Source organism: Cricetulus griseus, chromosome 7 (assembly GCF_003668045.3).
Source record: "Cricetulus griseus strain 17A/GY chromosome 7, alternate assembly CriGri-PICRH-1.0, whole genome shotgun sequence".
NCBI classification, from domain to species: Eukaryota; Metazoa; Chordata; class Mammalia; order Rodentia; family Cricetidae; genus Cricetulus; species Cricetulus griseus.
In genome coordinates, this window is record NC_048600.1 from 72,597,997 (window position 1) to 72,670,085 (window position 72,089).

General features: G+C 42.6%; 4 protein-coding genes and 1 pseudogene across 4 annotated transcripts; 3 read left to right on the forward strand and 2 right to left on the reverse strand.

Annotated features, from left to right (window-relative positions):
* The first annotated feature begins 3,723 nt into the window (after window positions 1-3,723).
* LOC103160131 (olfactory receptor 2T4-like) lies at window positions 3,724-4,686 on the forward strand. Its single transcript, XM_027427412.2, has one exon. The coding sequence runs from the start codon at window positions 3,724-3,726 to the stop codon at window positions 4,684-4,686; it is 963 nt and encodes a 320-aa protein (XP_027283213.1).
* Window positions 4,687-16,090: 11,404 nt separating this feature from the next.
* Window positions 16,091-17,053, forward strand: LOC100773357 (annotated as a pseudogene).
* Window positions 17,054-32,328: 15,275 nt separating this feature from the next.
* Window positions 32,329-33,331, forward strand: LOC100770188 (olfactory receptor 2A12). The gene is given in 2 exon segments (XM_027427393.1): window positions 32,329-32,352; window positions 32,354-33,331. Coding segments are annotated over 2 exon segments (1,002 nt in total).
* A 15,869-nt stretch (window positions 33,332-49,200) lies between these two features.
* LOC100773648 (protein RoBo-1) lies at window positions 49,201-52,385 on the reverse strand. Its single transcript, XM_035448116.1, has 4 exons — window positions 52,307-52,385; window positions 51,452-51,604; window positions 50,594-50,734; window positions 49,201-49,429 (listed from the first exon to the last, which is right to left on the reverse strand). Exons 1-4 carry the CDS (start codon window positions 52,383-52,385, stop codon window positions 49,236-49,238), a joined length of 567 nt encoding a protein of 188 aa, XP_035304007.1. The 3' UTR covers window positions 49,201-49,235.
* Window positions 52,386-65,131: 12,746 nt separating this feature from the next.
* On the reverse strand, window positions 65,132-66,103 carry LOC100770472 (olfactory receptor 11L1). The gene has a single exon (XM_027426253.1). The coding sequence runs from the start codon at window positions 66,101-66,103 to the stop codon at window positions 65,132-65,134; it is 972 nt and encodes a 323-aa protein (XP_027282054.1).
* Between the last annotated feature and the right edge of the window lie 5,986 nt (window positions 66,104-72,089).

The following is a 72,089-nucleotide window of genomic DNA, read 5'->3' on the forward strand; positions in this document are numbered from 1 at the left end:
CACACACACACGAAAAAGAGAAACAGACAGACAGACAGACAGACACAGCAGAAGAGAGGCAGAGAGACAGAGAGACACAGAGAGAAAACAAACACTGAAAAATGCCTAACTCTTTGGCCTGATTAATCTATCTCATTCTTGATATTTATCTACAAAGTTCAAATTTCACATCATTGTTAATTCTAATTACAATTATACTTTACTAATATGGAAGATTTAAAAAAAGCACAAGGAGCAAACCACAGCTGTGTAATGAAGATGCCTCTCAGTTTTTATTTTAAAAATAGATCTATTAATTACATCTTCAAATTCTCCAAGGAACATTATTGACAAAATCCTGCCACACCAGCTCTTAATGAGCAGAGTCCAGCCAGGGATGACATCACTCCCCTCTTATTCCTTGTGCTCTTAACCAGCCACCGCCCCGTGGCCCATGTGACCAAGGCTGCCAGCAGCATCTGGGGTGAGTTAGAGCTGAGGGGGTACTGCACAGCACTCACTGCTCCTGACTTAACATCTCTCTGAAACTTCTAGTAGTTCCTGACTGTATCCCTTTGAATTTCCCCTTATTTTATTTTCTGCAGAAAAGAACATGAACTTTCTTCCATAATTTATTTATTTAATGCAACAGACTTAGTATGTTTAATCTCAGCTACTTAGAAGAACATGTATGCTGCCTTCTCAACAAATCTTAAGTTGTTCAGTAGCAGTCATGGAACTGCAAGCTTAGAGAGTGTGACAATGACACCAAGAATTACGTGCTAATCCCATGTTTTCATTGATGAGAGCAGCAAGGCATTGTCTAGACTGAACTGCAGACTACAGAGGGAAACAGGGTTTCCAAGAGAACAGAGGAAGAGGCATGTTCATTGTCCCCCAAAATAGTGAAATGTGCATCTTTTGTCAGTTGGTTGTTTCATATTAGGGGCACACTCTGAAATCTGAGTTTTCCTCTGAAAAGGAAGGAAATAAGGTAAGTAACTCGGTCTCCTGGGGAGAAGTACTGTAGGACGGCTTCAGAACAGACTCTGATGCTGCTGCCTCCAGGAGGCTGTGGTCACTCTACCAGTGCTGTTAGTGACCTCAGCCTGAAGCTGCATCTGGCTGTCCACACGAGGTGCAAACTGGAGAGCTGGAACAGGACTGATTAAGCTGCAATATCCATATGTGTCTCAGTTACCATGTTCTAGTCTTCTTGTTGTCCTGAGTGTCTTGATGTCAGAAATTCCCATTTGACAGTACAGTACTGATTTGACCAGCACAGAACCCAGGTTTCTTATGACCTCTGTCCTCCCTAGTGTTTAGGTTTCTATATATGGTGGCCACTGCCCTAACTTGAGATCTACCATGTCCACAAATATAAACCAAACAGGCTGGTGTCTCTGAACTGTTTTGGGACATTTAATACAGTCTCCATCTGCCAAAGAAAATTTGGTAGACAGGAAATTTGTCTGTCTGTCTATCACTTCTTCTATTCATCATCTCTCTATATGTCTTTCCATCATTTTCTACAACGTGCCTCCAATTTGTCCAACATTTTAAGGAAGGCATTGGGACCCTGCATCCTGCTTCCTGGGCATCACAAACAGCACAGATTTTACCAATCCAGTAGTAGGAGTAGCTTAGGGAACTCTCACAAAGGTGTAAACTCCTGTGGAGCTTGCAATTCTTTCTGAACTCACCCTGCCCTGTAACCACAGCTAAACTCTTCTCAGGAAGAGATACTTGCATTATGTTGGTGAGAGCTACCATAACTCAACATTTACCAATTCAGGAACCAGAGTTTGACAAGGCCTGGGAGGGAAGGGTCAGCTGTTAAGAGCACAGTTGCTCTTGCTGAAATCCAGGTTCAGCTCCCAACACCCACATGGCAGATCACAACTATCTGTAGCCAGTTGCTGGATGTGACATCCACTTCTGACCTTCTTGGGAGATGGGAACATGTACACACACACACACACACACACACACACACACACACACACACACAGTCAAAACACACATACACACTAAAATATACAAGTATTTTAGGTTGAAAAACTGCATCTGTTTAAGCAGAAGACATGGCTTAAGCATTAGCTAGTTTCAAAAAGGCTAGGCATATTTTGTGCCTTTTGTTTTTACTTATTTTGCAGGCATTTAAACATTTGACTTTATCATATTTACACCTTGTCCCGCACAAACTGGCAGGAACCTATTTAAGCACCATCAAGTTCAAAGTCTCCTTGACTTGTGTTTAGAGACCCGTGCAGAGACAGGCTGTGATCATGGAGCATAGGGAGCAGGGAGCCCGTGCCAGCGGCATCTCAGTGTTGCTCAGTTTTCTCTCTGCTTTCTGAACCCCATGAGGTAGGGACTGTGACAGTCCACAAAGCAGCCAGTGCTGCAAGCACAGTCTGGCCTGGCCTGTGAGTACAGTCATCTCTGGGTCCTATAGAGTTAGATCCTGTGGTGGGTGGGACCTGTGAGGAGATGAACTTGGGGGAAGTCAAGCTTTTACAGAGGTGAACTTTTCTGCTGACTGCTAATCAGGGCTAAATGTGCAAATATATTTATTTGCAAATGCCTAAGTTCATATGAATGTTTATCTAAATATATCTGTAAAGTGTTTTTTCATCTATACAAAAATGCACACTTTTATACATATAGAAAATTTCAAATTCAAAGCTGTTTTAAAGTAGGCAGTAAACATGATTTATTTTAATTTTTCCTTATTATTTTGAAATCCAAATTCTTAAATGTGCATATAATATTCAAACTACAGAACAAAATAACATAGCACATGGTACAATAACATTACCCATCTCTAAGATGGTTCTCCATGACAATGATATCTTAGTATTAGAGTAGTGTGTGTGCTCAGCTATTTTTTTATTTTGTGATATTCAAAGAAGTTTCATCATTTTGCTTTATTTAACCTTGGCCAAATCAGAAATCAACATTATCAACAACATCGCCATCATCATCACCATCACTACTATCATAAATCATCACTACTATCAGCAGCAGAAATAACATCACCACCACCACCATCATCATCAGTACCATTATTTTGGGTAGCAGATGGAAGACTACTAGGGTGAGTGGCAGCTGGGCTGATGGCAGTATTTGGCCACTGAGTGGGCTCCTTGCCTCAAGCCTCTTAGGGTTCTGAGCATCAGTCCTGCTTGCGTGAAGGTGAAGCTTCTTCAAGCAGCAGAGAAATCCCCAGAGAGCCCTATCCTGGGGACTGAGGAGGCTGTCCTGGTTGAAATTTCCCCTATTTAATTATAATTTTTGAAAGTGTTTTTATATGATATTCAGCTCACAGTTTTTAAGATTCCCAATGCATCCTTAATTAATGGAGGTCAAGGTTTATTTTAAAACCAAAACTTTCAAAATATTATTTTTTGTCACTGAATCACTATTTGTGTTAGCATTGGGGCAGCACTCCTCAAGTTTGTAGTACTTGACAGAAGACACAGTCTATCCTTAGGAAAGTTCATGACCTTGAACTATAGAAAATTTTTCTTGAATCACCCACCAATGCTTCTGACCAAGATGTGAATTCTAAATTTTCAAAAAATTGATTGAACTATGTATAATATGCAATCCTCAGATCTCCAGCCTAGGGGGATCTCCCTCTGGTACCTAATCAGATTAGGGAACCATCACTGAGTATTCATTCCTAGGGTCACATGATGACCCTAATCCCAAGTATTCTTGGTTGCCTAGGAGACACCCATGGGCATCACCACCTGGATGAGCAACCGCACTGGACAGTCAGATTTCACCCTGGTGGGTTTCTTCCGACAATCCAAACACCCTGCTCTGCTTGCTGTGGTCATATTTGTGGTTTTCCTGATGGCCTTGTCTGGCAATGGCCTCCTGATCCTTCTGATACTCTCTGATACCCGCCTCCACACACCCATGTACTTTTTCATCAGCCAGTTGTCCCTCATTGACTTGATGTACATTTCTGTCACTGTGCCCAAGATGCTCATGGACCAGGTCCTGGGGAGCCACAGGATCTCAGCTGCTGCCTGTGGGATGCAGATGTTCATGTATCTGACACTAGGAGGTTCAGAATTTTTCCTTTTGGCTGCCATGTCTTATGACCGCTATGTGGCCATCTGCCATCCACTCAGGTATCCTGTCCTCATGAACCGAAGAGTGTGTCTCCTCCTGATGTCTGTCTGTTGGTTCCTGGGATCCTTGGATGGCTTCATACTCACTCCTGTCACCATGACCTTCCCATTCTGTGAATCCCGGGAGATCCACCACTTCTTCTGTGAGGTCCCTGCTGTGACAAAGCTCTCCTGCTCAGACACCTGGCTCTATGAGACACTCATGTACCTGTGCTGTGTGCTCATGCTTCTCATCCCTGTGACAGTCATCTCAAGCTCCTATTCATCCATCCTCCTCACAGTTATCAGGATGAACTCTGCAGAGGGCAGAAAGAAGGCCCTTGCCACCTGCTCCTCCCACATGACTGTGGTCATCCTCTTCTATGGAGCTGCTGTCTACAACTACATGCTCCCTGCCTCCTTCCACACCCCTGAGAAGGACATGGTGGTGTCTGTGTTTTACACGATACTAACCCCAATGTTGAACCCACTAATCTACAGTCTCCGGAATAAGAATGTCACAGAGGCTCTGAAGAAACTGTTGAGTGTGAGAACTCTCTTTCAGGAAACAGTCAAATAAGTCATTTGGAATGAATAGTTTCCTTTCTTTTCCTTTACATATCTGTTGTCCCAGTTCATGCTCATGTCATTTGTTTGATGCTCATATGCCTGAGAGAATGACACATCCTCTTATCTTGGCCTTTCGTTGTCCATAAATTTGGACGTTATGCCTCTGGTTTGCTGAGATATATTATCAGAATTTGATGCCAACTCAGTGAAATGGTTGTGATGTGTACATTGACACAATTGTATGGGTTTCATTCCTTTTTTATGTGTATTGAACAAACTTGCATTCCTGGGATATGTCTCATTTGTCATAGTGGACAATGTTTTAATGGGATATAAATATAATTTGCCAATATTCTGGTAGAAGTTGGCATAAATATTTATCTTAGATATAGCTCCATGGTTTTGCTATGTACTTCCTTGCTGTATCCATCAGAACAGTATCAGCCTTTTGGGAGGGTTTGGGATGTATTCCCCATACTTAATATTGGGAATAGTTGGAAAATTGTTATTATTCTTGTAACTCTTGCTAGGAATTACACCATAATCCTGTGCTTAAAAACAAAGATTTTATTTTTAAGGGTTTATGTGTTCGTGTGTGTCTTTGTTTGTGTGTGTATGTATGTGTGGTTTTTCCTGTGTGTTTCTGTGTTTGTATGCATACATATGCATGTATGTTTGTGTCTTTGTGTTTGTTCATGTTGGTGTGTCTCTCTGTGTGCAGTGTGTGTGTTTTATGCTTGAGTGTGTGTATGTATGCTTGTGTTTCTGTGTGAATGCATATGTTTGAGTGTGTGCTATGTGGATATATGTGTGTGAGAGGTGTAAGTGTGTTTGTGAATGTGCATGTGAGTGCAGTGTCAACAGAGGCCAGAAGAAGTCATCAGAGCTTCTGGAGCTTGATTTATAGTTGGTTGTGATCTGCCAACAGCACTGCTGGGAGCTGAATTAATTGGTGAAATGGGTTTAATCCAGGCATCATTTTGGGCTTTATCTTTTACCCATTCAGTGGTTTCATGTGTTGCAACTGAATAATGCAATCCACTGTCACCGATGGAAATATCATGAGCAAGAGCATATGTTTGCACTACCTCCTGCTTCCTTATTGCCTTACACATTCCTCCTGTTTTTTTTCTTATTCTGCACTTTTGTGATCAAGTGATTTTTCTCTAGTAATATTATTTATATACTTTCTTTGGTTTTCAGTTTGTGTACAAGTTTTTAATTTGTGGTTACCATAATACTAAGAAATAATCTGATAGAAAAACATTTATTCTAAAGACATATCATTTTGGTCACAAAAATATTTTGAAATTTGATATTACAATCTCCATCTTTTTACCTTTATTATGTTGTGACAATTCTTGTAATTGTGACCTTTAAAAATCATTTATTGGAGAGGAGCACTGAATTATGTCCATAGTCTTCTTTTTTCATTCTTTGCTAAGAGAATAAGAAATCAGATTTCAACCCTTTAGTGACAAGTAGTGGGGATTAGTACATTCCTGGATGAGTATAATGACTGAGATGGAATCCAGAAGAAATAGAAACCTGACCCGAACAGAAAAAATAATGAAGTTAAATGAGTCATCAACACCCTCTTGTCAAAGGGGGACAGGAGGAGGCAGCTTCCCTGGATGAATAGGTATTTAGTAGGTAGCTATATTTTAAAGTGTGAACCCACAGCTATAAAACTGTGTCATTGCTACTTCATAACACTAAATATTGGTGTTTTCTGATGGTTTGTGTGGACCCCTATGAAAGGATGCTTGAATCTCAAGAGGGGTCACGACCCACAGGTTGAGAACCTCTATAGTTTCGGTAAGAATGTTTTCAGTTTGCAGTCCAGGGCTGGAACCAGATATGGGAAACTAGGATCCCCTTGAGTTTTTGTCACAGCAAACCTGTGATAGACACCTGGCCCCAGTGTGGTGGGCTCACAGAAAGGGAGCTCAAGTGCAGACATAGGGGTTCAGCAAGGCTTTGCAGGGAGAGACACAATTCTCAGATACTGGAAGGAAGACCATGGGAACATAGAAGGGAGGATGGGAATGCAGGGTGTGATGCTTTCAAGGCCCACTAAGGGGGGTCAGTGTGTCCTCTCTTGGGACGTGGTTGAGAGTCATAATCATTTTGAGCTGGGCCCATGAAACCAGCGATGAACTCTGAATCATGGATTTGCTTCCCAGAAATGAGGTGTGGGGCTAGAGAGCTGAAGCAGGGTGGGCAGGATCCCACTTGGCAGGGCCTTTCACAAGGGAGTGGACTGTGACTGGAGAGGAAGCAGCTTCTCCCATGCTGCTTATTTCCTATAATCATCCAGACTTGTGCTCCCTATTGGCCACTTCCCTTGTCAATCATCCCTACACTTATCCCTTTACAGCTGCACACGAAGCTCATCACCATGCTTCAGCACAGTTGCTCTTCCTTCAGATGCAGAAGATCTGTGTTGTACAATATTAGTTGAAGATATGTTACATTCTATTATGCTGTGGAATATTTGTTTAATGATGCAAACGTGTGTTGCATTGGTTTCACTCTGTGAAGCTGTGTTACTGTGTTTGTCTAAAACACCTAGTTGGTCTAATAAATAGCTAGGCATGAGAAGGATAACCGTGGTAGCCTGGCAGAGAGAATAAATAGAAAGAGATGAACAAGGAGAGCAGGGAAGGAGAAAAGGAGGAGAGGAGAATGCCAGGGGTCAGACACCCAGCTACAAAGCCTACACAGAGTAAGAAGACAAGAAAGATATATAGAAAGAGAAAGGCATTGGATTATTTGGTATTTTGATGCCTAGGTTCTTGAGTTCTTTATATATTTTGGAGATCAGTCCTCTGTCCTATGTGGGACTGTTGAAGATCTTTTCCCATTCTGTAGGGTGCCATTTTGTCTTATTGAAAATGCCCTTTAGCTTACAGAAGCTTCTCTGTTTCAGGAGGTCCCATTTATTAATTGTTGCTTTTGGTGTCTGTGCTACTGGTGTTATATTTAGGAAGTGGTCTCTAAACCCTTGCATTCTAGGCTACTTCCCACTTTCTCTTCTATGAGGCTCATTGTGGTTGGATTTATGTTGAGATTTTTGATCCATTTGGACTTGGGTTTTGTGGGGGGGGGATATATATAGATCGATATGTATTTTTCTATATGTCAACATCATGGTATGCCAGCACCATTTGTTGTTTTCCATTGTACAATTTTGTCTTTTTTGTCAACAGTCAGATGTTCATAGGTATGTGGATTAATATCAGGCTCTTCAATTCAATTTCACTGGTCCACGTGTCTGTTTTATGCCAATACCACACTGTTTTTATTAATATAGCTCTATAGTAGACCTTGAAGTTAGTGATTGCAATGTCTCCTGAAGTTGCTTTATTGTACAGGATTGTTTTGACTCTCCTGGGTTTTTATTTTCCATGTGAAGTATATTGTTTTTTCAAGAATACTGAAAAATTGTGTTGCAATTTTTTATGGGGGTTGCATTGAATCTGTAGTTTGCATTTGGTAAGATTGCCATTTTTCCTATGTTGCTCCTATAGAGAATTCTCAACACAAGAATCTCAACTGACTGAAAGACACTTAAGGAATTTCTCAACATCCTTAGCCATCAGGGAAATGCAAATCAAAACAACTCTGAGATACCATCTTACACCTGTCAGAATGGACAAGATGAAAAACACTGAGGACAGCTTATGTTGGAAAGGATTTGGAGTAATGGGAACACTCCTCCATTGCTGTGGGAGTGCAAACTTGTACAGGAACTTTGGAAGTCAGTGTGAAAATTCCTCAGAAACCTGGGAATCAACCTACCACAAAACCAGCAATACCACTCTTTGGCATATACCTCCCCAAAGCGCATTCATACAACAAGGGTATTTGCTCAATTATATTCATATCATCATTATTCATAATAGCCAGAACCTGGAAACAACCTAGATGTCCCTCAACCAAAGAATGGATAAAGAAAATGTGGTATATTTACACAATGGAATATTACTCAGTGGTAAAAAGCAATGCCATCTTGAAATTTGCAGGAAAATAGATGAAGCTAGGAAAAAACCCTCCTAAGTGAGGTAACTCAGACCCAGAAAGACAAACACTGTATGTACTCACTCATAAGTGGATATTAGATGTAAAGCAAAGGATAACTAGGCTACAGTTCACAACACCAGAGAAGCTAGGTAAAAAAGGGGACCCTAAGAGGGACACACATGGAGGGTCTCAGAAAGGGGAAATAGTTGAGATCTCCTGTGTAAACTGGGAAGGGCGTAGAAGGGAGAGGATGGGGTTGGGAACATGAGGGATCAAGAACTCCATTGTCTTTTGGGAAAGAGGCTGCAACAGCAGGGGCTGAGAACTGGTCCCCCAGCTGAAATAGCAGAGCAGCTGGTGATGCGGTCTGGATTCCTCATTCTGTGTTGTAATCACTATGCATGGATTTTGGTATTAATAAAAGGAGACACAATCCCCAGACTTCTCTCTTTATGAACCTATGCCCCAAGGTGATGTGTCATAGAAATGCAATAAAACAGGTAATGGAAATAAGGGAAGCTGATGCACAGTACAGTCTGCCCACAAATGCACAGAACTTACAGCAGTTAGTAAGACCAAAGGATGGCAGCTTCCAATTCTGATTTCTTCAAGTGTTCTTCCACCCTGTCACTGTTGTCCAAGTAGCTGGCTCCCTCTAAATAAGAATTCAGCTTTATTTGTACATTTTTCTCCAGAGAAGCAAATGATACAAGGCAGTAGCTATGAACACTTTTAGTAAAAAGAGGATTTCTAAATGGTAAGACTCACCTCTAAATTAATTAAACTCGGCCAAATATTTCCAGAATCAAATGATAAATACAAAGCTGAGCATCCTCAGCAGGTCACAGAGGGTCTGAGAACCTTACGTAAAGCGAGGAAGGATGAGCCATAAAGAACACTAAGTAAATTTTAAGGTCAAAATTCAATAAAACTTTTATTTAAATCATTAGAGTCATTGAAAACTATTGACCTGCTCTTGGGCTACTTAGTGGACAAAAAGTGTTCCCCTTCCCAAATATTATACAAACTTTAAAAATACCAGACCAGAATGGAGCATCTGAATTCTGGGTGTTGATGAACCCACTTGGAGCCTACTCCCATGTGGAGAGAGGGATTAAAGGGGCAGTACTCTTACCCTGGCCCTTCCGGGTCCCTAGGTCCCATGGGACTGTAGGACATCTAACAAAAGGTCTCACAGTTCTAGTGAGTCACCTGTTCTCTTGATCAAGAGGCCATGGAGGCTCCACGGAGTGGATGCTAATCAGTGTACATTCTACAATGAAGACAGTCATACTGAGGAACAAGCTCCCAATGCTTCTGAAGGAGGCTGTGGTCAGAAAGGCCCTCACCCATCCCCAACAGTAACCATACAATGGTCATAAGACAGGGCAGCCAGAAGGGAAAGTTCTGAACTGCTAGTGTCACATGGAGGAACAAATGACTGTTTAAAATGTACATGGTGTGTTAATTTGGGAGTCAGAGTGTACAGAAGGATCAGGAGGGCATTGGCAGACAAGGCCATCAGGAAAATCCAAACTTGACCACAGCAAGCAGAGCAGCAGGGTGTTTGGATTGAGTGAAAGTCCCACCAGGGTGAAGTCTGACGGTCCAGTGCAGTTGCTCATCCAGGTGGTGATGTCCATGGGTGTCTCCTAGGCAACCAAGAATGCTTTGGACTTAGTTTCATGTGACCCTAGGAATGAATACTCAGTGATGTGTGCCCTAACCTGACCGTGCTATTGGGGAAGTTCCTTGGGCCTGGAGATCTGAGGTTTAAAATTTCCTTGTATGTAAGAAAATTTCAAAACAGAATTCATATCTGCAGTTAGAACCATCATAACTTCTAGTGAAACTGCCACATTTCAGGGTCATGAAGTATCCAGGTCACTTACAGTGTCCTTAATCCAGAGGACCACAGTCTGTAGGATCACTGTCCTAGACTATCACAAACCAGTGCTCCCAAAGGGAAATCAAACTTATTTTCAGGATTTATTTCAACCAGAACCGAAGTCTGATCCTCTATGGGCTAAAGATACAACTTGGGCTTTTAAACATTTCAGAGATATAATCCATATGATGATTACCCAGAAAGTAAATTGAAGATGTGACAAACTAATCTGAGACACATGAAGCTCCTTTACCTTGAGGATTGTGTGACACTGAGAAGTTCTGTTCTTTGTGGAGTGGCCTCATCTCACAAGTCGGTCCCAGTGATCAGGAAGACCATGGGAGAGGACCCCACTCATTGGCCAGACCCAGCCATGGGTCCAGCCATCCCTTAGGCATCTGGTCCTTTGTGCACTCTTCTAAAAGGAGAAGTATCTCCTCCTTTGTATGTGGCCAAAATCAAGTGAAATAATGGGTAGTCTTAGAATACTGACAGATTCAAACAGACCATTGCACACACACATACTTGATAGTTCATGAGCAAGAACTGTTTTCAAGAACTGCCATATTGATGCACATTATTGTGATTGGGTTGTGAAATGTGTAACTAGTTCTCAGTGTGAGCATCTATTTACACATTTATGATTTTTGTTTTCAACAAATGTCACCTGGTCTCTCTCATCTGGGGATCTTAGTGTTGAATCTTTTGATTTGTGTGTTTAATTTGCAAATCTGTAGACTACAGGAAACTGGGAAGTGTTGATTGGTGGGAAGATCTTAGGGGATGGGGAGAGTAGAATACAGTGGCACAAAGAACAGTAGGGGAAGGAATTTGAAGTAGGGAAAATGATGAAATTCAGGATAGAAAAGCGAACATCGATCTCTACGGATGTTTGAAAAGGCCATATGAAAAGGCTTGCTATTCTTCTTTATGTCTTCATAGGGATGCACATCTCCACTCAAAAGACATGGCTTCCAGAGGTCATGGACTGCCCAACAGCCCAGTGCCAGGTGTGAGGTATATGTTATTGACTTGTTTCTCATATGTGTCCTGGAGACCCTCAAAACTACACACACTGTTGCCTTTGCTCTTACCCTCCTAGAACTTGAGGGTAAGACCTTACTGCAGAAGACACCATACACAGTGTTCACAAGACAGGAAAAAATAACAAGTTACTGATGGCCAGGAAGTCTTCTCCCTGCTGGCTAGCTTTTGCAGTACCAGGAGGTGGCTTGTAGACAACTGCTGACTCTTCTGTCCCCAAAGCCTACCTGGCACCTCATAGTACAAGGAAAGCCAGTTAGCAGGATTAAAATGAATATGGCTTTTTTCCCATATCATATGACCAGAATGTGCAGACTCTTAAGACTATGGATTTTGTCAGGATTTTGTCAGCAGCTGTCAAGAATGTTGCTTGTGATTTATCGAATAGGGATGCTGTGATGGGGAGAGGAGAAGATGACAGATGAGGGATGGGACCTAAGGTTCAGTCTGTTGGGCACTATTAAAGGGCAGTGTTTATGCCTAAGTAGCTGAACTCCAAATTGAGAGTCTGCACCTCTTAAAACTACTGAAAGAGTATGTGAACACACACACACACACACACACACGGAGGGGGAGGAGAAGGAGAGGGAGAGGGAGAGGGAAAGAGAAATAGACAGATGAGAGGACAAACCTACTCTGAGAAGTGCCTAAGTCAAAGGCCATGCATTACTTGACTCATGTATTTCATACTTGATATTTATCTACAGTGTTCAAATTTCAGATTATTGCTAATTCTGGTTACAATTACACTTTTACTAATCTGGGAAGTTAAAAAAAGTACAAGGAGAAAATCACAGCTGTGTAATGGAGATGTCTCTCAGCTTTTTTTTTTCTCTATTAATTGCATCTTCAAAGTCTCCAAGGAACATTATTGACAAAAACCCGCCACACCAGCCCTTAATGAGCAGAGTCCAGCCAGGGATGACATCACTCCCCTCCTATTCCTTGTGCTCTTAACTAGCCACTGTCCCTTGGCCCATGTGTCCAAGGCTATCAGTAGCATCTGGGGTGAGTTGGACCTGAAGGGACACTGTACAGCACCTACTGTTACCAACTTAACATACATTTTTTAATCTTCTAGTAGTTCTTGACAATATTCCTTTGATTTTCAACTGTCTTTTATTTCTGCATAAAAGAACATGTACGTTATTAAAAAAAGCTTCAAATAGTATTCATTTAATACAGCAGACTTAGTATGTTTTATTCCCAGCTACTTAGAAGAACATGTGTGCTGCGTACTCAAATAATCTGTTGGGGTTCGCTAGCAGTCATGGAACTGCAAACAGAGTGTCATAATAACATTAAGAATTACATGCTCATCCCATGTTTTCAAAGACGAGAGCAGCAAGTCATTGTCTAGACTGAACTGCAGACTACAGAGGGGAATGGGGTTTCCAAGAGAACTGAAGAAGGGGCATGCTCATTGTCCCCCCAAATAGTGAAATGTGCTTTTTTTTTTTTTTTGGTTTTTTGAGACAGGGTTTCTCTGTGTAGCTTTGGATCCTATCCTGGCACTTGCTCTGGAGACCACGCTGGCCTCGAACTCACAGAGATCCGCCTCTTCCTCCTAAATGCTGGGATTAAAAGCGTGCACCACCAACGCCTGGCTGAAATGTGCATCTTTTGTCAGTTGGTTGTTTCATATTAGGTGCACACTCTGAAATCTGAGTTTTCCTCTGAAAAGGAAGGAAATAAGGTAAGTAACTCGGTCTCCTGGGGAGAAGTGCTGTAGGATGGCTTCAGAACAGACTCTGATGCTGCTGCCTCCAGGAGGCTGTGGTCACTCTACCAGTGCTGTTAGTGACCCCAGCCTGAAGCTGCATCTGGCTGTCCACAGGAGATGCAAACTGGAACAGGACTGACCAGGCTACAAGCCCCATGTGTGCCTGAGACACTGCGATCCAAGTCCTTCTGTTGTCTTGATGTCAGAAACTCCCATTTGACAGAGGGCAGTGCTGATTTGACCAGCACAGAACCCAGGTTTCTTATGATCCCCGTCTACCCTTGTGTTTAGGTTTCTATATGTGGTGGCCACAGCCCTGACCTGAGTTCCACCATGTCCACAAATAGAAACCAAAAGGTCTGGTGTCTCTGCACTCTTTGGGACATTTAATTTAGTCTCCATCTGCCAAAGAAACTTTGGTAGAAAGGAAATTTGTCTATCTATCTATCTATCTATCTATCTATCTATCTATCTATCTATCTATCTATCTCTTCTTCTATTTATCATCTGTATGTCCTTCCATCCATCTCCTGTATAGTGCCTCTAATTTGTCTTACATTTTAAGGAAGGCATTGGGACCCTGCATCTGTCTCAGCTTCCTGGGCATCACAGACAGCACAGGGTTTAACCAGTCCAGTAGCAGGAGTACCTTAGGGAACTCTCACAAAGGTGCAAACACACCTGTGCAGCTTGCAGATCCTTCTGAACTCCTCCATCCCCACCCTGTAATCACAGCTAAACTCTTCTCAGGAAGAGGAGATGTTTGTGCTGTATTGGTGAAGCTACCATAACTCAACATTTACCGATTCAGAAATCAGAAGGTTGAAAAGGGTCTGAAGGGTAGGCTCAGTTGTTAAGAGCACAGTTTCTCCTGCAGAAAACCAGGTTCTGGTCTCAGCACCCACATGGCAGCTCACAACTATCTGTAGCCAGTGCCTGGGAATCTTACATCCTTCTCTGACCCTCTTAGGATATAGGGACACAAGTAGTGGCCCCCCACACTCATACATGCAGTCAAAACACACATACACATTAAAATAAATATACATATTTTAGCTTGAAAAATTTAGTCTGTTTAATGAGAAGACATGGCATAAGCTTTAGCTGGATTCAGAAACGCTAGGTATATTTTGTGTCTGTTGCTTTTACTTATTTTGCAGCCATTTAAAAGTTTGACTTCATAATATTTATGTCTTGTCCTGCACAGACTGGCAGGAGCCTATTAGGCACCATCAATTTCAATGTCTCCTTGACTTGTGCTCAGAGTCCAATGCAGAGTCAGGCTGTGAGCATGGAGCATAGGGAGCAGTGCCAGTGGCATCTCAGTGTTGCTCAGTTTTCTCTCTGCTACCTGAACCCCATGAGGTAGGGACTGTGACAGTCCACAAAGCAGACAGTGCTGCAAGCACAGTCTGACCTGGTCTGTGAGCACAGTCACCTCTGGGTCCTATAGAGTTAGAGCATGTGGTGGGTCCTGTGAGCAGGTGAACTTGTTGGAGAAGCCTAGCATTTTCACAGGTGAATTTTTCTGCTGACTGCTAATCAGGGCTAAATGTGCAGATATATTTATTTGCAAATTCCTAAGTTCATATTAATACTTATTTAAATATACATGTAAAGTTTTTTACATCTATACAAAAAGCACACTTTTATACATATAGAAAATTTCAAATCCAAAGTCGTTTTTAAGTAGATGGTAAACATTATTTATTTGAAGTTTTCTTCCTTATTATTTTGAAATCCAAATTCTTAAATATGTACACAATATTCAAACTGGAGAACAAAATAATGTAGCAATACTACAATAATATTACCCATCTCTAAGATGGCTCTCCATGATAGTGAGATTTTAGCATTATAGTAGTGTGTGTATGCTCAGCTATTTTTACTTTGTGATAGTGAGGGAACTTTCATTGCTTTGCTTTATTTAACCTTGGCCAAATCAGAAATCAAAGTTATTAACATCATCACCATCAACATCATCATCATCACTACCATAAATCATGACCACCATCAGCAGCAGAAATACCACCATCACCACCAATATCATCATCAGTACCAGTAGCAGTTGGAAGACTACTAGGGTGAGTGGCAGCTGGGCTGATGGCAGTATTTGGCCACTGAGTGGGCTCCTTGCCTCAAGCCTCTTAGGATTCTGAGCATTGGTCCTGCTTGCATGAAGGTGAAGCTTTTTCAAACAGCACAGAATCCCCAAAGAGTCCTATCCTGGGGACTGAGGAAGTTGTACTGGTTGAAATGTCCCCTTTTTTAATTATAATTTTTGAAAGTGTTTTTATATGATATTCAGCTCACAGCTTTTAAAATTCCCAGTGCATCCTTAATTCATGGAGGTCCAGGTTTATTTTAAAACCAAAACTTTCAAAATCATTTTGATTGTAAGTTTCTTGTCTTTGAATCACTATTTGTGTTAGCACTGGGGCAGCACTCCTCAAGTTTGTAGTACTTGACAGAAGACAGAGTCTATCCTTAGGAAAGTTCATGACCTTGAACTGTAGAAAATTTGTCTTGAATCACCAATGCTTCTGAGCAAGATGTGACTTCTAAGTTTTCAAAAAGTTGATTGAACTATGTGTAATATGCAATCCTCAGATCTCCAGCCTAGGGATCTTCCTCTGGTACCAAATCAGATTAGGGAACCAGCACTGAGTATTCATTCCTAGGGACACATGATGGCCCTAATCCCAAGTATTCTTGGTTGCCTAGGAGACACCCATGGACATCACCACCTGGATGAGCAACTACACTGGACAGTCAGATTTCACCCTGGTGGGTTTCTTCCGACAATCCAAACACCCTGCTCTGCTTGCAGTGGTCATATTTGTGGTTTTCCTGATGGCCTTGTCTGGCAATGTCCTCCTGATCCTTCTGATAATGTCTGACACCCGCCTCCACACACCCATGTACTTTTTCATCAGCCAGTTGTCCCTCATGGACATGATGTACATTTCTGTCACTGTGCCCAAGATGCTCATGGACCAGGTCCTGGGGAGCCACAAGATCTCAGCTGCTGCCTGTGGGATTCAAATGTTCCTCTATGTGACACTAGCAGGTTCAGAATTTTTCCTTTTGGCTGCCATGTCTTATGACCGCTATGTGGCCATCTGCCGTCCACTCAGGTATCCTGTCCTCATGAACTGAAGAGTGTGTCTCCTCCTGTTGTCTGTCTGTTGGTTCCTGGGATCCTTGGATGGCTTCATGTTTACCCCTGTCACCATGACCTTCCCATTTTGTGGATCCAGGGAGATCCACCACTTCTTCTGTGAGGTCCCTGCTGTGACAAAGCTCTCCTGCTCAGACACCTGGCTCTATGAAACCCTCATGTACCTGTGCTGTGTGCTCATGCTTCTCATCCCTGTGACAGTCATCTCAAGCTCCTATTCATCCATCCTCCTCACAGTTATCAGGATGAACTCTGCAGAGGGCAGAAAGAAGGCCCTTGCCACCTGCTCCTCCCACATGACTGTGGTCATCCTCTTCTATGGAGCTGCTGTCTACACCTACATGCTCCCTGCCTCCTTCCACACCCCTGAGAAGGACATGGTGGTGTCTGTGTTTTACACGATACTAACCCCAATGTTGAACCCACTAATCTACAGTCTCCGGAATAAGAACGTCACAGAGGCTCTGAAGAAACTGTTGGGTGTGAGAACTCTCTTTCAGGAAACAGTCAAATAAGTCATTTGGAATGAATAGTTTCATTTCTTTTCCTTTACACATCTGTTGTCCCAGGGTCAGGCTTATGTCATTTGTATGATGCTCATATGCCTGAGAGAATGACACATCCTCTCATCATGGACCTTTATTGTGCAGAATTCTGGACTTTATGCCTCTGGTTTGCTTAGATATTTTAATCACAATTTGATGCTGACTCAGCGAAATGGGTTTGCTATGTATAGTGTCACAATTGTATGGGTTTCATTCCTTTCTTTTCTATGTGTATTGAACAAGCTTGCATTCCTGGGATGTGTCCCATTTGGTCATAGTGGGCAATATTTTTAATGGGATATAAATATAATTTGCCAGTATTCTGTTAGGAAGTTGTCATGGTTTTTGCTATGTATATCATTGTTGTGTACATCAGAACAGTGTCAGCCTCTTGCTAGAGTTTGGGAAGTATCCCCTTCCTTAAGAGTCCATCAGAAATGGAAATCTGACCCCAACAGCAGAGATAATGAGGTTAAATGGATCATCAAAACCCTCCTGTGAACCTGGGCACCAAAGAAGGCTGCTTCACTAGATGAATAGGTATTTAGTAAGTAGGTAAATATTAATGACTCAACATTCTCAAAACCATCTGTAGCAATGGTTCTCAGGCTTCTAGTGCTATGACACTTTAATACATTTCCTCTTGTTATGATGATCCCCCAACCATAAAATTATTTCATTGCAACTCCATAACTGTAGTTTGTTTCTGTTATGAACAGTAATGTATATATCTGTTTTTTGATGGTTTTAGATGAGCCGTGTGAAAGGGTCTTTGAGTCTCCAAAGGGGTCACGACCCACAGGTTGAGAACAACTGGTGTATAGTTTCTACAAGAATGTTCTCAGTTTGCAGTCCAGGGCTCGAACCAAATGTGGGCAACTAGGATCCCCTTGAGTTGTTGTCACAGCAAACCTGTGATAGACACCTGGCCCCAGTGTGGTGGGCTCACAGAAAGGGAGCTCAAGTTCAGCAAAGCTTTGCAGGGAGAGACACAGTTCTCAGAGGGTGGAAGTCAGGCCATGTGAGCACAAAAGAGAGGATGGGGATTCAGGGTGTGATGCCTTCAAGGCCCACTAAGGGAGGGTCAGTGTGTCCTCTCCTGGGATGTGGTTGAGAGTCATCATCCTTTTGAGCTGGGCCCATGAAATAAACAATGATCTCTGGGTCATGGATTTACTTCCCAGCAATGGGGTGTAGGGCAAGAGAGCTGAAGCAAGGTGGGCAGGATCCCACTTGGCAGGACCTTTCACAAGAGAGTGGACTGTGACTGGGGAGGAAGCGACTTCTCCCATGCTGCTTCTTTCCTCTAATCATCCAGACTTGTGCTCCCTATTGGCCACTTCCCTTGTCAATCATCCCTACACTTATCCCTTTACAGTCATGACCAAAAAACAAGCTGCTCATGAAGACCATCACTGGTCACCATGCTTTACCACAGTTTACTCTTCCTTCAGATGCAGAAGATCTGTTTGTCCATCAGCAAGACTCGGCATCCCCGTTGTGACTACCTGGAGAGGCTCATAGTGGTCCCAGGCTGAACCAGCAAGTAGCTGAAAGGAAATGTCTACGTTGGCAGACTTTGCAGAGAGAGACCCTAGGTGATGTATTAGGGCTTGATGAGTCAGTAGCTGAAGGCTGACCCTGCAGAGCTCATCTGGAGACATGATTGAGATGGCCTCTGGCCATTGGAGTCAGTACATGGAGATTGTGTCAGCATGAGGAAATCTGGGTGACCAATGTCTGAGTGTGTGAGGTTCCTTTAGATATCACTCCCCTCTTCATAGTCAGTGTTGTAGTGCACAGGTACAGTATCCCTGCAGGCCAGCGTATTTGGAATTTTTTGTCCTTCATGTCTGTTGTGAGACATAACAGTGAGAAATCCCATCCTTTATATGGGCCATCACTTCTTTTTATTTAGTGTCATTGGCAGTGTGACATTTGTTAACCAGTTTATCATAGGGCAGGAGAGCTAGAGGGGGGGAGGAGAGAAATGGAAGAATAGAGCAGGGCAGAGAGTAAGAGAGAAGGGAGAGAGTCCCGGCAGTGTGACATTTGTACATATGCACAGCGTGTTCCTCACTGTCAGAATGTGAAAGGCTGAGACGTTGCCAGTGAGAGTGATGGCTGGTCCCAGCTGTCAACTTGATTGGAGTAAGAGGTCCTGAAACACAGCTCTGTCTGTCTGTGGAGATGCTTCCAGAGAAAGCTGACATGTCAGATGGTACTCAGGGACTGAGGGGGACAACCGCGTGAATGTGGGCAGTACCAGGCCATGGGCTGGAGGTTCTTTTTTTTTTTTCCTGATTACCTTTCATATACAATCTAGTTATTTATTTTACAACCCAACCACTGTTTCCCTTTCCCCTTCCCTTCGCCCACTATCCACATATCCTCTCTGCTCCCCCCATACATTCTTTCTCTATTTCTATTCAAAGGAGAGCAGACATCCCATGGGTACCAACCAAACATGGCACATCAAGTTGAAGGCTGGAAGAGTCAATCCATTCTGAGGAATAGTGTCCCAAAAGCAGACAGCAGAGTTATGGAAGCCCATGCTCCCACTGTTAGGAGTCCCACAAGAACACCAAGGTACACAATTGTGACTCGTATGCAGAGGGCCTAGGTCAGTCCCATGCAAGCTCCCTGTTTGTTGGTTTTTCTTTGAGTCCCTATGAAGCCAAGTTAGTTGATTCTGTAGGTTTTCTTGTGGTGTCCTTGACCACTCTGGCTCCTACAATCCTGTTTTTATGTTAATACAGTGCAGTTTTTATTACCGTAGCTCTATAGTAGAGTTTGAAATCAGGGATAGTGATACCTCCAATGTTCTTTTATTGTACAGAATTATTTTAGCTAATTTTGATTTTTGCATCAATGTTAATGAGGGACATTGGTCTGTAATTCTCTTTCTTTGTTGAGTCTTTGTGTGGTTTGAGTATCAGAGTGTGGCCTCAAAATGAATTTGGCAATGTTCCTTCTGTTGCTATTTTGTGTAATAATTTGAGGGATATTGTTATTAACTCTTCTTTGGAAGACTGGTTGAATTCTGTGCTAAAACTGTCTGGTCCTGGGCTTTTATTGGTTGGGAAACTTTTAATGACTGCTTCTATTTCTTTAGGGGTTATAGGTCTATTTAAATTGTTTATCTGATCTTGATTTAACTTTGGTAAGTGGTATCTATCAAGAAAATTGTTCACTTCTTTTAGATTTTCCAATTTTGCATAATGCAGATTTTTGGCATATGACAATGATTCTTTGGATTTCTTCATTGTCTGATGTCATGTCCCCTTTTTATTTCTCATTTTGTTAATTTGGATATTCTTTCTCTGACTTTTAGTTAGGATAAGGGTTTGTCTATCTTGTTAATTTTCTCAAAGAACGAACTCTTTGTTTCATTGATTCTTTGTATTGTTCTCTTTATTTCTATTTTATTGATTTCAACACTGAGTTTGATTGTTTTCTGCTATCTACTCTTGGGCATGTTTGCTTCTTTTTGTTCTAGAGCTTTCAGGTGTTCTGTTAAATCTCTAGTGTGAGATTTCTCCAATTTCCTTATGTAGACATTTAGTGCTATGAAGTTTCCTCTTAGCACTGCTTTCATTGTGTCCCATAAGTTTGGGTGTGCTGTGCATTTCTTCTCATTGAGTTCTAGGAAGTGTTCAATTTCTTCCTTGATCCACTTTGCATTCAGTAGAGAGTTGTTCAGTTTCCATGAGTTTGTAGGCTTTCTGTTGTTTAAATCCAGCTTTAATCAGTGGTGGTCTGATAGGATACAGAGGGCTATTTCAATTTTCTTCCATCTGTTGAGACTTGCTTTGTGACTGAATATGTGATCAACTTTGGAGAAAGTTTTGGGAGTTGGTGAGAAGATGGTATATTTTTTTGAGTTTAGGTGAAATGTTCTGTAGATATCTATTGAATGCATTTGGTTTATAACATCTTGTTAACTCAATATTTTCTCTGTTTAGTTTTTGTCTAGAGGAGCTGTCCATTGGTGAGAGTGGAGTATTGAAGTCTCCCACTATCAATGTGTGATTTAAGCTTTAGTAATGTTTCTTTTACAAATGTGGGTGCCCTTGCATTTGGGGGCATAGTTTTCAGAATTGAAACATCATCTTAGTGGATTTTTCCTTTCATGGGTATGAAGTGTCATTCCCCATCTCTATTGATTAATTTTGGTTAGAAGTCTATTCTGTTAGATATTAGAATTAATACATCAGCTTGCTTATTGGGCCAATTTCCTTAGAAATATTTTTCTAACCCTTTACTCTGAGGTAATGTCTGTTTTTGATGTTGGAGGTATATTTCTTGTATGCAGCAGGATGGATCCTGTTTTTGCATTCATTCTGTTAGCCTGTATCTTTTTATTGGGGAATCGAGTCCATTGATATTGAGAGATATTAATGACCAATGACTGTTAATTCCTGTTATTTTGTTGTTGTCAGTGGTCAGTGGTGGTAGAGGTGGTGGTGGTGGTGGTGGTGTGTGTGTGTGTGTGTGTGTGTGTGTGTGTGTGTGAGAGAGAGAGAGAGAGAGAGAGAGAGAGAGAGAGAGAGAGAGAGAGAGAGAGAGAGAGAGAGAGAGAGAATTTTCAATTTGCTGGTGTGAGGTTATTTATTTACATCTTTTCATGGGTATAGTTAACCTTCTTGGGTTGGAGTTTTTCTTCTAGCACCTTCTTTAGGGATGGATTTGTAGATAGATACTATTTATTTGTTATGGAATATTTTGTTTTCTCTATATATGGTGATTGAACATTTTGCTGGGTATAGTAGTCTGGGCTGGCATCTGATCTCTTAGACTCTGTAAGACATCTGTCTGTAGCATGACAAATAAAAGACCCAGAGACAGATATTGGGGTTCAAGCTTCAAGTTGAAGATCAGAAAAGCAAAGCATCAGTCCACTAGCTCTTACCTCTACCTCAAACTGAAAGGTGATCCTGGCTCCACCAAACCTCAGACTGTGTAGTCCCAGATTGCTGCTACTTCTCAACATGGCTGGAGAATCCTGAGACTTACTACTGAAGACCCTGCTTTTGTCTTTTATATCTCTCTAGTGCTGGAATTAAAGGCATGAGCTTTGTTACTCTTTTAGGCTGATTCAATCTCATGGAGACTTGGGTGGCCTTGAATTTAGAGAGATCCATCTACCTCTTAATCCTGAGTCCTGGGATTAAAAGTGTGTACCACCATTGCCTGATCTCTATAGCTTGAGGCTGAATTTGCTTTCTGAATCCTCAGGTAAGCTCTAGTAAATCATAAATAATATATCACCGCATCTGTCCAGGCCTTTCTGGCTTTTAGAGTCTCCATTGAGAAGTCAGGTGTAATTCTATTAGGTATGCCTTTATATGCTACCTGGACTTTTCCCCTTGCAGCATTTAATATTCTTTCTTTGTTCTGTATGTTAAGTGTTTTGATTATTATGTGGAGGGGGCATTCTTTTCTGGTCTAATGTATGTGTGTCCTGTAAGCTTCTTGTGCTTTTACAGGTACCTTCTTCACTAGATTAGGAAAGTTTTCTTCTATGATTGAAGATATTTTGAAGTTGAAGATATTTTCTGGGCCTCTGGGCTGTATATCTTCTCCATGTTTTATTCTTAGATTTTGTCTTTTCATAGTGTCCCAGATTTCCTGGATGGTTTGTGTTGGGAACTTTTTAGATTTCACATTTTCTTTGACTGCTGTATCACTTTCTCCTATTGAATCTCCTGGGTCTGAGATTCTGTCTTCCATCTCTTGTATTCTGTTGGTGATGCTTGCAGCTGTGATTCCTGTTGTTGTACCCCATTTATTTCCAGAATTCCCTTAGTTTGTGTTGACTTTATTGCTTCTATTTCCATTTTCAGATCTTGAAAAGTTTTATTCATTTTTTCTACTGTTTGTTTGCTTTTCCTTGGCTTTCCTTAAGGGATTTATTCATTTCCTCCAATTGTGTATATTTTTCTGAATTTCCTTAAGGAATTTACTCATTTCCTCCCTAAGAACCTCAATCATTTTCACAATGTTGATTTTAAGGTGTTTTTCTTGTGCCTCTGGTTGTGTTGGAATGTTCAGGCCTTGATGTGGTAGAATAGCTGGGTTCTGTTGTTTCTTGTATTCTTACACTGGCCTCTAGACATCTGGGTTTGGGGATAAATAAAGGTCTACGTACTGATTTCTGAATTTGTCTTGTTGGATGGATGTTTTGTTCCTTGGTTTCTGTTTCCTCTCTGGTCTTCTGGTCTGAGTGGCCTGGGTATCTCCCAGTTTGTTAGGTTTTTGGTAGAGCAGAGAGTCTCCATCCTGCTTAGAGGCTGGGGCAAGGCAACTCAGGAGGTCACAGGACTGGAGATGGGGGTATTGAGACAAGACAGTGAGAGAGTGGGAGAGTTTGGCAGGCCTACCTGGATTTCTCCCAGTCTGTGTGGTCTCTGGTAGAATAGGGAGTCTCCACCCCAGTTGGGGGCTGGGCTTTTGGTGGATGGGCTGGTCTCTGGTAGAACAGGGGAGTCTCTGCCCTGGTTGGAGGCTGGAATATGGTAACTAGGAGAGTAGGGGACTGGGGATAGGTGAGCAGGGGCAGGAGAAAATTGGTGAGTTGGTGGGCAGGCAGTCTACCTGGACTTCTTATAGCTTTCTTAGTCTCCGGTAGAGCAGGGAGTTTCTCCCCCTGTTGGAGGCTGGGGCACAGCAAGTAGGAGGGCATGGGACTAGGGATAGAGTAGGGAGGTGCTGAGATAATGAGTGCGTGGGAGGGTTGGGGAGCAGGCTGCATCTCTAGGAAAGCAGGAAATCTGGGCTGGAGGTCCTTATGGAAGGAAGTAGGAGGTACAAAGTAATGTGCCTTACAAGCCCTTCTTCCAGTATCTGTTGCTGCTGTGGTCTCTTCCGCTGACACAGACCCCAGCTCCTTGGCCTTTCTGTGTAGACTCAATCCCGGGGACTCTGTGTAAGTCCCTTCGGCACTGGGCTGACAAGGGCTCCAGATTCTCAGAATAAGCAGTTAAGTTGTTCTCTGCCTCTCTTGTCCACATGACCATTGCTGGACTCAGCCACTATGGTATAAGCAATTTATTAGTCCCCTCTTCCTAAATACACAATATGTGCCCCTGGTTCTGTTACTTAAGAGAATTCCTAGTTACACAGGCAGACACATGTTTAGGAATCCATCTTGCAGAACCACTAAGACAAGATGTATAAGGCCTTGGGATGATGTTCCAGGCACAGAGTCAGCTGAGCCAATGGGAGGTAAAGACATGGGGTGAAGCGAGGGAACCCCTGCATCCACTGGGAGATGAACTCGGTGATGGCAAAGGTTTCTCTAGTTGTAATTTCTTCATTGGTTCAGCTACACCAAGAGGAGGCAGATCTGGGTCTCTTCTCCTCACTTCCTGTTCCCCTGTTTTTCTTGCCCTTGCCAAAACCAGGGGCTCCATGAAGAAGAGGACCAAGTTCATGGCAGAAGCCTCCCACCACAGCTACTGTGTGCAAGTGTGGCCTGTTTATCCTCTTCTTGTGTTGGAAGGAACCCACCACGCCTCCTCCATATGCTGTGTGTGGTGGCACTATCTCTCCCCTAATACAGCAACTTCAGGACCTGACCAAGGGCAACAGCTGCATGGTGACACTGGAGCAAGCCTGTCTGGAGCAAAATGATGGAAAACCTGTGGAAAATCTGCAGAGCCCAGAGATACACTCCTCACCTCAGCCTCGCTGAAGGAGCAAAGGAATCTGGCATAGGCCTGAGAGCCTCCCAGGAGAAGGGAGACCTCTGAGGGAGAGATGATTCTGTTTTGGTTGAAGTGGGAAGTGCAATCTCATGTCCTATGGAACTGCAGGGAGACGGAGATGAGGGCCACACAGAGGAACCACACTGAACCACCCAGAGGAAAATGCCTCAGTCTGGCCTCAGGAGGGTATTTATAGATGCTGAGTTTGAATAGGGCAGTCCGATCTGGTGGTTCGATTTTGTTGTTGCTTGTTTCTTTTTTATTTTTCAATTAAAATATGTTTTAGCCATGTTGGTCTAAAGAGCGAGTTCCAGGACAGCTAGAGCTGTTACAAAGAAACCCTGTCTTGAAAAACCAAACCAAAAAGAAAAACCCCGTTTTTATGACACTGACCTGTGCCAAGTCTCTGTGCAGGTGGCAGGGAGGTGAGTACATCATGGTGCATAGATGAATAGAGACTCTCACAGTTCCCACAGAGAGAGGATGCAGGAGGGCACCAAACCACAGAACCAGCAGGGTCAGAATCAAACATGTATATAGTGCGTTAGCTGTTGTGTTTGGACCACTGGGGCAGTCACAAGCCAAGGCTAGCTGAAGCATGGGGCCCCTGGAGAAGCTGAGGTGGAGATGAGGGAATGAAACTTCGTGAGTTCCAGTTTCCACACTATCCAGTACACACTCTTGCTGCTTACTTCATTTATATAATGTTGCTTTTTAAAAATGTGCTGTTCAGACCTAGTTTAAAACCCTGGATAGGGGCGGGTCTGTTTCCTTCACTGAACCTCTGATTAAGTCCACACCCCAACCCCTGTCCCTTATCTGGCTTTCCCACTCCTGGCCACCTCACCAGCCTTAACTCCTCCAGGGCGGAGCAGCAGACAATGAGTCACCACATCATGCTGGAACCCCCAGAAACCAAGCAAATCTGCTTTGGGCGTTGTGTGTAATGCATGTCTTCTCGTCCCAGCCTCAACTACCTGGTCTTAAGGGACCCTTCAATATCGATTTCTTTGCTGATCACCCCAGTGCCCTCACCTGGATCTGTTTTTTCCTTGTCCTGATGCTAGTGAGGGAGAGAGCCCCTTAGGTTTGCACAACCCCTTTCCTAAGATTTCTGCCCTCTGCTGGCCACATCTAGAATCACATCTGTGGAGTCCCAGTGCCCCCACACCGGCAGAGCTTTTGCACAGATCTTCAAATTACTCATTTTTAGTATTTCACATTTCATTCATTGAAATGTGAAAAGAGGCACATGAGCACACAGTTATTGTACATAACAACAATAAGTCTAGTAATGAATACACATTATTCTATTGTCATTGTAGACAGATGGGATTTATCTTTAAATCTTTTAACAAATACCTTTAGGCAAAATTTATATATGATGTATCTGTTCAGATTAAATCTCATTTCCACCATGGAAAGTTTACCCAGAAAAATGATGTATTAAAATAGACAGAGAAGAATTAATCTCAGACAAATAGAAGCTAAGGTAACTGGAATTGATATGTAAAATGAATAAAATTAAATAAAAAAAGAATTTAAAAGTGCATGTACACTCTCCACACACATATATACATGAAAGGAAAAGCCAAGTGCTTTTAATTAAGGAAAAAGGGAATGCTGAATATGGAGGAACAAGGGAGACAGTTTCTCACATAAGAACACATGGCAGAATACAATCCATGAAAGTAGTAGAGGGACAGAGGAGAATGGGATAATAACCAGTCATTTCTGACACAGAAGACCAGAAAGCAACCAGCATCAATTACCAGGGAAGGAAGAAAAGTAATAATAACCAATCAATCACAACAACAAACAATAAAACCGAAGCATTAGCAAACCCTTCTTGATTCCAACCTTGAATGCAAATAGCCTGAACTCACCAATTAAAAGATGCAGACTAATTGGATTAGAAGTCACAGCCAAGAAACACATGTGGGTAGGAACAGCATCTGTAAACCAAGAATAAAAGCAGAGGGCAACAGAGGAGAGTGGAAGGTTGGAACTCAAGCTAAGCAAATGGAAGGAGGAGCATGAAAGAGCTGGGGTAGCTGTTCTTAGACATGATAAAGAAGGCTTTGAAGCTAAAATAAGAGAGAAAGAGAACTACTACATATCAGTAAAAGGAATAGAGTTCACACAGATAGCTGCAGAAGTTTATACCAAGAAGACGGGAATATACATTCTTCTCAATGGCACACAGAGCCTTCTGTAAAATTGATGGTATTATAAGATACAAGACAAACCTTAATAAGAAATTTTAATCTTAAAAAGATAGCTTTTTGATGGTGGTGTTTTCTTTATTCTTTGGCTTTTGGGGGGATCCACCACCCAGTTCCCAAATAAATACACAGAATCTTATTATTACTTATAAAATGCCCAACCTTAGCTTGGCTTATTTCTAGTCAGCTTTTCTTAAATTATCCTGTCTACATTTTGCCTCTGGGATTTTATCTTTCTCTGTTCTATATACATTTGTTTACTTATTCTGTAGCTTGCTGTGCAGCTGGGTGGCTAGCCCTAGGTGCCCTCTCTCCTTTTCATGCTCCTCCTTCTTTTATTTTCCTTCTATTTACTCTCTCTGCCTGCCAGCCCTGCCTAGTCCTCTCTCCTGCCTCACTACTGGATGTTCAGCTCTTTATTAGAACAATCAGGTGTTTCAGGCAGACAAAGTAACACAGCTTCACAGAATTAAACAAATGCGGTATAAAAGAATGCAGCACATCTTTGCATCATTAGACAAACATTCTACAGCATAAAAGAATGTAACACATCTTTAATATTCCACAACAGCTTGTATGTGTTTTTTATTTTCATTCTATATATTACATTTATCTACCTTATGCACTTGTTTTATTACTGAGGATTCTGTTGACTTTTATCCCTTGAATTTATTTTCTCCTTCTCTCAAAGAGCTCCCCTCTGCCCTTTACTTTGCTCCTCCTGTGCTTTCTTCACCCCTGCTATCTTAGCCAGGTACTAGTTCTACATTTCCCCTAAACAATTTTTAACATTGTAGCACAATTTTCATTATTTTTTACCATTTGAGTCCTACAGTTATTGGTAATATGTTACTGTGATGTAATTAGTTGGGAGTCTATTTTAATATATGGTTTAGCTTAATGTTGTTGCTGTTGTAGTAGTTTTCTTTTTCTTCTCTGGTTGGTCCTGGGAGATGAGCCCTTAAGAGGAGACTCCTTGATAAGAAGATACTCAAAACCTGGAGATAACCAAGCCAACATAATGCAAATTATCACACAGGAAGTCAAAGAACAAGAAAACAAGACAACATGACTCCTCAAAAAGATCCTAATTCCCCCATTACTGAAGTGTGTAAAATGCCAGGAGAAGAATTTCAAAAGTTACATGAAAAAGAAAAACTAGCCAGTTTATCCAAAGAGGATATAAAGAAAAGAAGAATGAAGAAATCAATTCAGGATCTAGTTAAGAAAGTTGTAAATGCATGAAAAAGCCAGCAATATAGATGAAGAAGTCAGTACAATGGACCAAGAAGTTGTCACTATCGATGAAAATATCAGGTCCACAGGTGAAGAAGTCAGTACAGTGGATGAAGATGTCAACATTATGGATGAAGTCATCAACACTGATGATAAAGAAGTCAAAAGCATGGATAAAAAAGTCAACACTAGGGATGACAAAGTCAGCACCATGGATGAAGAATTCACCCACCATGGATGATGAAGTCAGCACCATGGATGATGAAGGAAGCACCATGGATGGTGAAGTCAGCACCTTGGATGATGAAGGTAATGAAGTCAGCACCACAAATAAAGATGTCAACACCATGACCCAGAAATTCAGCAAGAAAATGGAGATATGGGAAAATTAAATAAACAGAAAGGTCAGAAGGCTCAACGCATTAAATAAAACATAGTGGGAAACACCAAACCAACTGCCAACATCAAAATAAATGGAGAGAAACTCAAGGCAATTCCTCTAAAATCAGGAACAAGACAAGGATGTTCACTCTCTCCATATCTCTTCAATATTGTACTTGAAGTTCTAGCTAGAGCAATAAGACAACAAAAGGAGATCAAAGGAATACAAATTGGAAAGGAAGAAGTCAAACTTTCACTGTTTGCAGATGATATGATAGTCTACATAAGTGACCTGAAAAACTCTACCAGGGAACTCCTACAGCAAAGTAGCAGGATACAAGATTAACTAAAAAAATCAGTAGCTCTACTTTATACAGATGATAAATTCAATGAGAAAGAAATCAGAGAAACATCACCCTTCACAATATCCAAAAGCAACATAAAATATCTGGGGGTAACACTAACCAAAAAAGTGAAAGACCTGTACAGTAAGAACTTTGAGTCCTTAAAGAAAGAAATTAAAGAAGATACCAGAAAATGGAAATGCTCCCATGCTCTTGGATAGGAAGAATCAACATAGTAAAAATGGCAGTTTTGCCAAAAGTAATCTACAGAGTCAATGCAATCCCCATCAAAATCCCAACACAGTTCTTCGCAGACATTGAAAGATCACTGCTCTTCCAAATGATCCTACTTCAGTTTTCAGCACCCACATACAGGCAACCACCTGTAACTCCAGTTCCTGAGGATCTGATGCCTTCCTCTGTCTTCCACAGGCACTCACATACATCACACACACACACACACACACACACACACACACACACATAAATATGAAATATTAATAAATAAAACTTTAAAGAAAGAAAATAGTGAACATGACTGCCACTCTCAAGCACTCTTGAATATGAGAAGTGACATAACATAAGAATCCATGAGGTAGAAGAAACTAGTTATAGCACTATAGCAAACAATGAGGCATTCCACTAAACCCTGAAACAGAACTTCCATATGATCCAGCTGTAGCTCTCCCGGGGCACACTGCAGGGATGAAGGCACACACATCCATGTTTATTGTAACACTACTTACAATAGATATTTGGAAACAGACTAGATGCTTATAAACAGGTGAATGGATAATGAATATATATATATATATATATATATATATATATATATATATAATATATATATATATTCCCCCTATGGTGCATTCAGCCATAAAGAGTCAAATCTTATTATATATAGAAACTTTGATGTAATTGAAATTGTCACCTTGAGTGAAATGAGCTAGACTTAGACAGAAAAGCATTGCAAGTCTCCTCTCATATGTGGAATCATTGAAAATAGAAGATAAACTGTTAAGTAAACAAAAGGGGACCAGAGGGATCAAGAGAAGGAGGGAGGAGAAAGAGAGCAGGAGAGGATGTATGTGTTCACAGCACAGTGTGTGCATGCCTGTCTGCACTGATCACAGTGAAATCCACAGATTCCCAGCAATACATACAATTGAATAATTATAGTATAAAACTAAAATATAAAATAAGAAAAACAGCGTGTCAAGAACATATTGCTTTTAGTTGTTTTATACTTAAACTTTTAAGCTGAGATTTTTTTTTTTCTCAGAGAAGAAATGTGGTTTCATTATGTCACCATGAGCGGGAAATCATAAGTTGCATTAATGATGTAAGTTGCATTAATTATAAGTTGTATTAACCATTTGGCACTGACAGTAAGTGGAAAAATAATTAATCTGCTTTTTATTTTTCTTGCATGAAGTAACTGGTTCCCCTGGGGATCGACCTAAAACTTTGCTTTGTTAATGGGTTTTACAAAACTCAGTAGTCTCTTATCTGGATTTATGTCTAGACATCAACTTCGTTGATTTTCATTTCAGAAAGATACTGGTAAATATAAAGTTGAGATGAGTATGAAAAAAGAATAAAGAGGATGTGTATACCTATCACGATAAAATCATGGGTGCTCAGGAACGAGATCCATGTTTGTGATCACAGCTGAGCAGCACACTAAGCAGAGAGAAGGGAGTCTGGGTGGCCACACAAGCGCTCTCATGCTGGCAGGTGACTGTGGTTCTGATGTCCCTTTCCTTATAGACAGAGCCAAGAAACTGGTCCTTTTCAGAAAAATTCATTTATAATTTGCCAATATTGAGCACAGACTGGTGGCTGACTTTCCCAGCATCAGGAAGCTAGGCAGGTATGTCAACGGCCATTCTCTGCCAAACTCATGTCCTTCCTCTTCCTCATTCAGAGGGGGTTCTCTCTCTCTCCTCTCCTCTCTCTCTCTCTCTCTCTCTCTCTCTCTCTCTCTCTCTCTCTCTCTCTCAGAAAGTATTTGATGTAAAATTAAGTAAGGAAGTAAGAAAACAGAGATCTCTAGCAAGACAAAGAGGAAACACTGTCAGTGTGTGTGAGTGGAGACAAGAGCCATGTTAAGGTAGGAGGAATGTAGCTGTGTGAAGACTGGGCTCTGTGTTTTATGACTGAGAGACCTCTATGAAGAAAATATCCTCAAAAGCATCATTTATTGTTGTGTTGCTATGTCAACAAAAGCTAGTATTTGCATCTGTGTTGTGTGATATTCTACACCTTAGTGAACAAGCTTAGACATGCCATTTCAGCACATTCAAAGAATTTAATTCATATTTTCTTGAAGAAGTATATACTTGAAAGTGTGTATTTAGGAAGCATGACCTTGCAAAGATAATTTTACAATGTGCTTAATAAAATTAAAAAATATTGGTATTGATATTCTGAAAGATACACACTACATGCTTTCTTTCATATGCAGACTTTGATTTAAATTTGTATATAATATACAGATGTTCTTACGAAACTAGAAAGGTGACCATGGACCATGACAGGGGGATAAGAGATCTTCATGCAATAAGAACAAAAGAGAGGATAATGGTATGCATAAAGGTAATGGAATGGCCAGAAGGAGAACTATGTGAGGAGGAGGAGTGACCAGCCAGATGGGAATGAGAGGGTTGTGGAATGAGAGGGTTGTGGAATGAGAGGGTTGTGGAGGAAGATGAATAAGAGCAAAGTGTATATTAAAATGTCTGATGAAACAGTGCACTGCATGCTAACTTAAAAGTAATAAGAAAATTCTTGCTTTGAAACAACTATATTCTCTGAAGCCATGACTAAAAATCTGAAAACCAGAAGTCTGGGTGACATAACATATTGTTTTTGCTAATACTGACCTGGTTAAGCAGTTTAAATACTACTGTATAAACCTATATCTATTTCCTGTAGGGAATGGGAATGTTGAATTCTTTGTTTGGCTCTATGAACTCTGTGGTATCAATTACCAGCTTAGTTGAAGGGGAATGCAATTGTTTTCAACGTTCACAATTATACTCATGATGTCAGACAAGCCACTTTATCTTACTGAAGTCACTGGCAGCTTTTAAGAGTCAGATAATTAAAACAGACAGAGGAGTGCCCTGTAGTCTGTATGATATGACATAGCAATGGTAAAATCATCTCTGTGGAACTACAAGATCTTGTGTTATTTCACCAAAATGGTCACTCAAAATTAGGGGAGTGATGGGTTGAATTTGTGTCTGGAATGGTCTCACACAGAGACTGTCATTTAAACTTAGGACCCATGTTACCTTCTGCACTAAAGCTAATGTGAAGGGGGCTGGTCTGACCCAAGAGTTTTCATGTGGGGTCTTTTGGTTTCTTCTCCATTTGAACAGGTATGGCTCAGGAGCAGGCATGAGACCCCAGAATTCCAGCAGCATCACTGAGCTGGTCCTTGTGGGGTTTTCTGATCACCCTCAGGCTGAGATCCCCCTCTTCCTCCTCTTCTCTCTGGTCTACCTGGCAAACTGTTTGGGGAACACAGCTGTCATCACGTTAGTGGCTCTAGACCCCTCTCTTCAGACACCCATGTACTTCTTCCTCTGCCACCTGGCTTTCCTCAATGGATTCTTCAGCACAGTTGTGACTCCGAAGATGCTCTTCAATTTTCTAGCAAGCAGGAAGGTTATATCTTACCCATTCTGCCTGGCTCAGACCTACCTCACCCTATTCTTGGAGTCAACCGAGTGCTTCCTCCTTGCAGTGATGGCCATAGATCGCTACGTGGCCATTTGCTATCCACTGAGATACCTTCTCATCATCAGCTGGACGGTGTGTACAGCACTCGCAGTAGCAGTCTGGGTCATAGGCTTCTGTGCCTCCGTTATACCTCTCTACATCACAATCCTTCCACTCTGTGGGCCTTACATTGTTGATTACCTGTTCTGCGAACTGCCCGTCCTTCTGCATATGTTCTGTGCAGACACGTCTTTGCTGGAGTCCACGATGGCCGTTGGAGGGGCTGGCACAGTGCTGTTTCCTTTCCTCCTGATTGTTCTCTCCTACCTTCGCATCCTTGTGGCTGTGCTAAGAATAGACTCGGCTGAGGGCAGGAAAAAGGCCTTCTCAACGTGTGCTTCACATTTGGCTGTGGTGACCATCTATTACGGAACAGGGCTGATCAGGTACTTGAGGCCCAAGTCCCTTTACTCCGCCGAGGGAGACAAGCTGATCTCTGTGTTCTATGCGGTCATTGGTCCTGCAATGAACCCATTCATCTACAGCCTGAGGAACAAGGAAGTGCAGGGTGCCATGAGGAGAGTGATAGAGAGATACCAAAAATGCACAAGAATCACATTCTGAATCTTCAGGGGCTGAGCACTGTATTCATTTGCCTAACAGGTTTCGTGCGCACATTCTGTGAGACTAAACCTCACCAGTAGCAATTTCAGCTTACCAGACTGCTGGTGAAGATACTCATATTTTTTGACAAACTTCCCCCCAACATTTTTATTTCATATCTGATCACCCTCACCCTCTATGGGCAAATATTGATGTGCATTAATTACCAGTCAACATGTCATCTACCAGCTCAATCAAATATGGATAAGAGATCCAAGAGTATACATGAGCACAAGAACTTCATGTCAACAATGTTGTCACTGATCAAATTCTTTATTTTATAGTTCCCTTTCTCTCTCTCAGGTTGGTTTTATGAGATAATGACTCACTCTGCAGCTCAGGTTGGCTTTGGCTTCCTGAGGGCTCGCACTGCTGATGTGTATCACCACACTTGGGGTCGGCTCAGCTTTCTATCCATTTGTAAGGCCTCATATTGTGGTAAATGCTGGGTTCCTGGTCCCTAATCAGCTGTGCTTCATTGCGGAACTCAATCTCAAGGTAAATCCTAGCTCTTCCATAATTAAAAGCATTGAAAATTGTGCAACATGCGTGCGATTCAATGTTACAAGATGAAACCATGTTAAAGTTGCTAATGAGAAATGTGTCATAGTGCTGAAAATTGAACCCAAGATATTGTGCCTGCTGGACAAGCCCCGAGCTTCATCCCAAGCACCAGTGAATATATTTAAGGGAGCATGGACTTCCATTCTCATTGGTCTTATTTATTTACTTGCTTGTTTGTTTAAATGTCTGTCTATTTTAGGAAAAATGTATGCTTTCCTTAAATTTAAAATAGAAAGACATTTTGCTTTTATGAAGATCCAAGTTAAGTTCCCAGTATCCACATCAGGTGGCTCACAACCATCTGTAACTCTAGCCCCACAGGAACTGATGCCCTCTTCTGGCCTCTCTTGGTACTGCACTCACATGTGCACACCCACATCTAGACAAATAGACATATACATGAATATATGCATATATATAGCAAAATTAAAAGACATTCTTTTAAATTTAATTTTATTTTACATTGATGATAGTTCAAACAGAAACAGTAAATTTTATAAACTTATATATACTTAAATAGATTGGTTATAATACATTAAGGACATATTTTAAAAGGCTGTATACTGGTTGTAGTAATATTGCAAATTTTGGAGACAAAGTATACGTTTAATTCCAAGTTCAGCCATTCTTTGTGCAAAGATTTCTATTTTAAAAAATCAGGAGAGCTGATATACATGAAGATAAGCATATCATTTTAAAAGTTAACATGTGCTCTCTTCATTCTAAAGACATGGTGTCCCTTTCTACTGTCTAACTAACTGCTGGTGGCAGCTGATTCCTCCACACCAGTGAATATTCCTTTTTATAGGCTGGCAGTGTGTTCAGAATAGATTTTTTTAAAAACTAATCTATTATTTTTACTTTATGTGCATTGGTGTTTTGCCTGAATGTATTTCTGTATGGGTGTCAGGTCTCCTAGAACTGGAGTTACAGACAGTTTTGAGCTACCATGTGATTGCTGGGAATCCAACCCAGGTCCTCTGGAAGAGCAGCCAGTGTTCTTAATCAATAAGTTATCTCTCCAGCACCTCATAATAGATCTTATATCCACATGGTAGTTAGCTGTAAAGCCTAAGGAACCCAGTATCTCCAGTGAGACCACTGCACGCCTGCACAAGTAGTTAACTGATAGTGTGTGCCATCCAGATGGACTTGGATTTCCTGGGAAGAAATCAAGGACTAAACTATCCAAGACTCTTGGTTTGTTTCTATGTTAGAGCATTTGTTATATTTTTATGTACAATGGCAGAAGAACAGAGACAGAAGGCAATAGTGGAGTGAGGCAGAGGCATCTCCCAGCACTTGGAGACAGAGGCAGGTGGACCTATGTGAGTTCCATGGTAGCCTATTCTGCATAGGGAGTTCCAGACTAACCAGGGCTGTGTGGTAAGACCCTGTCTTAAAAGAATATATATGTATGAATATATATCATAAACATATACATTATATGTACATGTATTATATACATATATTCTTATATATAACATATTTATATTAGTTTTGTTTATTATATTATTATTATTATTATTATTATTATTATCATTATCATCTTGCTTTACATCCCAACCATAGTTTCCCCTCTCCTCTCCTCTCAGTCCCTCCCCCTCAGCTCTCTTTCCCCTCATTCACTCCTCTTCTACTGTTTCTCATCAGAAAAGTTCAGGCCTCCCATGAATATCAACCAACCACTGTCCATCCTTTAAAAAAATTGCAATATTAATTATTAACTCTCATATCACATAGCCCATAGCATGCAATAAATATATCTGTGTATCTATATCCATATCTGTGAGTTACAGAATAAATACAAGGTAACGAGGCTGAGAGTGTGAGGGATTTCAGAAATGGGCAGAGAGCCTGCATTGATAAGATAAGGAAGGGGACCAGCATTGGGAGGGGCTACTGCTGAAGCTGCTGAGTCAGGTTTGAGGGAGAAGCTGCAGAGTTCAGCTTAAGGCCAACACCTAAACCTAGTCACAGCAGGCAACATGTCAGGAGTGGGGAACAGTGGGTCAGGCCAGGTCCAGAAGTGCAAACAGGGGGATTGGTAGGGAGTCAAGTAGGCCTCATCAGAGACAGAGAACCAAACCAATAGGAAACTCTAGGGACAGCTGGGGAGTTCTTCGCTCCCCATGCACACAGCAGGTGTCAGGTCAGTGGTTGGTGTGAGGCCATGCTATCTCACTACCAGGTGTCTATCCCTTTAGGGGGCTCAGGTAAGGATGTGGAAACTCTTTCCTACTTCTGGTGTGTTTGGTAAGTTCTTGGGCCTAGTTCTCTGATATGATTGTACTATATCCATGAGTCCTCACACCCCGGATTCTTTCCAATAAACTTACAGGGTGGCTCCTTTCCTAGTCCCAGGAATAAGTCAGCCACCAGTTGATACTGGCTGGGAGGAGAAGTCTCTGGGGTCCGCCCAGGGGCTGTAGTCATCCTACTCTCTCAAAATGGAACCAAAGGTTGCTTGTACCATGGAGTCTCCTAGGACAATGCACTGCTGTAAAGGTCACTGTCCTATATACTATGAAGCAGTTTCGGGCACAGCCTGTGCTCAACACACAAATGATGCTTTTGTGGAGTTCTTCCAGTTCCCACAGTTTCATTTCAATTCCAATGGAGCTAAACATTTAGTTGCTACTAAATCAAAGGCCTAAGAGCAGAGATTCTTCTGCTTCCCAGTGGTTCTCATTGTCTGTTAGTTCCCCAACCTTGGTAAAGAACAAATCATATATAAAACTCATATTCCAGCCCCCTGATCATGGATGCCAATGGGGAGGCCCCTGCACTCCTGGGATTTTTAGACATAGAGCAAAGGTTTACCAGCCTATAATCCTCTACCCCAAGGAAACTAGAAATCATGAATGACTCCAGAGGGAGGTGGACTGGCGTTTTGCCCTGGTGGGTGGGAGGGACTTCGAGAGCCCATCCCACTTGAAGGGATTCGCTCTGTCTCTGAACACATGGGGAGGGGCCTAGGCCCAGCACAGGAAGATTTGGTGGACTTGGTGGAACCCTGGTTGGGGGCCCTACCCTGCCTGGGGAGTGGCGGGTGGATGGGGTGGGGGGTAGGTTGGAGGTGGGGGAGAAGGAATGGGGGTGGGGGAGGGAGAGGGAGAGGGAAAGTATATGTGAAAATATTAATAATTTAATAAAAAAAGAAAAAAAATGTAAAAAAAAAACCTCATATTCTTTTAAAAAATCTATTTACTTTTATTTTATGTGTACGGGAATTTTACCTGCATGTATGTCAATGCACCACGTGTATGGCTGATGCTTGTCAAGGCAAGAAGAGGACATCAGATCTCCTGGGACTAGAGTTGTAGTTGCTTGTAAGCAGACTGGAGTTATAGATGCTTATAAGCTACCACGTGGGTGCTAGGAAGTGAACCCAGGTCCTCTGCAAGAGCAGCCAGTGCTCTTAACCACTGAGCCATGCCTCCAGCCCCTGATTCAATTAAATTCTTATACTGACTCTTAATACACTTGAGAAACTACTAGAACATGTACTTAATTCTGTAAAAATTAACTCATCCTCACATTTGTTTAGACCAAATAGTGTACCACATTAATAATAAGCATGGGTTAGCTAGTGATGAAATGTGGATACAAATTCTCAATCAATTTAACTGATTTGTCTGTAAGAGAAAACAAGGACCGGAATCGACACTGAGGAGAGTGGTGATGGGAGGGGCCCAGAGTAACTCAGTCTCCTGAGGATTAATTAGGAAGTTTATGCTCAAGTAACATTTGCGTAATCTTGCTTGAAATCATAATGGGATTATACAATAAAGGAAGTTTTTATTTTAAGATTTATTTTTATTAGTGTGTGTGTGTGTGTGTGTGTGTGTGTGTGTGTGTGTGTGTGTCCAAGTGCTATGGCATGCTTGTGGAGGTCAGAGGGCAACTTACAGGAGTCAAGGCTCCTTCTGCCACATGTGTCCTGGGAATCAGACTTAGGTTGTCAGGCTTGACAGCAATGCTTTTATCTGCTGAGCCATCTGTCCAGTTTGGGGCAATGTCTTAGAGGATACCAGATCTTTAAAGAGTTGTTATAACTACTTAATACAAATATATAAACAACTAAATATATATACAACTAAATATATTTATTTAATATAAATATAATGAGTAAGTCAGAGGGCCTAGTAACTTGTTTTTCTCTAATTTCAAAGATAACAGATGAATGGTGGTCGTGTGTGTGTGTGTGTGTGTGTGTGTGTGTCTGTGTGTCTGTGTGTGTGTGTCTGTGTGTGTCTGTGTGTCTGTGTCTGTGTGTGTGTGTGTGTGTGTGTGTGTGTGTGTGTGTGTGTGTGTGTGTGTCTGTGTGTCTGTGTGTCTGTGTGTCTGTGTGTGGTGTGAGCACTCAAGCCATGCATGGCATTGAGGTCACAGCACAACTTCTTGGTGTCAGTTCTTTCCTTCCATCATGAAGTTACCAACTGAGTCATCTCTGACCCAAAAAGGATAAAATTTCAATAGAAGGCAGAATTAGACAATCAGTCAACATGTGGCCCCACCTATTATTTATGTACCATTGTCTCTGTTCCTGTCTTTCCTGAAAGGTGGCCAGAGGAGCTGTCAGAACTGTGTGGAATCCCTTTTTGAGGGTTAAGCGGGCTTTCTCTCTGGTTGGCACCATGCTTCAGTCTTTTTCTTCTCTCACTATGAAATTCCTGGGGGGCAGGGATTCCAGTTCCCCAGGTGTCTTGTTTTAACATCCCAAATAGCCAGAGTAAAAGAGACAGTGTTTCTTTAAGAATGTCCCCATTCCGGGTGTTATATTCCTTTGATGACAGCACTGAGGAGGCAGAGGCAGGCAGATTTCTGAGTTTGAACCTAGCTTGGTCTATACAGTGAGTTCTGGACCAGCCAGGGCTACATAGTGAAATCCTGTCTCAAAAACACAAAGTAGTGTGTGTGTGTGTGTGTGTGTGTGTGTGTGTGTGTGTGTGTGTGTGTGTGTGTGTGTAAATGGTGAACAAAGGCAGCCAGAACTCATTGTTCAAGTATGAGTTTTGATACAAAAAGGAAGGAATATGATTCACAAAACAGCTCGAAGGGATGATGATGATGTCAAAAATGAGGCTTGTCTTGAACTCGAGGTTGGAGTTGAAAATGTGTCTTCCTGTGAATGGATGCTTGTTCCAGTGTAGACCTGGCATTTCCTGCAAACAGATCCATAGCATGTTGTGTGTGACAGGAGCTGAACTTGTTAGGTTATTAAAAGCATCTATAGAGACAGGGAAAGAATGAAGAAAGAGAGGCTTGGTCCTAAGTAGGGAGCATTTTGTTAACCTATGCTTGTGAACTGGCCAAAATGCCTATGGGGGTGTGTGTGGAATTCAGTCTCTTAAAGGGATAGAAATGACTTCTGTGATCTGCAAGGGAAACTGAGAAATATAGTCTTTTAGGAGGAAACTACCAGAATTCGTGGGTTCCTGAAGTAAATTATTTGAAGAAATTGGATGCCAGAGATTTCTGGGCTGATAGCACAACTGGATTAAATACTGGTTGTTTGGGGAAAGGATGTCTTTAGAATTCTTGAACTGCAGGTGGGTGTGGTGGTGTATGCCTTTAAACCCAGCATTTGGAAGGCAGAGACAAGTGAATTTCTGTGAGTTCGAGGCCTGCCCAGTCTACATAGTGAGTTCTAAGACATCTAGGTCTCCGTAGAGAAACCCTGTTGTTAATCCCAAAGATGGGAGGAGAAAGACCACCAACCCAAAACATCATGGCCAAATTTACTAAAGCAGGTGATTAATTAATGCAAGTTTTTTTACTCCTGTACCAGGCTGCCTCCCCCTAAGGCAGGACTCTTTGAGAGATTAGCATTGGATGTGAGGAAGACAAGGCTTTTTGTTTTTGTTTGTTTGTTTGTTTGTTTTTTGAGACAGGGTTTCTCTGTGGCTTTGGAGGCTGTCCTGGAACTAGCTCTTGTAGACCAGGCTGGTCTCGAACTCACAGAGATCCACCTGCCTCTGCCTCCTGAGTGCTGGGATTAAAGGTGTGCGCCACCAACGCCTGGCTGGAAGACAAGGTTTTTATAACTTGGGAGTTAGTGGTTTCCAAATTGGGGATCTGGTGAACAAAATAGGCAGGGATACAGGAGTAGAAAATAACAAGGTGGTATAAACAAGGTAGTCATAAAAAGGTAACTATAACAATCTTTTAAAACACAGGTAGGTTGAAAGATGGTCATTACAGCTTTTTGAAACAAAGATATGATTGCAATATGAGCTTAAGGTAACCATGGCAACAGGTGATAATAATAATAATGTTTTGAAACAGAGACTTTGGTTTCCATTTCCTGGAACAGGTATCATAGGACTATTTGTACTTAAGGTTCCGGGTGGAGCATAGCCCAACCCTTGAGAAACAGAGTGAAAGGGTTAAGTTCCTCACCTGGATCTGGTCGGACATCCATGTTTATTAAGAATTAAATGGATCTCCCTGAGTAAAGCTGGAGGTAAAACATTTGCTTTAGAGATTATAAAACATAGAAATGTAAAGCCTGTTAGGGTGGGGTTATAACCTTGGAGATGGTAAAGCATGAGTTAAGAAAACTTGTTACACTTGTATCTAACGCAGGACACCAAATGTGTCCTAATCTTAAGACTGTAAATGTGCTGCCTGTTCTGATTGGCTGACTCTTAGTTAAACTCTTTAGTAAATGTGCAATTCTGCTTCTGTGATTTTTGTGAACATTTTGTCTGTCCTGACTGGTTGACCTTTGGTTGAACCCAACACCGTTGTATTCCCTATATATTGTCTACATATCCCATTATGGAGGCCTCTCTCTTCTCCTATTCCAGTGGGGAGTGAGTAGGCCTGGCTCCATGATAAAGATTTTTACTGTAATAAATATTTTTTTTGTAACATTACTTCCTCTAAGAGTTCTTTGATCTAAAGTTGGGAATATAACACAGAGGTTTAATCATAAACAGAAGTGAGTCTAGTTTGTCTTTATTATAAGATAGCTTTTCAGCCTAAGATGGAGGCAGGCTGGTTCATCACCCATCTTAAGAGGGACAGGGTGAGAAATGTTGAACTTCAGTGACCTTACTGGTCAGTGAGGGAATCACATATGAAATCCCTTACATAAAAATTTATTGAGTTTACAATTCAAAAAATGTTCCTGCTTCTTGCAGGCATGCCACCTACAATCTCAACCAAAGTGAATCAGCACCAGCCTGCCTCCATCTTAGGCTTAAAAGCCATCTTATAGTAAAGACAAACTAGGTTCCTTTCTGTTTATGATTAAACCTCTGTTTTTCAAGAGGTTTACCTTAATTACAAATGATTCTGCACTGCCTGTTTCAGGAAAGGACAACCATGCCTTTGTTTCAGGAGGTGTGACTCCATTTATTTGATGTGTATCTTTGTCTTTCTCTCTCATTTTCATTTAATTTCTCTATATTCTCTCCCTATTTTGTTTAACAATCCTTAACCACCAGTCCTCTCACCCCTGTAAACATACTTACAGCTGATAATTTTTTATTTCTCCCCAATAAAAGGAGAAAGGGCTGGTATATGCTCAGTACACCCCAAGACCAAGTTCTCATCATAAAAGAGATTTATTTGCCCCAGAGGGACAGAGGGAAGGGACTAAGAGACAAATATGAGAGAGAGAGGATGGAGGAGATGGGAAAAGGAACAAGGGAGTTGGGGTATATTTGTTCTGGAGGGACCAAGAACTGCCACTGGTTAGAGAGGAGACAGTCATGACCCATAAGCAATGGTGGTTTATAAAGAGAAAAGGGGAAACCCTGTGTTAGGATGATCGGTTTAGTTTTAATTAAGGCATGTTAATTAGGGAGGCCAAAAGCAGGGGTTTGATTTCTGGACTTCAATACTTTGATAGCTGGACCTTGGTACTCAGCCTTAGGAGGAGGAAGCGACCAAATAAGGGAATAGACCTTGGGGCCAGCCTTAGGAATGTACTCTAACACTTTTTAGCAAAGCAGAGGGAGTGGAGGAGAAGGACAAGGCCTGCCAGAGCCATCTTTGCCATACCTGGGCCATCTAGAGTCCCTAAAAAAGGGACCTCTAAAGGCCAGTTAGGGCCTCTCTCTAAAATCCTGACTTAGGGTGAGACAGTCAACTGGCCAGTCCTGGGTCACCTCTAAAATAAAGCTTGCTTCAATTGAACAGTCATGGATTTGGTCGTTAGCCTTGCAATTTTCAGGTATAGCATTAATGTTCAGTCACACACATTTTTTAAAAAAACATTTTTCTTTCACCTTAAAAAATTTATAATCCATATTTTCTCAGTTTAAGAAGTTAGATTTGACAGGTAAAAACTATATATATATATATATATATATATATATATATATATATATATTATGTATAGTGTGGTGGTTTGCCTTATGGATATATTGTCTAATGATTAGATCCTGATTCATTGCCTCAAATACTGTTCTTTCTTATATGTAGTGAATCAGGCCCAAAAGAAACCCTGGACAAATGGCTGTGTGTGGGCCTATTAACAAACCAAAATGCATGCTGGCCTCCAGGCTCTCTCAATATCACAACCTCCTGTAGCTGGCTCTTAGCTCTTCTCACCCCACCCCACCCTAAACTTCTCCAGCTCATGGGCTTCCATGCCCCCAGCTTCTCATCCTATACAACCCGACAGTGAAGCCATGTGATCTCTGGGCCCTGTTTTTTTTTTTTTTTTTTTTTTTTGGTCTTCACATCTTGGTTCTCCCTTCTTCCCCCTCCACCTTCATGACCCAGTTCAGACTGCTGCCCCTGCTTAGTCTACTGGTTTCTCTCCCTGCTCTGGACTTTTCTAGGTGCTTCTGGTTGTTCTTTTTCTTGTATCTACAATAAAAATCCTTCCCCCCAATTATACCTTAGAGTGGTCATTGAGGGACCAAAAATTCAAATTAACAAAAGTTTAAAAACTTAGGCCCTGAAAAGGGAATGTCTAATGGAAAAGGAAAATTTAACTCCTTAAATCAGGAGTGCCATGGCTGGCACCTGATCCCCTGCTCTCAGAGAAGGGGAGGTAACTGTCCACTTTTCCCGTTAACATTCCTTTGTTAATCACTGGTCATAAAGATCCCCCAGCCCAAGGGATAACTGACAGACCTAACCCTACAAGCCCATGCCCTGTCTTATCTCAGTCAAATGTATCTCCCTTAAAATGTACAGTTATTAACTCTGTACTTTGTATGACCTTAAGTAACCATGGAAACTCTGTGGCCTTCAACCTTATGGTCTGCCCCTTTAAAAGCTTCTCTTTTTGGCTGGTTGGGATCTCATTTGCCCACCATGCAGTGAGATCCTAGCTGGCCAGCTTGAAATAAAAAGAAACCTTTTGCTTTTGCATCAGAGTGTTGACTCCTTCAGTTAGTCTCTTGGCTCCATGAACCTGGCACAACAGTCATGTCCCCAGATTATACAGTGAGAACATTTAAAATCCTCATAAAAATGTTTAATCAGAAACACTTCATACAGAGCCCTTGAACCTTCTTACATAATCAGATGAGGTTCATGATTAACCAGTATCATAGTTTCCAACCCTGGCAAAACCCTCATATTTTGGCTTCTACATACCTGTTTAAAAAAGCCCATGTGAGTGATGTTGTGAGACAATGCTAGGTTAATTTACATTAGTGTGATGTTCTTTGGGCTCATCCATATTGTTGTAAACAACAGGATTTACTTGCCTTTTGAAGACTGAGTAGTATTATGGACGCAAAGTACACACAAAACTATAAGAACGAAATGCTGGAGTTTAGACTACTCAGGCCCAAGTCTGCAACAGTCTTTCTCCTCTCACAGACAGGAGCAGACACCTGCTGAGTGACTGGGGAAAGACTTAACATCAAAGAGGTATTGGTGGCCACACTTTCTGTTCTCCATCCCTTGCTCTGCCTCCTACCAGGAAATCAGACAGCCTGGCTGCAGGTTCCTGCTGTGAAAACACTCCTTCAGAGAGCAACGAAAATATACTCCCCCTTCTGCCAAATGGGCCCCTGATTCCTCCCTTCAGAACCACCCCCATGCTGTCTATCTCTGTCACTGGGACCTGAACTCTTCAGAGCCCTCATCACGCTGTTGTCTGTCTGTGTGCGGCATTAATAACTCTTCTAATAAACTTCTTATCTCCAACAATCCTTCTCAGTGTCCTCTTGAACCCTCATCTGACACCTTAGGCACACATCAGCCTTTCTTCACTCACTCCCCCGAAGGACACTGAGACTGACAGATGATGTGGTCCCTGTGACTAAAGCTGAAATAAATATGGGGTACCTCTGAGTTTAATGGAGGTCTTTTTTCTCCTCTCAGATAGGCTTTAACTTGAGTTAGGGTGCAGGAAGCTCACAGCCACACAAAACTTCCAAGGAGTCAGTGGCCTCAGGACCCTTCACTTGTATAAATTCAAAGAATGAATCGATAGACAGCAGAAGAATCAGTTTTATTATAGTTTCATAGGTAGGAGTTTTAAGAGAAGGCAAGTTTGGGTACAGCTGGAGCATGTCCCTGAGGAATGGGCACCACTGAGAGTACAGCCTTGGAGATAGCAAGGCTTTACTGGATGGAGACAAGGAGAGGAGGAACAGTCAGTCCAGTTCCCACTCACAGTATCTATGTACATCTGAGTTTCAGTCATGTCTTTATGTGTTGATTCCAGGAAAGGGAATTCATTTAGGGGAAGAGAAGAAAAAAGTCTCCCCGCCCTCAACCTTCCTGGCATCCCTGGTCTCTTTCTGCCTAGAGCAGAACTAAAGATAGTTTGGGCTAAACACTTCTGGCATTTCTGGTCTCTGGCAGGGATGAAGCTGCTGACAGGGCCAAGGGTATTTGCAACTTTTAACCAAGGGTGGGTACTATTAATTTTCAGGATCTTCTACTCTGAAATGCCTTGTCAATTTCTATGTCCTGTTCTCATCAGCAGGATCCTATGGGGACTTCTTCTAAGAGTGTCAGAGCCTCAGGGTTCAGGAGGAACCCCAGGTTGGCTCTTACTTTTGTATAAGAGGTTTGTTAGGGGAAACACTAACACATGGGCAGACAGAATGGGAAGTTCAGGTCCATGAGGCAAAGCAAGGATCTATTGTAGACTTTAGAGAGAAGGGGAAGTACAGGATACATGGTTGACAACACTATGCGCCAGCAATCAGCTTTTCCTCTGGCTCCTGAGTGGAGGTAGGTCTTTTGTTTATTGTGTATCTGCCACAGTAGAAGAGCCACTAGAAGTTCCTGATCACTTATGGAAAACCTGCTTTAGGAACATGAGAATTAGAGTCATGGGCAAACTGTATTTCTAGGGCAGCTGATTTGATGCCAAATGTCATAGCCTCAGTGGAGAATGTCCCCTAGTTTTGCATCTCCACAGAATTAAGCATTTGAATAGGCCTGCACCAGGGAGGAGGGCTAGGTCTATATGAGGAGAGACTGTTTTGAGGTATCTGCTGATAGGGTCTAGAGAGAGGTTGAGGAGAATGGTCACTGCTATCACCAGAGAACAGTTAGAAAGCAGTTGAGGAAAATGCTAGAATAAATGGGAGACTCCAGTTTGCAGCATGGGACTGAGAGCTCTCCAAAGATGACAAAATGCCTGTGTCTGGTCTTTATCGCCATTGGGTTGCTAGGAATTTCCAAGTTCACACTCCCCAACTCAGGCCAGACCTCATGGCTTCTGTGGTTTGGGACTGAGAAATGCCGGGCCGCAACAAAATGGCGCCCGAATGCTGGACCTGAGAATTGGGAAAGAAGTCATGGACACCATGGGGAAATGGACACCAAAGAAGCAATGGACATGGCAAAAGTGTGGACACTGCGAAGAAATGGGTATCTCGGGCAGACGGGTCTGAGAAGAAGCGTGTGCAGAAAAAGAAAGAAGTGGTCAACTGCCATGAGTGAACAGTGTTAAGTCAGGAATAAAACTGTATATAATTGTAGAAATAGGAAACAGAAAATTGTAATGTAAAATAGGAAGATGCCAGTCAGCAGCTGCCAAAAAAGTGAAGTGTGTTATTTAACTCTAAAAGTGAGAAGGTGCACAAAGTAGATGTGAGACTGAAATGTCAGTCAGATGATAAAGAAGTAAGATGTAATGCGTTAGACTCCGGAGTGGAAAAGGCAGGCAATTGTAAATATGAAACAGGAATATTAGCCAGATGGTGAAAAGAAATAAGTCAGTCTTGAAAGTAAAAATGTATATAGAGAGAAGAAACAGAGAATTATTACTCAGATGATTGTATATTTACTTGGGTATGCTTTAGCAGCCAGGAGAGCTGAAACAAAACAAAGCAAATACAGAAGATTTTGGAGTTTAAGAGTTTTAGAAGGATCCTTCTCGCTCTCAAAAGCCACCGCTGTGACTCTTTCAGAGTTGCGCTGGGGCTTGGGGAGACAAAGGTGCGGCCTTGCATACGCTCAGGACTGCGGGAGACATCTAGGAATGTAATGGAGAACAGAAAACTCTGCACCTACTAAAGGCGGCTGGATGGTAAAGGAGATACAGGACAAATGCTTGGGATGAGTATGAAGAGACAGTTGCCAAATATCAGGAGGGAGAGTCTTCACCTCCTTCATTTTAAACTAGGAATACAGAGAGGTAAAAACCCAGTGGTAAAATTCAGCAGGAGCTAAGAGACTTGAAAAAATTCAGCAAAATCGCTCTCACAGGAGATGAGAAATTTTCAGGTTTCCTCAGATCAGAGAGAGCTCTTTATATGTTGGGAGCACCAATCCCTTGACAGATTTGGGCTTTGTAAGGATTTTCTCTCATTGCATAGAGTGTCCAGTCTGTTGACTGAATCCTCTTCCAGGCAGGAACATCTTACCGTCATAAAACTCTACTTGTCTGCTTTTGCTTTTTGTTGTTGCCTCTGCTTTTTTCAGTCATAGTAAAAATAAATTAAAAAAAATTAAGACCTCAGCTCCCGGAGAAGACAGACAGGAGCTGTTCCCAACCATGGCCAGAGAAGCTTCATTTTACAGTAGAAGGAAACCAGCCTTCCCATCCTGAGGGAGTTTCTGCAACACTCCGTTCCTACCCCACTTGCTGTCATATCTTCTCCTAGGGTTCAAAGTCATAGTCCCAGGCTGTACATTTCACAGTTCTCTTATTAGCTCAACTATCTAAAATTCCTCTCTTTGTACTATTAATACTGGACTGCGAACTCCAAAGAGGTTAATGAGTTGGCGATAAGGATGGTACCTGGTAAAGAAAGTACAGAAGCCAAAAGGCCGCACTTAAAGCAGAGTCTGGATTACCTCAGCTGTTCTTCCTTCAAATGACATTGGCCTATAGCCTGCAAAATAGGTCAGAGTCATAGTGAGCTGGCTATGTCACTTCAAGAAGAAAACTCAGTCACTCGTTAATGTCACTCATCAATGGATGGAAATGACTCATCTTTGTGCCAACTTCCTGCTCCCAGGACAAGGTCTCAGCCAAATCTCCATGGTGACAGTTATTCAGATATATGCTAGTCTTTGATTTCTGTGGGGAATCTGGCAGCCCCTGCTGCAGGGACACCCTCCTAGAGTGAAAGAAGAGTGCCCAAAATACTTGGGGCGATAATAGGTGTTTCCACTCCTTGAAGTGCATCTCATACACATTTGAATTCAGACTAGTCCCACGAGCCCCCTTGAGAGGATTTCATTCTCTCCTCATCCCTGGAACAGAGCCAATATTTTGCTGCACATCCCCATTAAAAACACTTCTTGGTGGCAGAATGACCATCCTCTTGCCAGCCTTCCACCTGGGAACAGGAACCCACTGCCTGTTCTCCAGGCTTCTGGCAAGGTACTTCTCTTTCACACAGCTTGGGTTCCCTAGAGCTCTCTTGTCAGTGAGGACCTCACCACTGCTCTGCCATGTTTATTTGTAACTTTTCCCATGTTATGAACGACCTATCTCAGTCACTTCACAGATGGACCTTACAGTTCTCCGTCATTGATGGGCTCCTATTCCCCAACCATATCAGTTTGTTGGGCAAGAGTCCTGTTGAGTTGAGCTTCCCGTATTCCTCACTTGCCTGTGCTGTATCCTGTCTTTCTAGGCCATGAAGGGAGCACAGCATCTGCTATCTCCAGCAGAGCTGAATAATCTTTTTCCTTTAACAGCACCTACCCACTGCTATCTCTCAGCTCCCAGACTATAAAGTGCAGATAAGACCTGACTCCGCCCTTAGGTCAGTGTGAGGATCACACCTTCTGAAGATAGCACATAGTTTTATCACTCACTGGCTGCCTCCATCTCTCCTTTGAGAGACCAGACAGCACTTCATGTAGAATGTTTGCTTCCTGACAAGGTTCTGGAATGTTCTATGGGTCAGATGCAGATTGTCCTCCAGATGAATGGTGGATGACAGGCCAGCAACAGAGGCCCAGCTGTGCAGGGATGACTGTTTCCCCACCCCCCAAGATATGCTATGGTGTCATCCAGTGACCTGAAATCCTCAGACAGCAGAGAAGGCTCTAGCTAGTAGGAGTCTGGGATAGGACCTTCTCCTGTCTGTACTGTGAGTCTGGAGCAAACTCGACAGGAAGAGGGGAGGGCTGAGCTCTGTCAGACTACAGGTCTTCATGCAGATATGTCTAGGTTTGTGTCAAGTTGACAAAAACAAAACAAAACAAAAAACAACCAGCACATTTGAGTTAACTCTTTTTATTCAAATTATGAAAAAGCAATGAAGTGTGTGATCTGAGAGTTATAAACTGAAATAAACCCTTTCCTCCCCAAGTTGTTAGAAACCCTAAGACAGAACCCACTTGGGCTAATGCCAAAGTGTTTTTGCTTGCTCCGGAAATGTATCTCAGTAGCACCATGCGCTCCAGAAATGTATCTCAGTAGCACCATGCTTCCCAGCAAGCATGAAGTCCAGGATTCTCTCCAGCATCATATACATACATGTATAGATGTGTACATACATACACACAAATGTTTTCTTCTAGTGGTTTCACAAATTTCTTTCCAATATGAATAAACTTCCTTCTCTTTCTTCCTCTTTTGCCTTTCTTTATTCTTCCCTTCAGTTTTAAATATATTTAATTCATTATTTGATTTGCCTAGTATCTCTGGCTAGGACTTCTAGTACTAGTACTATATATTAAGGAAAAGAGGGAAAATGTTGAACTAGTTATCTCTATATTTCCTGATACTACAAAATGGATATATATATATATATATATATATATATATATATATATATATCCACACAAAGAACAGAGAAGTAATCCCCAGTTTTTATTTGTTCCCTGTTTTGGAAATAGCCATCCAAGCATGCCAATGGGTCCATGTACATAGCGTTGTGAGGTTGCAAGTCCTGGATGATCAAAGCAAGACTTTCAGCAGAAGCAGAACAATGGGAGCTGATGAAATTAATTTGAGGGTAGGGTTCCCATTGTTTGAAACAGGTGAGATGCATGTGGTTTTGATTTGTATGCCATTGAAGACATTCTGTTGCAGATCGCAGGCATTTTCAGTTGCACAGCCCTTCCCATACAGCGTTAAAGAAGATCCTGTTGCTAAAGAAAAATCCAGGAATTAGTATTTTCCTTCTTCTCTCATTTCTCCACATTTCCTCTGTGTGGAAAACACCTTCTAAGGTGAACCCTCCCAACTCACTCCAGCTACTGACAGAGTGGCCTTATATGAGTAAGACCCACTCGTGTCCAATCAGGATTGGTCTGTGGGGTCAACAAGATATGGGTGGATAAGAGGGACGAGATAAGACTCTTGAGAGGGGTCTATAGCATTAGGTGATAAGAAAGGACGGGATACAGGTAATGGACACAAGAGTCATGACAGGATATGTAGCGAATTGCTTTTTCAAGTTTTGATTCTGTCCTGGATTTGTTGTTGTTGCTTTGTTTGTTTGCTTGCTTGGTGTGTGTGTGTGTGTGTGTGTGTGTGTGTGTGTGTGTGTGTGTGTGTGCCGTGCACGAATATGGTGGCTAAGTGCATATGGTGGCTAAGTGCATATAGCTATAGTTGATGGTGAAAGTATAAAAGTCAATCTAAGTCCTCATAGATTCAGAAATGACAACCCTAACTGTATAGACAAAGTTCATAGAGATGTGTAATGTTTGGATCTGGCTAATCTCACTACATGATGGTTTTTTATTTGTAAGTTTTTTACAATTAAAGTTTTAATTTAAAATATTTTTAAAAAAGGAACAGAATGTCATGTCACTTCTGAGATTAGACTATTAAAATCTATAGCTCCCTTTATCAGTTGGTGCCTCTTTGTCTCATCATTAGCTTGGAGGGAAGTCAGCTGATATGACACGAGGCCACTGCATGAAGAGGAATTGACACCACCAAAATTATGAGTGAACCAGAAAGCAGATCCTTCATCTGAAGGACCACAGCCTGGGATGACAACTGATACAGTCCCAGGAGACACCCACCCTGAGCATCTGAAGGACCATAGCCTGCCTTCAACTCACACAGCCCAGGAAGACACTTTGAGCCAGAACCAGCGACAGTGCTGGGCTCAGATTCTAGATAGACCTGCAGAAAGTGACATGTAATGAATTTTTGCTATTTTTCAGCAGCTAAGCTCGAGTATACAGAAGTAAACAGTGGTGCACTGCACCCTTGAAGAGTACCAATTGTTTTCTTAAATGATAAGAAGAAAAAACGAAGGGTATGTACATAAAAAAAACCGTTAGAGGAAATGCTCATACCTATGCTGGAGGTGCCGGTAACCTCAATGCACTTTGTCTCCTTCCCTGTGCACTTTAGGGTAGTAACTGAGGAGCACGACTGGGCTTTCTCACTGTAGCAGGCAGTACATTCAACACCATTGAGTGAGGAAGATGAAGACACTGAATGGGGAGAGAAAAGTTTTCATCTTGGGGAATAGGCAGAAGAAATAGCCAAGAACACAGCTATCCACTGCTCATCTAATATAGTATTTTCCCTCCATGATCCTACCAAAAAGCATTGCAGCCAAGATAAGGTAGAAGGAGGCACAGGAGACACACAATGGTGTGCGAGTGCACTGAAGGATCTCATAGAAACCCAGTGCTGTCCTCAACTTTGTCAGTTACTCTGTTCTCTGCCCAGAAGGAAAAGTCCTAGATAAGGGGGGAAGAGATAATCTGTTTTCTAAATGGATGCTATTCAGAGGGTGAGGAATGAGCCAGGTGTAGTCATGCACTCCTGTACTCCCAGCTGCTCCAACTTTAGAGGCTGAGGCAGGAGGTTTACTTGATCCCAGTAATACAAGCCTGAATATATGCAAGAATCCATCTCAATAATACAAAACTCCAAGATGAGGAATAACATAGGTGAGGAAAGACTGGAGGAGCAGAGAACAAAGCTTTTAAACCTACAGATTCATTGAACATCCTTAGAGAACAGGCCCAGGCCTAATTACTGCTGCCTAACTGTCATTCAGTCTGTGTATGCAAGTATGTACACACATACCCAAGAGAGGGACTTGCATCCAACCCAGACCCTTACAGCAGAAAGAGATGGACCCATGGAAAGGCAGAGGAACCCTGAGCAGGTGCTGGGGCACAGACATGAGCTGTACTCACGTTTTATGTCATCTTTGTTGCACTCATTAGATGTACAGCAATGGTTTTCAAAGCTAAATTTTCGTTGATCCCCCAGCGTCGCCGAGAGTACCAGTTCACTGCATGTTCCAGAAGTACACCCTTTATTCTTGAAAATGCGGTCTGTAAACGTAGCTGCAGAAAATTGACCCAGTAAGTAAATTTTCCTCCTGAGCTCATGGTAAAGAACCTGTCCCTTCATCCCCTCTGCCTCGAGTACTGCACTTCTCCAAGAGTCCCTCTGCAATGGTCTGATTCAGAGAATGAACCAACAGAGGGACCATTTGCTACAAAGGGAGTGACTGGTGGTAGAGTATTTGCTTGGAATGCGTGATGCCCAGAGCTTGATTCCTGACACTGGAAAAGTAAGAATGGAGTCACACCAGAATGGTCCTCACCATGTAGAATCCAGGTCCTACAACAAGCACGTGTTCCATCTACACCACCACCCAGAACCCCAGGCTCCCACTCTCATCCTGGAAAGGAAGCAAGGATAAATGGAGGACTCTCAAGGTGTGAGGGTTGGCTTACATGGTGTATCAAATTGCTGTATTTGGTTGAAGCAGCCTGTAGAGGTTGTACAAACACCTATAGTCCCAGGACATAATGTATCTTGACATTGTTGTAAAGTACACTGGTAACTCTCTGCAAGGAGGAAATATACATCATTTAAAAGGTAACCCCAGAGCCTTGTAGTTGATGCTTCCTAGCAGTCAAGCCATGAGGGGCTAGGCAGACCACTGGAGTCTCCTGTGGTTGGTTAACTCCCCAAGGCTCTTGGCTGCTTACCTCCCCCTTCCCATCTTTAGGAGAAAGGAATGCCTTGTTTACTCTTACCCACAAAGCTGACAGGGACAGCTAAGATGGTAAAGACAAAGACTGTGAGGAGACTCTTCAGGTTGGAGGACCAGGTCATGGTGACTTCTGTGAACACTGAAAGAGATGCAAGTGATGCGGCTGGGCGTTGGTGGCACATGCCTTTAATCCTAGCACTCAGGAGGCAGAGGCAGGCAGATATCTGTGAGTTCGAGGTCAGCCTGGTCTAGAGAGCAGGTGGAGGCTCTCTATGTGCTAGAAAGTTCTGGGCCACGGTGCTCAAGAACAGTCAGCCCTTTAGCTAAGGATTCACCACTTCCAAAGTCACCTTCCCCCTAACAGCTGGCCACCATCACCAGGTATCACAGCCCACACTGGAAATACTCACCAAAAAGTAGTCCTGCTCTTCTGAAAGGTCTGCCTTGAGATGGAGAGGAAGGCCAGTGATTTCACCAGAGAGAGGAAGAAAGGAACACCTTCTCTGCTCTCACTCTCACTGACTCTTATAGCCCAGAGTACTATTATTGCCTGGCAATTAATTCACGTCACTGCAGATAGTATTTTGACATGAAGCCAAGTGCACTGAACTTCCTGATCTTCTAGAAAAAGAAAGTGATACCGTGAGAATAGCTCTTATTGGACTACCAGTTGGCAGTGGGGTGGGGTTGGGTGGGGTTTATAATGCCTCTGTGCTGGAGGCAAGCCACAGAAAAGTTTGGAGCACTCGAAAGTTAAAGGGATAGGAGGCTGGCCCACAGCACGCAACAACCATTCTTTGCCTTTCTTCAGGGTAAAGTCCTAGTGTTCCCTCTTCCAATCTTTCATTTCTTCTTAGAGTCAGACTCTGGGATTCATTTACTTCTCTGCCTAGAGGGAACTGAGTGTGGCCCTTCATAATTTCACTTTCCCATCTATTTTTATGCCAGCCTCTTGTTAGGGCATAGCTCACCAGCCTTCTTATTTGCAATGGAGAGAAAAGTTAAGCTACAGGGATCACTCTTCCTCTAGCCTCTTCTAATCATCCAGACTTTGGGCATGTTCTCTTTAAATTCAGGTGCCAAGGACAGTGGGAACTGCCAACCCTTCACTCCTGGAAACCAGTATGCAGAGTGTTGAAGAAGGTATGAGTTGAAGGAAAAAATTGAGGATGTCTATATGCCTCAGAGGCTGGAGTGTGGAAGGAATGAGGAAGGACACCCTGATGGTCATAGAGATTAGCAGAGACTTGCCTGGAATTTCTACAAAGTCATGGAATGGTGGGGGATGTGCCTAGTGCTCAAAGTAAGTTGACAAAATATTTCAGGGGACATAGAAACATGAACTGGGAGAGACTTTCCACAGTCTCAAGGCATGCTGAGTGAAGACATCATGGGTCCCTAGTTCCTGGTTAGAGACTGAACCATTGCTCAAGATTATGGGATGACAGCTGAGACATGCTCTATATTCTCCCTCAAAATATAACTAAGGCCTTTTCAAAGGGTTAGTTTGAATCTTGTCTTCCTAAGAATAAATCCAGTGTCTATGCCTTGTGGCATTTCATAATGTTCCCCCAGCACCACACACTTCCACCATATCACATTGGTCCTCAACCCTCTCTCAGGGTCAAAGTGATAGCTGAAGAATGTATTTTATGGTTCCTTATTGATTCAGCTGAATAAAACTCTTTGTGTAACCAGTACTTGGCTGTGAGTTCCCAATTTGCTGAGGAGAATGGATATAAGGATGATTACTGCATATAGACTATGAACCAAGAAGCTAGACTTCCAAGTTATGGCCATGTCTGAGTTCTGTGCTGGCCTGGACACTGCTTAGTAGGACAGCAGCAAACTGAGGCCACTGTCATTCATCCATGGAGAATGGAGCATGGCCCTATCTACCAAACACAACCAACCTGACAACTTTCTGTTCCCAAGGCAAGGTCTCAGAGAGATTGCTTGCATATGACAGAGCTCCTTGGATAGATACCGTAGGGTGATACAGCCAAGGAAAGAACTCCCTGACGCTGACTTGACCCCAAGACCAGGGCCAAGGAAAAGAATACCACCAATTCCTGAGCTTCCCTCAGGATCAGATCACAGAATCCCACCAATCCCAGGCCACCTGGAAAGTTCTACCTCCCAAGAAACCCTTATACAAAGCCTGCCTTCTGCTCAGATCCGCCTGTTTCTTGCCCCAGCAGAGGCAGCCACCCTTTTGTGTCTTTCCCAATAAATCTCTTGTGTGAGGTTTGTTGTGCAAGTGTGACTTTGTGGTATTCCGTGGCCCCTGACTGTCATGATACTTTTTCCCTTGGAGCTTTACCACTTATAGTTACCTTCTTGGGTTCAAAGAAGAGTAGAGATGGTACATAGAAAAAACCAAGAGACAGTGTAGGGCAGTGGTGGAGCATGCCTTTAATCTCAGCAACCAAGAGGCAGAGACAGGCAGATCTCTGTGAGTTCAAGCCAACCTGGCCTACAGAGCAATTTCTAGGACAGGTTTCAAAGCTACATAGAGAAACTCTGTTTAAAAAAAAAAAAAGCAAAAAGAAAAGAAAAGAAAAACCCTAGCCTAGAGGCTTCCCTCTCTTTGATGTATATCACATACACATTTAGCTTCAGGTAGGTTCTCACCAGCTCTATCAAGAGCTCTCAGGTATGTGTCATTCTAGGGACCAGAAATGGCATTTTGCTTGATATCCTAGATGAAGACACTTTTCAGGAGACAGTAGCTGTCCTCCTGTGTCCCTCTCAGGACTGCTCCCAGGAGCAGTCCTGAGAGGGACACAAGTGACTGTGCTGTTGTTGGTCAGACAACGCTGGCTCCCCAGAGCACTCTTCTCATTGAGGCTCTCACAGCTGTGCTGCCACATTTGTTAGCATGGGGCCCAGTGTGCTGTTAGCTTTAACTACCAATGCAACACATCCTAGAATCACTGGAGAAGGGAGATTTAATGAGGAATTATCAATATCAGATTGTTCTGTGGGTATGGCTGTGGGGGTGCTGTCTTTGAGGGTGCTGTCCATGAGGGGCATTGTCCATGAGGGGTTCTGAGATAGGAAGACCCAACCTGATGTAAGAGGTGCCATTTTCTAGCCTTGGGGTCCTGAATAGTATAAATGTTGAGAAACCCAGTTGAACAGAAGAAAGTAGGTAAGGGGGAATTTATTCTTTCTTTTCTATGGCTGTGGTTGTGGTGTGACTAGCTACTTGAGTTCCTGCCATGGCTTCCCCTTAGAGATGACTGAAACCTGAAATCGTAAGGAAAAACCAAAAAACCAAAAAACCAAAAACCCTTTCCTCCTATATGCTGATTTTTGTCAGGGTGTATTTGTCACAGCGAAAGAAATGAAACAAGTCATCTATCTCATCAATCATCCGGTTTAGTCTCTTTAACAGACCCAGAGCTCTCCATTGCTGATGGGCTCCTCATTCTTCACCACATCCAAGGTGAGGTTTTGAAGGATCAGGAGCCAGACAGACCCCTGACAGACAGACAGGGATGGAAAGGAATAGGGACAGATATGGAAGAGGGTAAGCTTCTGGGTTTTTCCTTCCATTCCTGTCTGGACTTTTCTCTCACCATCAGGGCTCCCTTCCAGCTGACTGGTCCAAGGCTGGTCCTGAGCTGTGGGTCTTTCAGTCTTCTCTCTTTGCTTAATCAGATCAACTCAAAACTAGGAGAAGGAGACTATCCCAGGCCACTCAAACCACTTGAAATCACCAACCCTCCACGTGGGGGTGTGGGTGGGTGGAATTTGTCTTCTCTCTGCTCTGCAGGGAGTCTCTCCCCATGTGCCTGCCGTGTGCACTTCTTCACTTCTAATAAAACTTGACACTTGTTGCTGCTTACTGTGTCTGAGACTTCTCCCACCTTATAATTCTTTACTTGGAGGAGAAAATAACCCAGATGATGACAGCTAGACGGTGATGGTGACAGTATCATCACCCAGCCTATTTTTCGCAGGAGTCCTACTGAATTGGTAACCCAGAACTCCCCTTTTAGCACTGAAGTGCCCACTGCCCTTCTGCTCTAAGTTTAGACTTGGCCGTGCTGGACTTAGAACTCAATGAATCTCTTCCAGCTACAGCAAGACACAATCCAGCCCCCACTTTTCTTAGTAGACAGTGGGTCCTGAGGGATGGAGTAGGGAAGAAAGAAGAGAGAAGAGTGTTGATGACCCAGCACAATCTCAGTTAGAGGCAAAGACAGAAGAGTACTCCATCCAGGGTCCTCACCTGACCCCATCCTCTGGCTTCAGTAGGAGCCCAACTCCTATCCCCTAGGGGACGTTTCCAGTACAGGGAGAAAAAAAAAGCCAACAGAAGGGTGTGGTTTCTAACAACATCAAGTTCAGGCAGGTGGAGGGAGCCAGTGATGACAGAATCACATTAGCATAAACATCCCCACCTAGTAACCTGCTATCCACATGGCTGCTATGTACTGCTAAGCCAGAGGGAGTCCCTAGCTGAAGGCCCTGTGACCTCATTATCTTCCTACTTTCCTTTCTTCTTGGTGACATTTTTAATGTGGTGTCTTGGAGAGGCACTGGCCACAGCAGGTAAACTTAGGAGAAGCATCCCTGGCCCTGCCTAATCACCCTTATGTCTGGCTATCATCAGTTGCATACAAGGGAAGTGAGGGGCTTTGGAAGGTTCCTTTGACCTTGGGAACTTATCCTTCAGTGCCCCATGGTACTAGATATGATGGTACTCCATACCCGGGAGGCCATGTCTGCTATCAAGTCAGATGAAATGAGGGCTTGGCCCTGAGATGGAGCCTCCCTACTGCTCTGTTCACTTTCACATTCATTTGTTGACTTCTGTTCTCTCATCAACTTTGCTGATGGTTCCCCACTCCTTTGGTAAGGATAGGCTCCAGAGAAGCATTAGTGGAAGCAGAGAGGACCCAGCAGTGTGGAGCAACAGGCCTGCCAGGTCCTCAGCATGGACGTCCAAGCTGGCTGGGGACTTGTGTGATAAGACAAGAAGACAGATGGGGCACCCAAGGTAGCCTCTCCATGTTAGTTTGGCCTTTCCCTTTCTGGAATCACCTGGGATGCCTTGGGGGCATAGAGGTTTGTTCTTAGAAACTCTGTGTCTGCTCCTGGCAGATGGGAAGAAAGCCCGAGTGAGAGTCTTGCTGACACTCCCTGAGTACATAGTTTTAAGGGTTCAGAAGAATACTTGGCTCCCCGGCATGGATCTCTTGACTCAGACAATCTGGGTTTACATCCTAGTTCTGTTGTGTGACCTTCACACGGTGACATGGGTTATCTGTGTCTCAGCTTCCTCAAAAGCTTAGGGTCTATCATGGGTGGTTGTGAGGCTCACACAAGCTATAGGTGAAACACAGCAAACAATGCCTGGTTTGCCAAAGTTCTTAGAGTGCTGGCTGTCCTAATTAAGATAATTTATTTAGCACCTACTGTGTGCCGTCCCCATTAGGCAACAATGAATGGAAACACGTCTTCTTTTCAAAGAATGGAAGCAAGAAGACAAAGGCAGGAAACTGCTGAACAATCATACCAGAAGGCATGAGGAAGGGTCCTTACATACCCCAGGCAGACAGACATTCAGGGACAAGAGAGGGAACAGTCCCTGCCACTGACCATTATTGACTAAGCTCACAATTAAGATGGAACCTACTGCACTAACTGATTAATACAAGCCATTGGAGGCTGGGTGGGGAACCTGGAATGTTCCAGGGGAAAGGCTGCCAGAAAGTACAGAGAAGGCTGAGACACAGGGGCCCTGGACTCCCCCCACCCCAGAGCAGGTGGGGAGGTGGAATGAGATCCAGGGAGCACTCCAAAGTTCAGGAGACACAGCACATTCTTTCCTAAGAAGGAAGTCATGTTCACCACTGCCAAGAAGCCTGTGAGCCTGGCAAAGTGAGGGCAGTCACATACCGAGATAAGCAAAAGAAGAGGGAGTGTGGCCTTCACCATCACAGGTAAAGGAGGTGGCTTCTATATCTGGGCAGGAGCTGGGTGGGTAACTGTGGGAGGCCGTCATGGGGCAGATTCAGAGCTGGCCAGCTGGGCACAGAAGAGTAGGCCAAGTGGGAGTCCTGGGGTAAAGTTCACCTACAAGAACTACCTGTCACTCTGTCTTTCAGACCCCTTCATATCAGCATTGACGCCCACATGAAACACTTAACTGCAGATTCCTACAGAACCACCCTTTACTCTCAGAAACTGAAAGACAAGTAAGGCAGGGAGCAATTATACTCTAGCAGGTGTTAGTTTTGCTCACCAACAGTGGATCCTCTGTAAAAACTTGAGTTCAAGGATGAACACAATGCATCCTTGTCCATAAAATGCTTTCAGCCATAAAGACCAATGAAGTAATGCTGTCTGTAGGAAATTAGACACAGGCAGAGATCACCATATTCAGCAAATTAAGTCCATATCAGACAGTCTCTCACCTTTCCTCTCATTTATTGGTCCTAATCTTTATAGGCACATAAAATGCTGTATGTACAAATGACAGGAAAACAGAACTGAAAACTGTGGGGAGCAAAGGGGACTAATGGGAGTGGCAGGGCAGTGACAGGGGAGGAAGTGGGGGTGGGAGGTAGATATTCATAGTACATGCTTGTGTGACAAATGCCTTAAGAAACCCTGTAAAATAAATACAATCATAAAACATTGGCTCAAGCTTTTTGATCACTTGCAGATGGACAGCTTGGCATTTTTGCTAACAATTTATGCCAAGCATGCATCTGAATAGCAGATATGAGCTCTCTGTTTATAAGGCTACAGGGACATCTACATTCAATACAAAGGCATGAGCCATTTATCATATTCATTATGTGGTTTGCAGAAAGTCTTTTCTGGTTAAAATCTCTCTAACAGGCACATCACAAATCCTTCTGGCTCTCCATTCTGTCTCCTGTGTGCTCACTTTTCACCTTGAGAAGTACAAAGGATCACAAGAGACAGACTTCCTCGTGTATGTGTGTGCCCATGCACACAGACACACACAAGCACACACAAGTGTACACACATACACACATCATAGCCTATCTTCTTTCTAAGCCAGAGAGAAAAATACCTAGTAGACTCTTGATTTATTATTCGATCAGTCAGCTCATCCCAACCATTCAAACTGATTGTGTTTAAATCTTTATAAAAAAAAAAAGTCTTAATTTATACGTAAGAACAGGGAGCCCAAAAGGAAGAAACTTCTTGCCATGTCATGATCTCACTGAGATTCCTGAGAAGATCCCTTCTTGATGAGAGTGTTCCTCATGAATATACCTCAGACATTGGCTCCCCTCCATCACTTTCATAATTGCAGTGCATAGTTTTGCAGGTGTATTTTTGATGGTTCCAGTAACAGTTGTTATTAAATCGTCACATATTTTCTGTATCCACGTGTTGTCCGTGGTCAGTATGTGGTCAATACATGGTCAGCACATGCCTTGATGGGGGGCTGGATTTTTATTTAAGAGTCAGCCTGGGTTGATATTTACAAGAATATGTGGAAATTTTAGTCAAAATTAGGCTGCTTTCCAAAGATCTCAACAGAGATTACTGTAGGGGATTTTTTTTTTCTCATGCGGGGACAGAAGAGTAACAAACAGCAGGGGACAACTGCAAGATACATGAAATTATGTGGACAGGAAATGTCCATTAGAGACAATGAGACATACAGGCCTATGAGAACTTTATGCAGAAAGGAAACACTAGAAACTTTTCTTTTGACACGTGGTCCTACTGGGTAGCCCTGGATGACCTGGAACTCCCCGTGTAGGTCAGACTCTGATACTTAATAATCATACATCTCATGGGGAAGGTTGTGAGGGCTGGATGTATTTAAGCCAATAATGACTGAGTGAGGGCCATGGTTCCTACTTCCTAAAGCATCTCGACTCATCTGAGTTGGACCTTTCACTCTCCTTTGTTCTGTTTGCTTGCTTGCTTGCTTTTTAATGTGTGCATGGATATTTTGCCTGTATGTATGTCCATGTGCCACATGTGCACCTGGTACCCTCAGAGACCATAGAGGGCATTGAGTTCCTCGGAACTGGAGTTCAGCTAGTTGTGAGCCACCATATGTGTGCTGAGAATCAAACCCCAGTTCTCTGGGAGAGCAAGTGCTCTTAACTGCTAAGCTCTATCTCCAACCTCTTGGATTTATCCTTAATATACTGCCCAATATATAAAGAATTTTGGACCATTTGGACAGTCTAAAAGACAGTCTGAAAAGTTGTGCAATCAAATAAATTGCTAGATATCTCTTTGCCTAAAATTGAAAAATTCAGCATGTTTTGTTGTTCTTTTTCTGTTGTTGTTAAGAGATGGAAAATGATGGTCAGTTAGTAAAGGGGGTGAGGATCTGAGTTTCATCTCCAGAATCACATAAAAAAAAAAAAAAACCTGCCTGGGAGGTGATAGCCTGAAATCTCAGCACTGGGAACGCACACACAGGGGGATCTCTGAGGATTACTGACTAGACAGCCTAGATGACTTGATGAATTCCAGACTTGTGAGATAGCAGCTATTGAGGGATCTCTGCAGAAGATAGGGGGTGATGGATGGCCACAAGGAAACAGCATATCCCTACACAGCAGGACAGCTACATATAATGAACTCACAATGCTGTGACACCTTTCACAAGACCTGTGCAAGCCGAAACAAGGCAGAATCCCAGCATGGAAAAGGGAGGTGGGCATGAAGTTCTACCCCTAGCTGAGGAGCTACTGGCAATTGTTAGCTGCTGGGAGATGAAGGGTCAGTTTTCTCTGGAAGTGTAGTCATTGAAGAGTCAACCACTCTCCAGTGGAAGGCCACACATCCAAGAATGTTTGGAAAGCATAAATTGGCTTCAATGTGGGTGTGGAAGAAAGGGGGTGGATCTGGGAAGAGTGGAGAAGAGAAGATGAATATGATCAAAATACATTGTACCAAATCCTTGAATAACTAACTAAATATAAAAGAAGAAAGAATAAATGAAGAGAATAAGTAAATGGAGCCCGAGGAATGACTTTTAAGATTTCCTTCTGGCCTCCACATACATGCACACACAATTTGTGTGTGTGTGTGTGTGTGTGTGTGTGTGTGTGTGTGTGTGTGCACGTACACACACACACATGCTCACACGTGTAAGTAAAATACTGTAACTTCAGGTATGATAATTTTGGAAGTGTCCAGCCTATATTAAATACATCGATTGGCCTGTATTAGATACATCAATAGAGCTAGCTGTTCCAGTAACAAATACAAAGCTACAAGTAGTCACCCACAGCAGAGAAATTTGATTTTCTATCATATAGAGAGAGTGCAAACAGTGATGTTCACCCTCATCTGCTGAGACTACAGTTCTCAGAGCAGAGCTAAGCCTCAAGGAACCTGGATGAAAATGTATGTCAACAGACATGTCTAGCATGCATACAGATTTTACATGAAGAAACAAAAAGCAGGAAAATGAGAGATTCTACATGACTTTTAAAACTGTCTTTAGTAACTTCAAAGTTGTTTTTCTCTTTTAGGATTTAAGGTTGAGGATTTTCATAATTTCTATTATTGTTATTTTTTTCTTTAACCATAGAAAGAGTTGACACCCCCCCCCAGGTTGATATCTTTATAGGAGTGGTTAGAATTTAAGATCAGTCTGGGATATATAGTAAGTTCCAGACCTTGAAATACAACATGAAATCTTGATTATAAAAAATTAATCAATCAACCAATCAGTCTATAAGTGGGGAAATGATGTTGATGTGCCCTGTGGTTTTCATGAGAGTAGAATGATTGACTGGCAGTTCAAAGCCAGTTTCCCCATTTATCGTTTAACTGTTGGCAAGATAGAATATTGACCCAAAATCACTGAAAATCACATATTAATAAATGAAGTGTGTTTTATTTTATAACACAATGGGTAGGTTACATGGATGGGTTTAGACAGTAGATGTATGTTGGGGTTACAAAGAAGTCCTTCAGTTGTGGATAGGCTTTGTTCAAGGTTCTGAACTAGACTCCCTAACATTTCTATGACCAGAAAAGTATCAGATTTCTGGAATTGTTCCTTTAAAAAGATAATACAGGCAGGGAACACCTTTAATTGCAGCACTCAGAGACATAGAAAGCCAGATCTCTGCCAATTCAAGGCCAGCCTGGTCTACAAAGCAAGTTCCAGGTCAGCCAAGGCTGCATAGTGAGACACAGTCTCAAAAAAACAGAACATCTAAAAAAAAGACAATACATGTAGAATGAAAACAAATGGTAATTTTTAAAATGTGATCATGGAGTGCTAGAGAGATGGATCAGTATATATGAACATTTGTTATTCTTCCAAAGGGCCCATGTTTGGTTCCCAGCACTCACATGGTGGGTCACAACCATCTACAACTCCAGTTATAGGGGATCTATCAGAAGAGGATACCCTCTTCTGATCTTCACAGCTACCAGACACACACATGGCACACAGACACAGGCAAAATATTCACATACATAAAATAAAATAATCTAAAAAAATTAAGGTGTGATATTGGCTGAGTCAACCCTGCAACCCATTTGTCTGTTTAGGGAACTGAGAATTGTGCTAAATTTCAGTCACCTTAAGGGCAGCTCTGAACAATCTGGGACACTGGTGTTTTCCTTGGTGTGGTCCTCTGAGGGAGTAGAGAGGTGGCATCATTAGAGGGCTGGTGTGGGAGGACTCCAATGGTCCAGAGCCCGCTGCAGCTCAGGCTTCCTGCTCAGGGGGCCTGTCTTCCACATCACACACCCACTCACTATGCCTAGTGGAAACTGAGTATAAATGGTGCCCTGTGGAACCACTAAGACCTGTGTCCTCTATGATCACTTCATATTATATCCAGCTGTGTAATGCTTTATTTAGGATAGATAAATAAATCCCAGTCCCTTGGAAAAGTTTCTTTAACCTGATTCTGTCTTAGCACGTAGCTCACTCTCCCCTCAGGAGGGAGAGCTGCTCATCTTCTGACCCCATCCTCTTACATGCTGGCACATTCTTTAAATTCAGATCTACTGCTTATTACCAATCTCTTTTCAATCCCCTCTCCATGTCCATAAAATGGCATGGAAATGATCCCCCTGCCACATCCTACAGTAAATAAAGCATTTCCTGCTGTGTGTTGGCATGTCCACATTTGCCCACAGTCCCTTTTGCTGTGTCTTGGGCTCCGGTGAGCACTTGTAGTAATCATTTATATTTTTATATACTAACTGACCTTGCCCACAAGCATTTAGATGTATCCAGGGCCTTAAAACCTTACAAATTATACAAATACAACTGTCCCTCCAGTAAGAAACTTTTTTCTCAGCATTGAAAAGCACATTTCTCAAGACAACTTTTCACCTATGCCTCCGTCTGTTTCATACCAGTCATTCCCCAGTCCACAGTCACCCTTCCCACAACAAGGCCACCACCCTGCAAAGGAACAGCAGCAGTGTGTGTTCTGAGATGCTTAATCGAGACTTCTCCATCCTTCCCTTCCTTCCAGGAGCCATTCCTTCCAGGAGCCTGTCCAGCCATTGCAGGACTGTCCACACCCCCAACCCCGGGATGCGTCACTTTTGCTTCCAGGATGGGTTCCTTTTCCTTCTTGTTTCATGTTTTGAAGCTCCTTCAAGGCCTTTTCTTCACTTGGTTCTCTGTTTGACATTTTCCACCAGCACATGTCTTTTTGTGGGCTATATTATTAAACCTAAAATCAAGCCAGTTTCCTCCCCAGCATGAGCTGCTGCAGTGGCCCTAACCATTTGAGGGGTCATTGTCTCTTTTTCTAAACATCACTGAGATTCTTTTAATTGTAAAGTTAATCATTCAGTTGTCTATGTACTACCCTTTGGTGATCATCTAGACAGATTTTAAAAGTTCTGCGGGCCTTTTAACCTTACAATTTAATCCTGTCTCTCTCCAAAGTTTTCTGGGCTTGCCCCGGTCTTCCATGCCTTCTTCTGTCATCAGTGCCTGTCCTCTGCCTGGGGCTTCTCCAAGTCTTCTCACCCTAGAGAGGAGGTTGAAGCCCTGTGTGAACCTTGCTGTTCGAAGTCCCTTCTCCCTGTCCCAGCACCAGCTTGGGACCCTGTCCCAATGGTCACCTCCAGCAAACTCAAGTAAAAAGTTTTTTTGTGGTTTTGTTTTTGTTATTGTTTTTGTTTTCATTTCTCTTCCCTTCCAGACCAGAGCATCCATTAAGGAATTGCCTTCCTTCCCTGGCCTTTTGTGTATTGTGTCAGACTGTAGCACAGACCTGTTACAGGTCAAGGGGTTAAAAATATCTGCAGGGTTAATGACTAGATCACTGGAGAAGACTAACCCAGATTTCCTAAATATCATCTGAATTAAGAAAATAGGAAAGTAAGTAAAGCCATGAACCCCAAGGCATGAAGATTTTTAAGACTTCTGTTCCCCCCACCCCTCTGTCTTTTTCTTTCATTTCTAGATTGTCATTAATTAAAACATCTTAAAAAATCTAAGTCATCTGAAAAAGAAATGCTTGACACTGCAGACATCCTTACTTATTCTTTCTTACCATGAGGATATTTCAAACTTTCATCTCTTTTCATTCATTCTTTGGTCAGCTATTGAATAGCACCACACTTCTGTCTAAAAGGCCAGTCTAAAGCCAGGCGTTGGTGGTGCACGCCTTTAATCTCAGCACTCGGGAGGCAGAGGCAGGCGGATCTCTATGAGTTCGAGGCCAGCCGGGTCTCCAGAGCGAGTGCCAGGATAGGCTCCAAAACTACACAGAGAAACCCTGTCTCGAACCCCCCCCAAAAAAAAAATAAATAAAAGGCCGGTCTAGCAGTGCCTTAGAGAAACTTCTGTACCTGAGTTTCGTGAATGAGAAGCAAGTCCTAGAGCCTGGAAGCACTGTGTGTGCAGGGCTCCCTACTGAGTGAGGACACGACCCGTCACCTTGGCTCTGTAGATGCCACACTTCATTCTCGTGATCTTTCTAACGGCCTCTTTGAAGTCTTTGTTCCTCAGGCTGTAGATGACTGGGTTCAGCAGTGGAGTGACCACGGTGTAGAAGACAGAAATGACCTTGTTGATTTCTGGAGACAGGTGTGCGTTTGGGCGCACATACATGGAGATCATGGTCCCGTAGTAGATGGTGACCACGGCCAGGTGGGAGCCACATGTAGAAAACGTCTTCATCCTGCCGGAAGTGGAAGGGATTCTCAGAATGGAGGACACTATGAAAACGTAGGACATGAGGGTTAGAAGGAAACAGATGCATAGAACAGCGATGGACAGGACAAAGATGGCCATCTCCGTCACATAGACACTGGAGCAGGACAGCTGCATTAATGGAGGGAGGTCGCAGAAGAAATGGTTGATGCGGTTGGGCCCACAGAAGTCCAGCTTAGAAATCATCAGGGAAGGCAGGAAGCCTGTGCCCACCCCTGTCACCCAAGAGACTGTGACCAGTGCAATGCAGTTGTCAGGACTCATAAGCACAGAGTAGTGGAGTGGGCTACAGATGGCCAGGTACCGGTCATAAGCCATTGCGGCAAGGAGGAAACATTCAGTGGCACCGAAGAAGACAAAGAAGTAGAGCTGGGCCATGCAGGCAGGGAAGGATAGCGTGTGACCCCAGGAGGCCAGGTTGGCCAGCAGCAGGGGCACTGTGGTAGACGTGTACCAGATCTCCAGGAAGGACAGATGTTGGAGGAAAGTGTACATGGGAGAGCGCAGGCGTGGGTCCTCACTCACCACTATGATGATCACCATGTTGCCTGTGATGGTGAGGAGATAGAAGCACAGGAAAATGGCAAAGAGGAGGGCCTGCCACCCAAGAAGGTTCTGGAATCCTAAGAGCTGAAATTCAGTGACCTTGGACAGGTTTTGGGGTTCCATTTTCTGTGAAGGCAGAACACAGTTTGAAAACCATAGTATATACAAGGTCTAAAGTATTTGCAACTTTTGATGCCTAGAACGGGAGGTTAGTCAGTCATTTAGTAGTTTGAAACTATTGCATAGTGTGTTGGTTACTTGTCAGACAGCTTTATGTGGGCTGGAAGTTTGCAGGTAGGGAGGGCATGGTGAGGAGAATATGGTAAGGAGGGCATGGTGGGATGGGTAAAATGGGAATGGTGGGATGGGGAGGGCATGGCAGCGGGAGCATGAGGCAGTTGTTACCATTGTATTCACGGAGGGGAAGGAAAAAGAGGAGGGGCATGGGGGCCAAGCATGCTGTTCAGCTTTCTCCTTATCATTTAGTCCAAGACTCCAGATCATGGGCAGTATTGTCAGTCAGGGAGTCCTCTCACCTAACTGACATAATCTAGATACTCCCTCCCAGACACACCCACAGGCTTATCTGTTTGATGATCTAGATATCAAGTTGACAATATCACATGTAGGTTTTCAGAGGGGGAAATGTATTAATTTCAACTTTCCTCTCTACAAACACGTTTTGTTTATTTGGATTTCTTTTTTTAATTTGGCGGTACAGGGTCTCACTAGGTAGTCCAGGATGGCCTGGAATTCATCCTCTGCCTGCCTCATCGAGTTGTACATTGAGATGATATGTACCCACTGCCACACCAAACTTGTACCCATATTTAAAGGAATAAGCTGGAAGTAGATGTCAAATCCTGGGAAGAGATCGAGTTCCATTTCTTTGCAGTTTGTGAAATACCAAAGTCTCAGATCTAAAGGCATAAGGAAAAGACATTCATAGTAGCACACACTTAAGGACAGAAGGAGGCAAGCTGCCCGATATGATGAGGAGATGAGCAGAATGAGAGCTCTAGTTTGTAATAACACACCAAAACTAAATTCTCATACCTCAATGTATGCATTTTTGTTTTACATCAATAACCTTGAAAAATCTCAGAAATTGACAAAAACAGCAAAACTTTATTAAAATCATGAATATGTGGAAGAAATGCTTTTCTTGTCTGAAAAGGAGAGAGACACACTCTCTGAGATCCTAGGAAAGTTTATTCATTCTTCCTTAAATAACATCTTACTGACAGTTTACTGTGCGTGTATGTGTGCATAATTATGTATATATGTGACCATGTGCATGTGTGACTGTGTATATGTGTGAGCATATGTGAGTGTATATGTAGCTCAGTAATCAGTTCATTTATTTCTCTCTTCCACAAAGGCCCTTCTTACCTTAGGTAACACACTCCACCACAGAGAAGAAGGCTCTTGAAGTTAATGTTTTCCAAACACTGCTTATGTTCCTTCATTTCCACAAACACCTTCCTGGAAAGTGTGGCCTTTTCCAGCTTGACTTATTCCTCAACTTTATCCACAGGGCTTTTCTGTCATTTCTGCTCCCCAAGGGCTCTGCCATGCCATTCCTGCCCTCCCCTGATCTGTCCTCATTCCTAAACCTCTTCATCTGTCATTAGCATCTCACAGCTAGCTGATCTCTCCCTGGACCAAAATCCCTCAGTAACCATAACCACACATTCCCAGGCCAGCCTCCACATTGGCATCTGCATAGCCACCTGGCTCAAGTGACTCTCCGTCAGTTCATCTCTCTGCTTCTTGCATCCTTCTATCTACTTACTTATTTGTGGTTCTGGGGACAGAAGCCAGAGGCCCCTTCCTCTCCACTCTAAATCAGGTCCTGGCTCTTCACTTCAGGTCCATGCATGAAGCTAACCATGGGTTTGTGTTGACCATGTCTGTGTTTGGAACACACACTCACATGTCTAGTCAGAGTTAGCATCTGAGCTGGTCTCCACATATGCTGGCTCACCTTACTACCTTTGGCAGTGCACATGTCTCCCTCAGTGCCCATTGCATTCCACCCCACCAAGGAGTATATCACTGTCCTCTGCCCTCTTATTCAGGGCATGATTTGTGATTCTCATGTCTCAGCCTCAGTACTAGATACTTTTGTTGTACCAGCTAGCTCCAGATGCAAATATTCCCAATACCTTCTGTACTACACTGCTTGCCTTGTGAAGAAAGTGCCGCCATCTCTCTTGTCCACTCTCCTGTGCTTTCTTCACAGCTCTTCAAGTCCAACCCACAGTACCCAGAAAGGGAGCTGAGCTGAAATTCTAAACCACAGGCAGATCATACAGAGAACGTAACTAGGATATGGCCACTACTCAGCTTAGTTACTCCCTGGGCATGAGCTATTCTCTAACTGGCCACACTGGTTCTTCATCTCTGTTGTAGTTTATATTTGGTTACTTCTGTTTTCTCCTTACATGTTTGAGTAAAATCATCGGACACATTATATTCACGTGGGACTGCATTTTTAAATCTTCTGGAGATGATATGTTTAAACCTTCACATATGCTATCACGAGTGTTCTCCCAGGTGTTGCCTGTGTGTGAACCAAGACCTTTGATCCACACAGATGGTAGTCTCCTCAAGCGGGGAGGTGTGAGCGAAGAACTGCTGAAGCATGACTATGCTCACAAATTCTCTTGGCAATGATATCTTAAAAAACGATTCTTTCTTACCTTACCTTTCTCTTGCTTTGCAATAATTATGTCATCACTAGACTCCTCGAAAACACCAAACAATCCAATTAAAAAATGGGGTACAGAACTAAATAGACAATTCTCAATAGAGGAATCTAAAATGGCTGAAAGACACATGAGAAAGTGTTCAACATTCTTAGCCATCAGGGAAATGCAAATCAAAACAACTCTGAGATACCATCTCACTCCTGTCAGAATGACTAAAATCAAAAATACCAATGACAGTTTATGCTGGAGAGGATGAGGAGAAAGAGGAACACTTCTCCACTGATGGTGGGAGTGCCAACTTGTACAGCCACTTTGGAAATCAGTATGGCGACTCCTCAAGAAAATGGGAATGAGTCTACCACAAGATCCAGCAATTCCACTCCTAGGCATATACCCAAAAGAAGCATATTCATATAACAAGGACATCTGTCAAACATGTTCATAGCAGCACTATTTGTAATAGCCAGAAACTGGAAGCAGCCTAGATGCCCCTCAGCCAAAGAATGGATAGAGAAAATGTGGTACATTTACACAATGGAGTACTACTCAGCAGAAAAAAAAACAATGGAATCTTGAAATTTGCAGGAAAATGGATGGAACTAGAAGAAACCATTCTGAGCGAGGTAACCCAATCACAAAAAGACAAACATGATATGTACTCACTCATATGTGGACCTGCTTTATGATACATAGTAGTGACCATGCTTTATTAGAGCTGTTTTTAATGATGTTGCTCAGAATGGTTTCCTTCCAGATGATGATTGAGAAGCTAATTTAAAAAAAATGGTGCCAGGTACCACAAGAGTAACAGAACTGTGCTGTTTTTTCTGGGATTTTGTTTTTTACTTTTTTTTTTTAATGGAGAGTGCTGGATGTCTCTACAATTTTGTTCAAATGACTGCAGAACCTGAAAAAGCTGTTGCTGCTATTGATGCATAACATACTGCCACTATTGGTCTTTTTATATAAATATAAATATATATACATATATAATTTGAATTTTTGGAAACTTTAGCTGTGCTGTCAGCTTTGGAAAAAAGTATCCCAGTTTACCATGTTGAGTTGGCATTGTACAAAAATTAACAGTCATATTGGTCTAGAAATGTTGAACTTAATTTTTTCCATTTGTACAGAGGTAACGCACTGTATTAAATATGTAAGGTCTTAAAAAAAAAGAAGGGATTTTGAGAGCCTCTCCCTTGTGAAGGGATGCTCTCTTGACCTGGACACATGGGGAAGAGCCCAGGATGATGTGGTAGACTTTGGGGGAGCCCCTTTTGAGAGCCTTACCCTGCCTGGGGAGTGGACGGGGGATGGCTAGGGGCAGGTGGAATGTTGGGGGGAGAGAGAGGGAGAAGGGATTGACATCTGAAGCAAGCTTGTTCCTAATTTGAACTAATAAAATAAAAAAAATTTAAAAAATGAACAATAAACACATTTTTTAAAGAATAATTTAGACTTAAGGAGGAATGATCTGCAGGCTAGCAAGACCATAGTGAATACAAAGTGGCATTGCACTAAAATACACAGAGACCAATGGAAAAATCAGTTTAGGTTCCCATTCACCTGAAGTCCTTAAACAATACCCCAGTGCACAGCATGTTTCAGAAATGATCTGCTCATCACTCTTAAAATACAGGTCCCTTGAATGGTGGCTGCTTCCAAATGTCCTTGTGACTTCACTTCTACTGAGCTGGAGAAAAGTTTCTGTCTCCCAAAAGCTTCTGAAGCCCTGAGGCACATGTGTGACCTCAGCTGTCATGGTCCACTCTGCTTTACATATAAAGTCATCACAATCAATAATGCCACTGATCTCTGCTGTCCTTCATATAGTAAAGTAAGTTGCCTCTTGGAGTTGCTTTTCTGCTATTATGGTTTTAGTTCCTGGTCAGTTGTGGCATAATTTCCTGCTCTTTTATATAAACAGAGCACATGTCCTGGCTGAAACTGCTGTGATGATTATTAGGTATAACACAAAGGGGTGAGTATAACTTTAAAGTCTAACATTCAAAGCCACAAACCAATGTGTGACACTGGACAGACACTAGAGGACATACCATGTCATCTTCTGAATGCAATTTCACCGACATGTCCAAGTTGCCCCTTATACCTGTCCCTCTGATGGATGCCCAGAGGCCTGTGGGCCAAGGTTCCCCTTGCCCAGATGAGAGCTGTGCTTGTATGGTGAGATCTGGGACCTGCCATCTTCTGCTGCTGCTGGATGCTGAAGGGAGCAGACTTCTCCTTTCACTAGCCCTGGGTTTCCTGGGGATGTGGCCCTTCTGAGATCCTCATTCCCTAGACAGGCTTGTGTAATTTCCCAGTCAAGGGGGTAAACAATGAGAACCTCCTGCGGGATCCAGCTCTGTCCTGGAGCCTTCAATGACAAAACTCATGGGAGAGATGCCACTGCCACATTTTCTGTGGCATGAACTTTTTCAGAATTTTAAATTAGGGTAGATCCCAATAATTTTGACTGCAGTCAAACAAAAAAAATATTTCATGTAAGCCCAGTGGCCATGCAATCAATTGTGATGAACTTTCTGAAAGCTATGTAGCTCTTGTTTTTGTTGAGTGGAGTCTCACTGTTCTACTATAATTACAAATGGGGCTAAATATGTATGCACCTGCAAACGAATTAGTTCATCGGCTACACAGATCTGTGTCCGAGAGCTCTATGTCTGTGAATGCTCAGTTTATCTAGGCTAATGTCGTAGGACTTGGCCTGAGAGGTGACACTCACTGATGTTTTTGAAGATGAATTGGAGGAAGGAAGATCTTAAACTCATCTATAATCTAGCAGGACTTGAAGTAAAACCCATTGGACAAAGAGCTGCATCATTTATTAATTTATTAATATTTCTAGTTAACATTGATGTATACATTTGAATTTAAAAGAAAATATTAAAAGGTTTATTGAGTCAAGGTCTCAGGCTGGTCCTGAACTCCTGCTCCTCCTACTTCCACCTCCCTAGAGCTTAGATGACAGGCATGTGCTACCATCTACATCTGAAGATTTTAAAACCACTCATTCATTTAACCATCTCCTATGCATTACTGAATGCCTGGGGTCCTTTCTGGCACTAGGTACATCAACACTGTGTGGTGGTGCAGACCGCCTCATGTATTGATTAGTGCTTCATTTAACTAATGTTTTCAAATAATATGAAAATTATTCAGAGAAGAAATAAAATGTAGACAATTATACATCTTTTGAAGTTCCCGTGGTTCTGTGCTCCAAAGCCAAGCAACTGTGTTCCTTTGAGATTGCCTGTGTGTCTCCACGTGTGAGGTTGACAGCTGGATTATAGTATAACCCCTGTCTTGGTTCTTTTTGTGACTACCTTCAGAGTTAATGTTTATCCTAGGGGCCTTAAAACTTTTTTGGGGGGATG

Bases quoted from the DNA above. Each gene is read 5' to 3' on its own strand.
- LOC103160131 (XM_027427412.2), top strand. From the start codon at position 3,724: ATGGGCATCACCACCTGGATGAGCAACCGCACTGGACAGTCAGATTTC.
- LOC100770472 (XM_027426253.1), bottom strand. From the start codon at position 66,103: ATGGAACCCCAAAACCTGTCCAAGGTCACTGAATTTCAGCTCTTAGGA.
- LOC100773648 (XM_035448116.1), bottom strand. From the start codon at position 52,385: ATGACCTGGTCCTCCAACCTGAAGAGTCTCCTCACAGTCTTTGTCTTT. The intron at 50,735-51,451 runs GTGAGTACAGCT...CTCCCCATTCAG, and splicing joins CAACAAAGATGACATAAAAC to TGTCTTCATCTTCCTCACTC. The intron at 49,430-50,593 runs GTATGAGCATTT...ATTTTTCTTTAG, and splicing joins TACCGGCACCTCCAGCATAG to CAACAGGATCTTCTTTAACG.